The following is a 71,124-nucleotide window of genomic DNA, read 5'->3' on the forward strand; positions in this document are numbered from 1 at the left end:
AATATTTCCCAAAACATTGGGAAACTTTCCACAATGTAATTTTATTCCCGGTCGAGCCAGTCGCTTTCATGTATTTTGTGTATGTGGCTTGAAAACTTGGTTGAGTAGTGTGCCAAATGTTTTGGGGCTATAATAATAATAATAATAATAATAATAATAATAAAGAGAACCATAGGGTTTCTACGGAAGAGTTTTAGGGCCATGCAAAAGATGCACTCCTGTGTTTCAAGAAGTTTCCATTTAAAGTCAAAATTTTGAGAATAAAGTCGAAGGAACCTTCCAAGAATAAAGTCTGAATTCCGACTCTAAAGTTGAAATTAAGTTTTGACAATAAAGTCAGTCAGTCACACACGGGAATAACCTCTGGGTGGTGTGTGGCATGCAGGTCTGCCACAGTCTTCCATAGGTTTCAGCCATACTGAAGATATAAGCAATAATCACTTTATCATAAATATTCCATTTAATCCCACAGCACCAGTCAGCCTATCTAAAAGTATCATTCATCATTCGTGTTCCCATTTGAATAAAACAGAACAAACCATTTTCTAAATCAAGATATTTGCATTTCATTTACATTGTTCACATTCATATTTCAGCAAATGCAAATACGCATATCCTTTTAAAAGATTTGTTAAAAAGTGTTTGAGGAATCTAAGTTTACCTTGCAATGCAACAAATATTTATCTCCCACATGTTAAAAGTTGACATTTTCAAAAATCTCACTTTTAAATAAAACCCCTCAAAACATGAACTTTGCATGGTTTACATTTCTCAAAGTAAACCATGCTCCACAGCAGGTGCTCGTGTCAGAGTTGGCATGGATCGGTTCGGGGAGGATCCTCCGCGTGCGACAACCTGGCTTATCTCCTGCCGACATTTGGAAACATCCTATAAAGAAGCGTAAGAAACATTTGGGCTTTTAGCCAATTTAATTTGTTTTAACTAAACCTGTTAAATAGGCTTGTTGACATCTGCGACTGCGACTGCTGTTTAATGGCAGGACCATAACACCTTTGGTATGTCCACTTTTGTTTGATTCTCTTGAAATTATTTTATATCCTTAGCTTAAATCTTCTCTGCTTTGTTAACAAAATTTGACATGCATTGAATTTGTTTCTTTAATTGCTGATATCTTATAAGTTTTTAACTGTCCTACTTATAATTATAAAGCTTGTTATGATTTGTTTTTATTCAATTATCATTTTTTTCTATTGCAATCCTTTGTGTAAAAAAATACAAACTGCCTACCTTAGATTTATATATGAATACTAAAAATATATATTATTATAAATATATCACTTTTGCACAAGTTCCTATACCTTTACTATACTGCTTGATTTATGCGTGACTGTAGGAGCCTCATTTGAGTCAAAGTCTTTCTAATGAAATGAGAAAAAATTAGATGTACTGTAGTTACAGACTGGAAAAGAGACTCTTTCTCTGCCTCAATCATGTTGGACCACTTTATTTGCAAAACTGTCATCTCCTCTTTCTGAATGGTATTTGAGCATTTTAGTACTAGTATGTGGGTGTTTCCCACCTTTAAGGAGTAATATTTCAACCACATTCATTAAAAGACAAAGAAAGCAAGAAAACACCACAACATTCTCCCCATCTGACAACGAGGGCGTCGTGGCTGTATCTCCTCTTGGCCTTGGGCAATTTGGAAGGTTTTGATAAGACACTGGGTGTGGCCAGGATGGCGTCACCTTATCTGCAGACCCTTTCAAATTAAAAGGGCTATTCTGAATCACATTTAAACACTTGGAGTTTCCCTTTTCTGCTTAGTGGTATGCCCTAACATTTGCAACGCCTCAAAGTGCTGCAAAGGCCACTGAGAGAAAGAATTGTCCTTTAGAAAAGTGAATTTAGTGACGTCAGAAATAAGCCTGTTCAACCTTTTGTCATTATTTCCTGTTGGATAACTCACAGCTTGGTCAATCATCAAACTTTTATACACCCAATGTCTCATTAGGTGTGAATTTTATGCCTCATCGTCGGAAACATTCTAATACCTCTAAACATTCATTTCACTTAAAAGTTTACACTACAGCACTACATTGTTTTATCTTATCCACACATACGTATGGTATATGTTGTTACCTCAAGATAAGATAAGATAAGATAAGATAAAAAATACTTTATTTATACCCAAAGGAGAATTCCAGTGTTGCAGCAAGGACATACATAACAAAACACCCATCATTTACAAAAACACACAATGAGGTAGGTTGTTTTTTTAATGAATTACTTGTTACTTACTTACATACATACAACCATACATACATACATACTGTATAGACATATATACATACACACACATATATACAGATACACATATACATACACACATATATACATATATTCATGTACTGTGCATATACATATAAAAGAACAACTATACTATATAAAAATAAATAGAATAAAAAAAGAACTTAACTTAGTGCAAGGTACAGCTTAAAAGAGCAAATTAAATGTGAAGTAAATGTAAAATGTGCCTTGTGCATTGCCATTCAGAGGCAGAGTTTTCTCTCCTGGCACAGGATCCCTCCTGAGTCATTGTAGGTGACTACTGCGGTGGGCAGGAATGACCTCCTGTAACGGTCCTTATTGCTGAAGGAGCCTCTGGGTGAAGACACTCTGTTGTCTGACCAGTAGGTTGTGTAGGGGGTGAGCAGTGTTGTCCATTATGCTGAGCCGCTTGTGCAACACCCTTCTCTCCACAACCAACTCTAGGGGCTCCACAGCAGACCCCAGCACAGAGCCAGCCTTCCTTATCAGTTTGTTCAGTTTCTTGGAGTCGCTGGCTCTAATGCTGCTGCCCCAACAGATGACTGCAAAGAAAATTGAAAAGATATGTTGTACACATTGAGGGACCCGAGCTTCCTCAAGAAGTAGCTCTGTCCCTGGCTGTCGACAGCCTCAGTGTTGCATTTCCAGTCCAGTCTGTTGTCCAGGTGAACGCCCAGGTACCTGTAACCCTCCACCACCTCTACCTCTTCTCCCAGGATGGAAATAGTGTTCGGCTTAGTCCTGGTCCTCCTGAAATCCACAACCATCGCCTTCGTCTTAGTGGCATTTAAGAGGAGGTCGATGTTTCCACACCATGCCAAAAAGCAGTCCACCAGTTCCCTGTACTCAGTCTCTTGTCCACCAGTGATACAACCCACAACTGCAGAGTCATCCGAAAATTTCTGCAGATGACAGAACTCCGACTTGTAATGGAAGTTCTGAGGTATACAGGGTGAAGAGGAGAGGTGAGAGTACAGTACCCTGCGGTGCTCCTGTGTTGCTAACCACCCGCTCAGACAGGTATTCCCTCAGCCACACAATCTGTGGTCTGTCTGTCAGGTCAATAATCAATTATAGTCAATAATTTAGGAGGCTGTGGAGGTGCCACCTGCATCTCTTGGAGCTTTTCTCGCTGCAGTGCAGGCTGGATCGTGTTGAAAGCACTGGAGTAATCCAAAAACATGATCCTCACAGTGCTGCCTGCTTTGTTCAGGTGATAGTGGGCTCGCTGAAGCAGGTGGATGATGGCGTCTTCAACCCCAACCTTGGGGCGGTAGGCAAACAGCAGTGGGTCCAGAGAGGTGCTCACCTGAGGTGTGAGATGGGCCAATATCAGTCTCTCCGGGACTTTCATGATGTGTGATGTTAGGGCAACCGGTCTGTAGTCGTTGAGGGCGGAGAGGACTTCTTAGTCTTCTTAGGTACCGGAACAAGGCAGGATGTCTTCCACAGCACTGAAACCTTCTCTTGCCTCAGGCTGAGGTTAAAGAGGTGCTGTAGAATCCCACATAGCTGGTCCGCGCAGGCCTTCAGCAGCCTTCAGGCTGATACCATTTGGACCCGCAGCCTTGTTCTCGTACTGTCTCTCCAGCTGCCTCTTCACCTGACTACAGGAAACAGACAGGCGGGTGGGGGACGTAGAGGGGGGCATAAACTACGTGAATCCGATTTAACAATACAATCAGAGTATACAATGGTACCTTGACTTACGACTGTAATTCGTTCTATAAGAACGGTCGTGTGTTAAAACAGTCGTATGTGGAAGCAATTTTTCCCATATAAATTATGAAATCATGAAGGGTGAAAATAAACAAAATACACAGCACAAAGACAATAAATATGAAAAAAATATCGATAAGCCACGAACTACGTGCACACACGATGTAGGTCGCCCGCTGACTGACTGCTGACTGACTGCTGACTGGCAGCTGATGCGCCAACTGCAAATTTCCACAGTCGTATCTTGGAGCAGTTGGTCGCAAGTCGATACAGATTTTCGCGACTATTGCTACTCGTATCTTGGATTAATCGTAAGTAGATGCAGTCATAAGTCGAGGTACCACTGTACCACTGGTCATAAGCTGTTAAAGTGAATAACAAAATAATTCACTGTATAGCCACAAACGCCACCTTTCCTTTATGTTATTCAGCTACAGTTCATGCCTTTGAAAAGGCCTCCCTGCTCAGCGCATTTTTCATAGAAACACACAGGGCTATAGCCAAAATGATTCCTAAAAATGCATTTTTAAAATCTTTGTCGTCAGTCCTATTGGCTGTGACTCGACACCAGGAAGCCATAACCTCCCCGTTCCGTACAAAACAGTTCAATTAAAATCCTAAACTGGGAATGAAATGTTTTGAGGGCAGAATTATATTGTGAACCAGGGTATTTTTTTACCCTTTAGAATTGCAGGATTATATAACATCTGCAGCTCCTTCTGCAATCTATGAAGATTTTAAGACAGCGGTGACCAAAAAAGTTCCAAAAAAGGTCCCAGAACTGGATTGTAGATCAACTGCAGCTTCTTGAAAAAGCCATCTCTTAAACAGCCCGCTGCGAATGTAAACTTCACAACACATTTGATGGAAATCAAGAGGATCTAAGTTTCAAGGCTGCATCACACCGAAAGCATATCTGCGTTTGACAGTTGGATCATCCCCCTCGTGGCCGTCAGTTGAACAGCGTCTGAGTTTCACAAAATTAATGAGATTTATCTTTCCTTTATATAGTGTTTGCAAAGTGCAAAAATAAATACAGAACAGACACAGTTAAGTTCTATAAAACAGTTTCTTGATAGTGAATACAGTGACATCCAAGGTTAACGTGAGTAACGTCATTATTTTATATACATGAATTAGTTATTTAGTTAAGTAAGTAAGCCCACTTCCATTAAAAAAAAAAAAAAAAAACCTTGTCTGTCGTCACATAGTGCTGTCTGACTGAAACTTGTCCCATGATTTTATGTGCAGAATACGACTCAGATTCATAGAAATTAATGGGATTCTTGCGGTAAGATTTGTGCCTTCTTGTGCATGTGGGTGTCAAGGTCACCCACAGGTGAGATCAGGAAGCCGGAGTTAATCTCGGACTCAGTCTCTGACAGCAAACGAAAGTGAATCAGTGCAAATGAGGGGGAGAGGGGGAGGGGAGGCACATGGCCGATAATCTCATGTCCTGCCTGCCGCTCAAACACAACCACACGGCCAAAGGTATGGATGTTGGTCTGGCGTCGCATCAGACAGCGCCTCTAAATGGATTACGGGAAAGCACGTTGCTTCATCGGCATAGAGACGCGCACACACACACGCACACACACACGCACACACACACAGGTATACACGCACACAGACACCCTCACACACCGTATACTCTCCAAGCCGTGCCCAAGCAGATGAGATTAGCCAGAAGGGCACTTTTACAGTCAGCTTACAGTCTTTCCAGTTTGCCAGAGAGGGAACAGTTTAGTTGTGTCTCCATATCTCTGTCCTTATCTCCATCTCTGCCCCTTTTAAGACCCTTTTAATTTACCGTCTGACCTTCGGTCTAACCCCTGTACGAGTCTGACAGTTATTGGCGGTCGGCTAAACTCTCTGATTTCCTTCCAGATATCTATCTCACAGAGGTCTAGTAGCAGCTAGCGGCTTCAGGAGGAAATGGAATCTGACCGAGAGGTTCCGGGTTCAGAGCCGGACAACTCTCAGCAAGACTCAGGCGCGCCGGCGGAGGGTGCGGAGGCTGGGAAATCCGGGTTTGAGGTGACTGCCGGCCGCCTGGAGCAGCTGATAAAGAGCATGGAGGTGCTGCTGTCGGACGTGGAGCAGCTGCGCAGCGTTTGCAGCCACCAGGCGACGGAGCTGATGGCCACAGCCGAGGACCTGAGGCAGCAGCAGGAGCAGCTGAAGGGGAGCTACGCCGGGCTGGCCCAAGACATGCAGGAGGCCATGGACACCGTGGAGGACCTGCTCAGCACCAAGAGCGCCTTCGACGCCAAGGAGAAGCTAGCGCAGAAAGTCAACCGTCAGCTCTGAGGCACTTAAATCCACCGACGCCTCACTTTATCACTCCGTGATGGACGTTGTGGAGAGGACGACAAACAAACTGCGGGGCAGGGATTTGTGGATTGGATGGGGATGTGTGCGAATGCTGTCATTGCTTTTGCGACTATACTTAAGGGAGACTCATGCATAGTGTGATATCAAGTTCTCCCTCTGTGTACATGTTGGTTAGGGCTTTGTCAAACTGTCTATTTTTAGGATGTGTGAAGCTTTGTGATCCCACCCCCTCATCATTTGGTTGATCCACATCACCAAAATGAGGGGAAATCTATTTATACTGTCCTCACCACGGGGTTGGACGCCACCACGCAGACATCCAACTTAGCGCAGTGTGTCAACAAGTGACTGACAGCAAGATTGTTTTTTATATATTCATCTATTTAGTTATTTATTTATTTATTAGTGTACTTATTAACAAATTGATTTGTTCATTTAGAAACGTTGTTGATAGATAAACGTTGATACATAAGAAAGTCTCGCAGCCACTTTTTTTCTGGCAGGGGTTTCTCACTCTCCTCAGGAGGCCACATGCATCCTATTTTTTGACTCCCTGGGCAATACTCCACCATGGTTTCAAGCTAAAAAAAACACCTAAATAGACCCCTCGGGCGACACACATCCCATCAACCCCTCTGCTCTGACTTACCGCCGTGTGATTAGTGGTTGTGGGATGTGCAACAGGGACATTCTGTGGTGGCGATCTTTCAGCCTTGTCGACCCTCAGGAAAATGTATCATTTCTCCAATATACAGCATCCTCTCCTGTGTTTTATGGTGTTTGTCATGCTTTTAAGACTGTTTCTGTTGTTGCAATTGATGTATGACACTATTAAAGTATATCTGCTTGAATTGTTTTGTTGTTTTTATTTGTTATCCCACTGTTGTTCCTGCCCACTGAGGAAGTGCCAAAATACAACTGAATTGCCTTGGTACATTTTCCATTTTGAAAAACAAACAAACAAAAAAAAAATCTCATTAACAATGCGATTAAACAAAATCCAAATCTCCTCAAAAGACCCTCTGAGCAGAAAATAAGAATATATCTATATATAATATATAAGGGGGGGCTTGACATTTCAAACTGATCATTTCATAGTGATTCTGCCAGAATCTGGGCTATAAAAAAAAAAATATCCAGTGTGCTTGAAACCAGATCCGTGTGGGCTGTGGTGTCTGAGGAGGAGAAGGTGAGAAGGTAGAAAGCTGTCAGTCTCTGTCAGTGTCTGCCTGCTCTCCTGCAGAGCACTTCCCTCTGGACCGCTGCTGCTGCTGCTGGAGAAGGTCAGTATAGCTGCTTATATCACTACATATATATATATATATTAAACATATCACTGTATGTGTACATATTTTACGTATTATGCAAACTTGTACAATTTGCTGCTGTTATAGAATGTGAATTGTTCACATTGGGTACTGAGGCGTATTGTTTGGAAGAAATGTTTTTTTTTTTAAGGCATTTCAGGTTTACTGTATATTGACAATTTTTATGGAATTTCATTTTTATTGTTCAGTAATTTTTATTTTTGTCTGTCTATCTATCTATCTATCTATCTATCTATCTATCTATCTATCTATCTATCTATCTATCTATCTATCTATCTATCTATCTATCTATCTATCTATCTATCTATCTATCTATCTGTCTACCTATCTATCTATCTATCTATCTATCTATCTATCTATCTATCTATCTATCTATCTATCTATCTATCTATCTATCTATCTATCTATCTATCTATCTATCTATCTATCTGTCTATCTATCTATCTATCTATCCATCTATCTGTCTGTCTGTCTGTCTGTCCGTCTTTCCATCTATCGATCTGTCTATATAGGAAAATGCATATTTACTTTTTTCTTCTTCTTTTTCTTTCGGCTGTTCCCGTTAAGGGTCGCCACAGCGGATCATCTGCCTCCAATACCTTGTGTTCTGCGTATCTTCCTCCCTTACTTTTTTATTTATCTGAAATTATTAAAATAACTGAATAACTGATTGCATTACAGATTAGTTTAATTGATGAATACATTTGACTGAACAGAAATCCTGCCATCTAAATTCATTTAAAAATGCATTTCCATGTTTTTTTTTTCGTGTCTGTACTTCTGCAGAGTCTCCTGGTGAAAATGAACATCCTGCAACTCTTGGGTCTTCTTCAGCTGCTGGCTGTGCCGGCATTTACTGTAAGATGTAGCACTCTCTCTCTCTCTCTCTCTCTCTCTCTCTCTCTGTATGTATATATATATATATATACACACAGTACAAATATACAGTATTTGTATACAGTATATATATACACAGTACATATATACAGTATGTGTATATATACTGAATAAATGTACTGTATATATGTACTGTACTGTACTGTATATATAAATATATACAGTATATATATATATACACAGTATATATATATAGGCCATCGAGCTGTTTATGTAGATTATGTAATATTTGGGTAATATGTTTTGGGCTTTTTGGCAAGCTGTCCCAACTTCTAGTTTGCTTTGTCTGTACTGGTCTGTACAGGTGTGTGCAAACGGTTTGCAGTGAGCCAAGGCCTCACATGTTTACAGGTGTGTTATTTTGGTTTTCTGTGCTTTATTCAATATTTTTAGCTAACGCAGCCCAGCCATGACTACTGGGGGGAGTACGGAGCCTACGGGTCCTGCAGCCGCACCTGTGGAACGGGAATCGCCATGAGGACTCGCAAATGTATCACCTCGCGGTATGACAGGGAAAGGTTAAATGAGACGGAGAGAATCAGAGGGATTGTGTCACTTTGAGTGTGTGTATCAGGATTTGTCTCATATCCCTAATGTTTTCTTATTCTCCTCCTGCAGGACAGACGGAGGCCACAACTGCGTGGGATCCTCCAAGTCCTATCGTACCTGCAATACACAGGTACTCCTGACTTCCACCCTGTCACTCATCTCTCTCTCTCTCTCTCCCTCATGATTCCTGGATCTCTCTCTTTGACACACACAGCTCCACAGGGAAACTATCTAGCGTCTTCTGTCATGTCTGTAGGAGTGTCCAGCGGGATCCAGGGATTTCCGAGAGGGTCAGTGCGCCAAGTTTAACAGAGTGGATTTCCAGGCAAAACGCTACTCATGGGTGCCTTATTACGGAGGTAAAGGAAATACTCCAGATTTTCTAGACTTCCAGTCAAAGAAATGGTCCCACCCCAGGTTCTGTAGCCATCGGAGGTTTCACACAGACTATGAAGGGATTTTGGTTCATTCCACAGCCTCCAATCCATGCCAGCTGAACTGTGTCCCCAGAGGACAGAACTTCTTCTACCGACACCGGCCCTCGGTGGTGGATGGCACACCGTGCTATGTGGGCCGCACTGACATTTGTGTGGACGGTGTGTGCAGGGTAAGAGAAAGACCAGGAACTTAACCAGCAATTTAAACTATTACAGCTTTATGTGTGCAGCATGTGGTTTCTACGTTTCCTGTTGTTTTATTGCTGGTTTATCCAGGCGCAAAATAAACCCAAGATGCAGACTATGTCTGTAAACAAAACACTTTTCTTGTCTTTGTGACACAAGTATGCATATTTATACTTAGAAAGTGGTGAGCGCAGTACAAATTATGCTTGGTGTTATAAGTGCCTGCTTGTGGACACCTCAACACAAGTTGCTGAGGAGTTGGCGAGTGTCTTATTCAAACTGGGCACCTTCCATTGAAAAGGCCAAGTTGTTCATCTCTCAGCAAGCGAAAAAAACTTCACCTCAGGGAAACAAAAGGAAGAAACATTGAGAGAGAGAGCCGCATCTCCAGTTCATGTTGTTCCCTCCCTTGTCCCTTCCCAGCCACTGATCCATGGAGAGTTTCTGGGCTTGGACGAAGGCACGCACTCCGCGGGCTCCCCCGGCCCCGCCCCCGCCCCCGCTCCCGTGGCTCCACACCCGAGGGGGACGCAGACCTACGCCTACACCACCGGGGTCTATGGGGTGTGCTCGGCCCCTTGCAACGGAGGCATGCAGTACCGCAGCGTTGACTGCATGGTTCAGGATCCGGTGAACCCCCATGTGGTGGACATATCTTACTGCATCGGCCAGCGGCTGCAAAGGCCGGCAAGCCAGCAGGCCTGCAACATGCAACCCTGCAATGCAGAGTACAGTGTTTCGAGCTTCAGCGTGGTTGGTGCCATTCATCTCAAACCTCAAATCTTGGTTGTCTGTCCTACTTTCTGTCTGTCTGCCACTGATCAACATGGGGCACTTGTCCTTTCTCTTTGGGGTCAGTGTTCGGTCACTTGCGGGGAGGGCCAGCAGACAAGGGAGGTGTTTTGCGTGGGACCAGCTGGGGAGCGTCTGGCCAACGCCGCCTGTAGCAGCCTCACTCGACCAGAATCCCTCCAGGCCTGCCGCAGGCCCGCTTGCCACGCGCACATCACTTGGCACGTCGGCGACTATGGACTGGTACTGTGGTTGAAAGGAAAAAAAAGCGATGGCTGAGCTTATTCACACCCCTGTTTTCATCGCACAGTGACTCATCGTTCTATGCCTTCGCACCCTGTAGTGCACCAGGAGCTGTGGTGGAGGGGTGAGAGAGAGGACAGTGGGGTGCTATGATACTGACCTGAGCCCCTATTCTGAGGACCGCTGCGGATTCTCCAGCAGACCCACCACGGTCGAAGCTTGTAACTCGCAGCCTTGCCCCGGAGAACAGAGTGAGCCAATTATGTGTGTGTGCGTGTGTGTGTGCGTGCGTGTGCGCGTGCGTGTGCGTGCGTGTGTGTGCGTGCGTGTTATCATGCGTGTGTGCATGTTTTCGTGTGTGTAAGAGCATCTACTGACTCGACTGTGTCACTTTCCAGTAGTCCCAAGTGTCCAGGATCCAAGAGGCCATGAAAGCACCATGAGGGGATTCGTGCCATATGTTCCAAGAGAGCACTCAGGTATTCTGGATCACGTGAAGGGGCGTGTCCTTTATACAACGTTGATCTCACAGCATGTGCAAGCGTGAACATTTTATATTTCTAAGCATGTTTTTCCTCAATAGGCAGAGTGTTTGTTTTTTCAAATGGCATGGAATTTGAAATGAACATACGTCTCATTGCGATTGAATATATATCCTCAGGAGATAGATAACACTAGACTCTGAGTTATAATTTTCTCTGTCTAGACTATAATTACCCCTGCTTTCACAATGCTGTCATCACTCCTTCACAAGCACTAGACCCAAACCATTTCATTAGCTTGGTTTACTACTTTGTTACTAGAGGCCATTCGATTGTAAAATAAATGTAACAGTGGCCTTAAATCATACGAAATACCAACGAGAAGGTGAAGATGCTGGGAAGATGCTGTGTATGCAGAGAAGTGGAACACCAGTTTATTTGCCTGTATATGTGTCTCTTCTTACTCACATTAGCTCCAAGGTCACGTCCAAGTGTCCCTTACGAGCCCTACCCCTCTGTGATCGGCCCACACTGTGAACAGACATTTTATGGCTGCTGCCCTGATGGACACACCCCTGCCACTGGGCCCCGGAATGAGGGCTGTCACCAAGTCGACTGTATTCGTGCCAGGTATGAATGCTTCCTCTCCCGGCAACAGTCAGAATAGTGGTAAAGCTAGTTTTAAAAAGCCTCAAGGGGCCAACATTCTACTCATTTTGAGGACCCTCTCTTCGTCAGGTATGGCTGTTGTTTGGACGGTGTCACCCCTGCTCAAGGTTTCGGAGGGGCAGGATGTGCGGCTCACCAGGCAGCTGTGGTGCGAATTGCCTTTTTTCCACACTCCCTTCCTGTGTTATTTAATACATTTTCTTGTTAAATTCCCACAAGACCCTCTATAATGAAATAATTACCATACAAATCTTCATCCTTCGTTTCTCCCCCATCTCTTTTCATAGGAGCAGCCCACCCTCCCTGCCCATCCTTCCACCAGTAATGTCTGCTCCATGCCACGCGACGAGGGGTCCTGCGATACCTGGGTGGTCCGGTTCCATTATGATTCAGCCGCCAGAAAATGCACTGAGTTCTGGTACGGAAGTTGCCAGGGCAACGGCAATAACTTTGCCTCGCTGGAGGCGTGCCGGAGGAAGTGTGGGGCTGCGGTGAGGGAGGCCCCACCTGCAGCTCGCTCGGGGGGATCTCCGCGGAGAGCGACGACCAGAAGAGTTATGGGGGCCAGGGCCTCAGCGTGATAGCTGCTTCAAAACTACAGATGAGACATCATAGGACACCCCCCGAAACATCAGATGAACTACAAAACCCGAACCAACAATACCCTATATCATGGCAATAGTAGACGACCGAGGCGTACCCTATATTTAAACCTAAGACTCCACAATTAAACAGAATTGTTTAATTTTTTGAATTTTTTAGTCAGTTCAATGTTTACATTTCTACCCCACCCTCTATGTTGAGAATGACTTTTTGAATAAAATTGTCTTTACACGTTAATAAACAGATTGTGTGTGTGTTTTATGTGTGGGAATCCCGCGACTGCCTCTATTTTTTTCTTCCGTTTTTACAAATGAACTTTCGGACGTTTTTGAGAAAAGCACATGAGTGCAGTTTTACAAATTCTATATGTACAGTACAGTGTTATATTTACACGGAAGAAAAATACATTTCAAAATAAGAGGCATTACAGTCGCTTTCAATTACTCTTCTTTTGAAAGAGAGGTTTGACACATAAACCGGAAAAAAGAACACGTTATTTCCGGGGATTTTTTTTTTTTTTTTTGTATGTTTTCCTTGGATGCCGTGTTGCACGAGTACCGCTCAAACATTTCATCTATTTTATAAACGATTTTCGCGCTTGTACACGACAACTGAAAAACCACGTCCACCATAAAGATGGTAAGTGTGTGCACGCTGATCGGATGGAAAGCGTAAAGTTGACCAACTCGCGTTGCTGTTAAGCTAGCTCAGCTATGCTAACTTGGAGACCCAGCGTTCACTGCAGTGAATGAATGTTTTGAAGCATTTCTGTGGAAGCCAATGGGGTAAGACCAAGAAGACATGGACGGGTGTTTAGAAGTAATTGGTGTTATCGTGTGTTTTGATTCATACATCCCCACGTACAGTACATACATACGAAGCTTCACACTTTACAAACGGTAAATACGCACACGTTAAAATACACCTTTATTTTATTAGCTGTGTGTGTGTGTGTGTGTGTGTGTGTGTGTGTGTGTGTCTCTAAAAAAAAATACATTTTTGTTTTAGATTAAATAAATAATGAAGAAAGTGTCTTGAATCTCAAAGGAAGCAGCAGCACTCCGTGAAACCCCCAACGATGTTTGCAGTAAATACTCGGGAGTCTTAACCTCACTACATCATGTTCAGCGTGTATTAATATTGACCTTTACTGCTCAGACTATGCTCCAGTTTGAGATCTTTCGCTAAATTTTGCAAGTATTTCTTCACAGTCGCACACAATTCTACTGGTCCAGCCAACCAAGAGACCAGAGGGCCGCACATATGCTGACTACGAGTCAGTAAATGAATGCATGGAAGGTGAGTTTAAAATATTCTTTGCTTTAAAAAAACATTACACAACTTAAGTTATGTTGTCGATTATCCAAGTGATATGATCACTCCTTACTTATTAAAGTTGCAGAGCACTAATATCAAACACATCCAGGGCTCAACACTAACTTTGAAAAGTGGTTGCCAGGCCGGCAACCAGGCATCAGCTTTTGTTTGCTGAAACTCAAAATATGGTTTCCATTTTTACTCAACTTATTTTTGAGTTGTTAAGATACCATGCAGTTATACGTCACCTTAATAATGAAAATGTGACTTGATAATAACTTTAAAAGCTTTATTATAGTAAGCGAGCAAAATCTGTTGTAGTTTCTGTTTAATCTGACACTTTACAGAATTTGAATCTTCAGAGGGGAAGAACCAAGTCAAGACTTATAACAGCTGTGATAACATTAACTCCTCTGGTCACACTTGGCCTGATCACAATAAGCCACAATAATGTTTATATATATTCTTTTACACCTAGTTTTAGTTTACTTTTAAGTAACTGTACAGGGATGCAAACGTGTATGGTGGAAATATACTTATTGTGGTAGCCTACGGTTTTCCGGGTTCCCATGAACGCGATTCACTTCCGACACGCATTCCAGTTTTCCGAGCCTGTGGACGCAGCATCACTTTGGAGCACTTTCAAAGGAGGCTAGAGCTGTGTCCTCGTCTTAGGTCTAATGTAATTATCACTGCAAATAATAAAATATGTATTTTTTTTTGTATTTCATTCTTTTTTTATATATACACAATCATTGTTTAGTTATAATTGACTGTCCTCCATGCCATGTTCAAAGGGCTTCTGGAGAAGCTAAACTTTTCAATTGCTCCGCTAGTCACTGGGAGGGATTTATTTTGTGTGTCTGATTATTAATTATTTATAGGGCTGTACCCGACCCAGAATTTTGTCAGTCGGATCAGATTCGGCAGTTAAATATAAATATTCAACGGAGGAACGGGGCACAAGTTCCCCCATGTCCGTCCCTGTTCCTCCAAATAAAACAACTTGTGTTTTTAGTTGTTTATATAGTTTTTATTTGGAAGAACGGCTCCAAATACAGAAGAGCTCCGCGATCACAGGGAGAGCTGTGTTCGCGTATAAAATTATATTTATGATTCTCCTTATTTATAATTGGTGAAGTACAATAAAAAGATCAGTTTATTTTTTTTCTGGGGACAGTTCCCTAATATTTAAATTCATATATTCATCAGATCGCGGTTGATGATCAGTTAACGAGGGTCAGCTTTGGTCATAAAAAAAATTATAAATCAACATCCCTAGCCACAACATTAAAGCCACTGACAGGTGAAGTGAATAACATTGCTCATCTTGTTTCAATGGCACCTGTCAAGGGGTGGGATATATTAGGCAGCAAGTGAACAGTCAGTTCTTGAAGTTGATGTGTTGGAAGCAAAAAAAAAAAATAGGCAAATGTAAGGATCTGAGCGACTTTGACAAGGGCCAAATTGTGATGGCTAGACGACTGGGTCAGAGCATCTCCAAAATGGCAGGTCTTGTGGGGTGTTCCTGATATGCAGTGGTTACCAAGGACAACCGGCGACAGGGTCATGGACGCCTGAAGTTCATTGATGCACGTGCAGAGCGAAGTCTAGCCCGTTCGGTCCAATCCCACAGAAGAGCTACTGTAGCACAAATTGCTGAAAAGGTGAATGCTGCTATGATAGAAAGTTGTCAACGCACAGTGCGTCGCAGTTTGCTGTGTATGGGGCTGCGTAGCCGCAGACAGGGTCAGAGTGCTCATGCTGACCCTTGTCCGCTGCTGAAAACGCCTACAATGGACACGTTAGCGTCGGAACTTGACCATGGAACGATGGAAGAAGGTTGGCCTGGTCTGAATCATGTTTTCTTCTAAATCATGTGGATGGCCGGGTGCGTTTTTTTTCCTAACCGGGGAAGAGATGGAACAAGGATGCACTATAGGAAGAAGGCAAGCCAGTGGAGACAGTGTGATGCTCTGGGCAATGTTCTGCTGGGAAACCATGGGTCCTGGCATTCATGTGGATGTTACTTTGACATGTACCACCTACCTAAACATTGTTGCAGACAAGTACACCCCTTAATGGCAACGGTATTCCCTGATGGCAGTGGTCTCTTCCAGTAGGATAATGCACCCTGCCTTCACATAGGCGTTAACTAGCTTGTGTTTTCGGTGATGTGATGAGACTACAATTTTCCACTGACTGAAGTAAAAGTAACAAGCAAACGTGCTATAACAGAGCAGCCAATCCACCAGCCTCTTCATGAGTAGTCCTCTTTAACCTCTTCATTTGAATGACCCATTCAAATCACTTAACTCACAAGCTTTAGATATGGTGGAAAATATGGTTCTGTTATCATTACAGCATTGTCTCAATGGATCTCTAGTACTGTGCAAACATGGGGAAACAGGAGGTATTTTTTTTACACTTTCAAAATAAAGTCACTGGCCAACTGCCCTATCGAGTGTTAATCGTAGACCCTGTATTCTTAGCTACTGTGGTTTTGCGTGTTTGAAACCTTTTTTTTTTATTTGCCTCATACCGTGCCCTTCTCTTCTCTCCCAGGTGTGTGCAAGATGTATGAGGAGCATTTAAAAAGGATGAATCCAAACAGTCCTTCCATCACCTACGACATCAGCCAGCTGTTTGACTTTATCGACGACCTGGCAGACCTGAGCTGTCTGGTGTAAGTCTGATTTGCTGCAAAGGGTTGCTCCCTCAAAACGACACCCTGGAGTCTCTTTGATGGCTGATTCTTGATACGCCTGTGTTGTTTCCCCTCAGGTACAGGGCTGACACTCAGACGTATCAGCCATACAACAAAGACTGGATCAAGGAGAAGATCTACGTCTTGTTGCGGCGTCAGGCACAGCAAGCTGGAAAGTGAAAGACGAGAGGAAGCGAGGCGTCGCCGCCTATCCAGACCTGGGAGCAATTTTCTGTGCACTGATAGAAACGTGAAAAAACTTTGATACATTTCTTAAACTCCTTTTATATCCGTGCACAGAAACAATGTTGTTTGAGCCGGGAATGGGGTTCAAACAAGTTCCTTAGAGAAGTGAATAAGGTGTTTTTCTATGCTTGTCGGTGGATTCATGCGTTACTCATTGGTAAAGTTGAATCTGAGGGAGGGCAGGGGCTCCATAGGTCACATTTCAAAACAGATATTTTTGTTAGTCAAATCCGGGGGGGTGGGGGGGTGGGTGTGTATGTGTGTATTTTTTTAATATATATATACCTGTTTGAGAAGGACTGGATTTGAATTTACTGTTGTCGATGGATACGGCCGTTTATTATCATGGTGAAGGTCTGAATCCATGTGTTTTTTATTATTTTTTTGTCTTTGAACCAAGGGAAATTATTTTCCGTATTGTGTGTTACTATACCACCATTGAAATTTGTGAATTGCAGTGAATTTAAATTTTTTTTTTTTTTCTCATACGCTCGACATTTAGAATCTTTCTCTGCTCCTTTTATTTGAACGAAAATAAACAGTTGTTTTCAGACTACTTTGTGATTGATTGACGTTGTTCAGAGTCGTTTATTACTTGAATACCAATTAATGAATATTGCAAAAATAAATGATGAAAGATTTCACTTTGAGCACTGAATTACTTTGCATCTAAACATAACATTTACTTTTTAATCTTTTATGTATTTATATTTTACTACATCTACAGTAAAACACTTTATTTTTATTATGTTGTTTTTTCACCAAGCTGATCAACGCTCCCAAACGCGCGTCGACGTGCTGTTGACTGCGCCGGAAGACGACCTGAAGGTGCGTTTGTGACGCGTCGCTGACCGGCCGCAGTTCGGATTACCGAGCCTCGCTTTACCCGCAGCGCCATCGCGCACTGTCTCTTTAAGCGTGGAGCGGCTGCCCCGTTGTTGCCGTGCGGGAAACCCCGTACCGCCTCTGGAGGGACCCAAGATGGCGGAATACTCACGGGGGGCAGCTAGCAATTACCTCTGCGAGACGTCCGGAATGAATGACAAATAGCGGCGCGGCTCAAATCCTAACCTCGAAGCAACCACACAACTGCGGATTACGCGCATATATTTTTTTTTTTAGGGGGGATGCGCGGAACCCAGTAAAGGGGAGACCGGTCTCTCCGCGGCCCCCGAGCCAGAACATGGCGGAACAGTCGGGGAAGGAGTAGCAGCTAATTCCCAGCAGCTAGCGTGTTATTGGGACGTAACGGCTCCAGCCTTCGTTTCGGCGGCAAACAGGGGTGGATCGCGATCCGTACGCGCCAAACGATGCTGCCGGTCTATGCTTTTGTATCTGTCTTTGATATCAAAGATATCGTTGCTACATGTTGCGTGTAGCGCAGTTGGCGTGCTAGCTTAGCTTGTCACCTTGCTAACTGGCTAACGGTGCTAACTGGCGTACAGACCCGTAACCAGAGAACTTCTGCCGCGACCCGGAGCCGGTGGTCACGAAGCGGGTCGTCTGAGTCTTAAACGCTGGACGTTACACATATTTGTATTGAGGGCTGCGTCAAAGAGGGCACTGGTCCTTGCCGCGGACAGGTGTCTGGGTAGACATCGAAGGCTGAGGTTGGGACTGCTTAGATCCACCTTGCCAGGATGACGGACACCCGGCGCCGGGTAAAAGTCTACACCCTCAACGAGGACCGGCAGTGGGATGACCGTGGCACCGGCCACGTCTCCTCGGGCTACGTAGAGAGGTTGAAGGGCACCTCTCTGCTGGTGCGAGCAGAGAGTGATGGTAAGTAGGAAAAAAAAAAAAAAGTTTCCTCCATTAGCTTCACGCCATCACATTTGACTCATAATGACATATAATGAAGGTGATTACAATAACATTTAAATACACACAATGATAACTTTACAATAATTTGGACTGTCATTGTCGACATCTTAATAATTTTGTAATAACCTCGTAATAATTACCTCCTATGCAATCCATCGTTATCCATTCCCGTATTATGTATACATATTTATTCATCCTGTAGAGCATATCTATATTCATGTACCCGCAGCCAATACTAGCAACTACACTGTCACTTCTTTTGATTTATTCTGTGCATAGAACACATTGTGTACATACAGTATATTCTTGCATAATTACCTTTTACTTTTTTGACACTCTTAAGCTGTCTAAATGCTAATTGACTGCACAGCAATGCACCAAGTCAAATTCCTTGTATATGAAAATGTACTCGGCCAAAACAGATTTTATGTTCAAGTGCCTCTAGAGCTCCCTCCATGACGTGTCAGTGTGAGGTTCAATATGTTTTGTTTGTTGCAGGTTCCCTACTGCTGGAGTCCAAAATCAACCCAAACACAGCATATCAGAAGCAACAGGTCAGTCCTAGTCAAGGCCCGACATCTCCATGGCTTGAAAGAGGGGCCTTGTATTTAATATATATTTAATTATTTTTTGGGTTGGTTTGTGAAACAGGACACGTTAATAGTGTGGTCGGAGGCTGAGAACTATGATCTGGCACTCAGCTTCCAGGAGAAAGCAGGCTGCGATGAAATTTGGGAGAAAATATGCCAGGTAGGTGTATCTCTGTGCTGTGAATGTGTCCCCCTGTGCCCGTGCTCTGTCAAAACGTTGGTTATTTGCTGCATCACCCTGACCTCGTCCTCCCTGTGCAGGTGCAGGGGAAGGACCCCTCGGTGGACATCACCCAGGATGTGGTGGACGAATCTGAGGAGGAGCGCTTTGACGACATGTCGTCGCCGGGTCTGGAACTGCCGCCCTGCGAGCTGAATCGCCTGGAGGACCTGGCGGAGCTGGTGGCCTCCTCGCTCCCGTCGCCGCTGCGCCGAGAAAAACTGGCGCTGGCTGTGGAGAACGAGGGCTACATTCGCAAGCTCCTGGAGCTCTTCCGCGTGTGCGAGGACCTTGAGAACCGTGAGGGGCTGCACCACCTCTACGAAATAATCAAGGGCATCTTCCTGCTCAACCGCACCGCCCTGTTCGAGGTCATGTTCTCTGAGGAATGCATCATGGACGTGATTGGTTGCCTGGAGTTTGACCCCTCGCTGCCACAACCGCGGTGCCACCGTGAGTTCCTCATGAAAACAGCCCGTTTCAAGGAAGTCATCCCCATCTCGGACCCTGAGCTGCGTCAGAAGATCCACCAGACGTACCGGGTGCAGTACATCCAGGACATGGTGCTGCCCACCCCCTCTGTGTTTGAAGAGAACATGCTGTCCACCCTGCACTCCTTCATCTTCTTCAACAAGGTGGAGATTGTTGGCATGCTTCAGGTGAGATGTAGAATTTATATGCACAGTTGCTCACTTTATACAATATTAAGGAATTAGACTTCTCAACAAAATGTATTTACTTCACAACTGCACACTAATCATAGCCAAAGTAGAACTGCCTGTCTGGAACATGACCTTGAGAATTTTGGTTCATAACTGTCGACTTGGAACTGGATTCACTGTAGAATTGTGAAATGGTTTCAATATTTTTTTGGCAGAATGTGCTTGACTCAGTCTTTGCGCTTGTCCGCTTTAATGGTCATGTGACCTCTGTTTTTATTCTGTGTCAACTCAGCAGTGTTTATGTACTTGCCGTCTCCATAGGGACGGAAGAGTGTTGTGTAAATCGGTTGTGCCGCAGGAAAACTGAAGCTGGCATGCTGTTGACTCATGTGCAACGGGAGATTCTGAAGTCAAACACAGCTGATATGGGCCGCTCTGTTTCCTCACTCACCGCAAGCCGGGACGTTGCATGTGATGATCCAAAATCGAACAATCACAGCTGCACGGTGTTTATTTCAGCAAGGGCCCAGTATACTGGTGTTGTTATTGACAGACATTCTATGTCTGTAAACATACCACATGTGGGGTGTTTTTTTTATTTTATTTTAATTTTGGAAATATTCCCCTCAATGAAAGTATCTCAGACCTTAAATAAATATAACTGATAGACCGTCTGTGTTTAGACAATTCCGATAGTCCCCTGTTCACTTACACGTCAAGTTTGGATGTCATCAGTCTGCCAAGTTACTGAAGTTAATATCCCCAGCATCGTAGATCAAGATGGTTCACTTGAATGTTAAATTAACAGAATTCTGTGGCGGGTTGTCTGCGGCCTGTGTGAGACAAGCTTTTAGAGGTTGTCATAATTCCAGTATATTAGCTTTAAATATCAATTTATTTTTAGTTTGGCAGGGTGTTCAGATTATGCATTTATTTAAAATCTGATGTTGGAGAACAGGAGCAGGTTAGCATTAATGGTGTCATAGAAATAAGGTTCCTATCAACAGTTATTCTAAATATCTAATAAATTACAACTCCAGTGATGCAGTGGTGTACAAGCCCACGCCCCACCTCTCACTGCAGATAAGTAGGACGCTCTAGGATCAATTCCTCATCCTGTGCATTTGACTCTTTGCCCCCCATCTCAGGATGATGAGAAGTTTCTGACGGACCTCTTTGCACAGCTTACAGACGAGGCCACAGAGGACGACAAAAGACATGAGTTGGTATGGCAAAATATTTATCAGAAGTATATAATTATTGATTTGATGTTTATTTTTCCATAGTGCTTATAGTCTGTTTTGCCTTGTAGGTGAACTTTCTAAAGGAATTCTGCGCTTTCTCACAAACATTACAACCTCAAAACAGAGACGCCTTCTTTAAGACGTTGTCAAACATGGGCATTCTGCCTGCACTGGAGGTCATTTTGGTGAGTAAAGTGCCTTTGTCGAAAGACTGTCTTGCTTGTTACTTGGGATGAATCCACACTTTCGGAAGTTCTTTTATTTTCTTTGTTTACACCAATTTTTCCCCCAGACGACAAATACATTCTTATGACCAAAATTGGTCATATTTCTCCCATTCTATGTTACATTCAGTAACACACAAGTGTATGTCGTTTACAACAACAGGGAATGGATGACGTGCAGGTGCGCGTTGCAGCCACAGATATCTTCTCCTATCTGGTGGAGTACAACCCTTCCATGGTACGAGAGTTCGTCATGCAGGAGTCGCAGCAGAATGACGATGTGAGTAAAAACATCCAATCAGGTGGCCTTGGGACATGAGGAAGGGTCCCCGATACTCCATGACTGGAGCTGGGTCGTCTGAACACACATACTAATTTATTCCAAACAATTAGTTTAGTTTTTGCCTGGCAGACACTAAACAGATTAAGTACTTGGTTATCAGGCCGGACAATATTACAATTTATTTCATTGAAAATAGTCATCAGAGACATCAAGCTCTGCTCTGGGACCTCGCATTCACCTGCACTGGGGTACGGTAAGAATACAAGCCAACTCATTGTTACTTCTTCGTTATCAGCCGCAACAAAATATTCAAGGACATATTCTTGGTCTGAGTACTCTTTCACAATGAAGCTGGTGAGTCATTCCATCCCAGGACTCCAGCCTCTGCACTCGCCGCTTGTAATGTGCTGCATTTGTGCCGCTAAAAGTTGCCTAGTAAACTTAAGTTTAGCAGCTGATTCACAAACGATTTTAACTTAACTTCAGCTGGGCTACTTAATGTCATTTATCTCCTAATCAAGATTTTAGTCCAGTGTTATTAATCAATAAAAACCCCATCTATATGGATCAAATGCCTTTGTCGAGCACTGAATTCCTACTTCCTTGTCTTGCTCATTTAATCTGCAGCCCAGCAGCCAACAGCAGGTTTTCATATGAAACAAGCTCATCTGAGCAACGTGTACAATATGGGAATCCGTTATCCACAAAGCTGTGATGGACAACTTGGTTACCTCTATAATCTGTTGCTCTGCTGCGCACTACAACCTGTTTACTTGTGTGAATTTCTGTACATTTATTCAACTGGTCTTCCCTACATCCTAGTTGGTTATTGCTTGTTAAGGGTGGAGATGCACCGATCCACTGTTTTTCAGTTCCGAGCCGATTCAGATACACTACTCACAAAAAGTTAGGGATATTTGGCTTTCGGGTGAAATTTATGGAAAATGTAAAAGGTTTACGCTACAGTGATGTTATATCATGAAAGTAGGGCATTTAAGTCGAAGCATGCAATGGTGATTTCCTCATCTTAAACAATTTATTGAAACAAAAGCCAAAAACTGTGGTGGGTTTACCACAACAAAAAATGTCAATGTCTCAATAACTTGTCATGTGCCCTTGAGCATCAATTACAGCTTGACAACGACATCTCATGCTGTTCACAAGTCGACTTATTGTCTGCTGAGGCATGGACCCCACTCTTCTTGAAGGGCGGCCCTCAGGTCATTGAAGTTCTGGGGCACAGAGTGACGAGCCTCTACACGGCGACTCAGCTGATCCCATAGATTTTCTATGGGATTCAGGTCTGGAGAAAGTGCAGGCCACTCCATTTGAGGTACCCCAGTCTCCAGCAGCCGTTCCCTAATGATGCCCCCTCGATGAGCTGGAGCATTGTCGTCCATGAAGATGAAATGAGGCCTGTGTTGTTCATGCAGGGGCACAATGACTGGATTAATGATGTTATTCAGGTAGTATGGGCTTGTCACTGTACCATTCACGAAGTGTATGGTACATTGGCAGTTCTGTATTGACTTGACACACCTGCCCACACTGTAACACCACCACCACCAAAGGCTCGTCTGGTGACAACAGTGGCTGATGCATAGCACTCTCCTTGACATCTCCAACATTGTTGGCGGCCATAATTTCTGCTCAATGTGAATCAACTTTCATCAGAGAACAGCACTGAGGCCACTGGTCCCTCGTCCAGCGTCAATGCTCCCTGGCCCGTGCAAGACGATGATGCCTGTGCCTGGTGGTGTGGTCAGGTACCCTTGCAGGTGGTCTAGCACGCAGACCACACAGTTGATGTAAATGGTTTCGAATGGTCTGACGTGACACTTGGGTGCCTCTCACCTCCCTTAAATGTGCCCAAAGTTGATTGGCATTCATCATCCGGTTCCACAGGGCACTGTTCACAATGAAGCGCTCATCAGTGCGGGATGTGGCCAAAGGGCGTTCACTTCTATGCCTTTCTGTGACTCTTCCAGTCTCTCTGTATCTCTGTTGCAACCTGCTGATGACACTCTGTGACACTCTAAGCTCAGTGGCCACTTCCTCTGAGAACATCCTCTTTGAAGCCTCACAATGGTGAGGTACTGTTGATCAATTTTTAGGTGTCGTCTTGGTCTCATTATGTCAAAATGTGAACAGCATGATGAAGAGAACTGTTTAAATACCAATTCTAATTGAACCAGGAAATGTATTGGTCGATTCATGGATCAAACACTTGTTGTGAATTTTGCCGTTCAGCTCCTTCTTAGAGAGCAGCAAGTTGTGCAAAAAGTACTGAAACATTGAACAGTTGGACATTTGCGTTCAAAAGTTTAGAGAAGGTCAAATTAAGTTCACCTGGAAAAAGGTTATAGTGCATTTTAGGTTCATCCTGAAATTTCACCAGAAAGCCGAATATCCCGAACTTTTTGTGAGTAACGTATGTACCGATACTGATTCCGAGGTTACATGTGACTAGTTAACCACACAGCACCTCTTATTAAAAGAGCAGAACTTAGACACAATGCATTAAATGTAAATGCATTCAAGCAATTCATTTAAACTATGTTAAGAAGGCTTCACATACTTCACATTTTACCTTCACATACAAATTGGTAGTGAATATTTGGGGGGGCGGGGAATCAAGTCAAGACCTCAACCTTTGGATCGTTCGTCAACATCGCTGCCGTATTGGAACGGTCATGGGGTAGGGGAAAAAAATAAACTTTTTTCTACTCCATGTAAATCATAAACCCTTCAATATAAAACGACTGATTGAAATCTGTTTAGAAATGTGGTTGCCAGGCTGGCAACCAGGATTGCTGAAAATATGGCTGCCTTTTTTACTCACATTACACCGCGTTCCAAATTATTATGCAAATTATATTTTTCTCTGATTTTCCTAAATAGTCGATGCAAATGACAGTATAATTTTCAGGTCATCAACCGTTAGGGTATAATTCGAATGTTATTGAACAAACATCCCAGTGATAACAGTATTTTTTCAAAAATAAAAAACTCAAAATGCACTGTTCCAAATTATTATGCACAACAGAGTTTCAAAACATTTTATAGGTTATAAAGAACTGAAAATGGCCATTTGTTGAATTTGCAGCATGAGGAGGTCATATTTACTGAAATCAAAAGCTATTTTAATCAAAAACATCTTAACAGGCCAAGTTACATGTTAACATAGGACCCTTCTTTGATATCACCTTCACAATTCTTGCATCCATTGAACTTGTGAGTTTTTGGAGAGTTTCTCCTTGAATTTCTTTGCAGGATGTCAGAATAGCCTCCCAGAGCTGCTGTTTTGATGTGAACTGCCTCCCACCCTCATAGATCTTTTGCTTCAGGATGCTCCGCAGGTTCTCAATAGGGTTGAGGTCAGGGGGGGATGGGGGCCACACCATGAGTTTCTCTCCTTTCATGCACAGTAGCCAATGACACAGAGGTATTCTTTGCAGCATGAGATGGTGCATTGTCATGCACGAAGATGATTTTGCTACGGAAGGCACAGTTCTTCTTTTTGCACCATGGAAGAAAGTGGTCAGTCAGAAACTCTATATACTTTGCCAAGGTCATTTTCACACCTCCAGGGACCCTACAGGGGCCTGTCAGCTCTCTTCCCATGATTCCGGCCCAAAACATGACTCTGCCACCTCCTGCTGACGTCACAGCCTTGTTGGGACATGGTGGCCATCCACCAACCATCCACTACTCCATCCATCTGGACCATCCATGGTTGCACGGCACTCATCAGTAAACAAGACTGTTTGAAAATTTGTCTCTATGTATTCCTGGGCCCACTGCAACCGTTTCTGCTTGTGAGCATTGGTTAGGGGTGGCCCAATAGTAGGTTTATGCACAACTGCAAGCCTCTGGAGGATCCTACACATTGAGGTTCGCGGGACTCCAGAGGCACCAGCAGCTTGAAATACCTGTTTGCTGCTTTGTAATGGCATTTTAGCAGCTGCTCTCTTAATCCAATGAATTCATCTGGCAGAAACCTTCCTCATTATGCTTTTATCTGCACAAACCTGTCTGTGCTCTGAATCAGCCACAAATCTCTTCACAGTACGATGATCACGCTTACGTTTTCGTGAAATATCTAATGTTTTCATACCTTGTCCAAGGCATTGCACTATTGGAGGCTTTTCAGCAGCAGAGAGATCCTTTTTCTTTCCCATATTGCTTGAGACTTGTGGCCTGCTTAATAATGTGGAACGTCCTTCTTAAGTAGTTTTCCTTTCATTGGGCTCACCTGGCAAACAAATTATCACAGGTGTCTGAGATTGATTTCAGTGATCCAAAGAGCCCTGAGACACAAACCATCAATGAGTTTAATTGAAAAACAAAAATTAAATGTTCATGACACTTAAATCCAATTTGCATAATAATTTGGAACGCGGTGTATATTTTGAGTAACTTAGATACTGCATCTGCATTTGCATTTTTTGCATTTAAAAGTAGTGCTTTATCAGATGAGGTCTGAGCCCCAGACAGAGGAATGGGGCATGAGTTTCTCCATGCCCCGTCCCCGTTCCTCCACATAAAAAAAACGAAAAACTGTCAAAACACCCTGTTTTAGTTTTTATTTGGAGGAACTGCTCCAAATGGAACAGCTCCACGACTCTTCGGTTGGGCAATTGGATGATATTGGATCGTGGTGCACAGAGAGCTGTTTGTGTATTAAAACATATTTATGATTCCCCTTATTTATAATTGTAATTTGTAAATCCAATTAGAAAACACAAATTCTTTTTAATTTATTTATTTTTCTCGGGGGACAATGCCCAAATATGAGCAAGGGTCAGAATTTTTTTTCCCCCCTAAATTAACGTCCCTATCTTGCATCATTCGTTTTCCGAGCCCATGAGCACAGCATTGCTTTGGAGCACTTTCAACTGGAGTGGACCCAAACAGTGTCCGCGTCTAACATAATATCAGAAAACGAGTCCACTAGTTAATCGATGGCGGATGGTGTCGTTCTCTCGGACGAAAAAAAAAAATGCTAAAATGGGTCGCCAAACCAAACTCTTCAGATTGGTTTGGAAGATTCATACAAAACACTCAAATCGACGTGGGAAAAAAAGCAACATTTGCCAAAAAATGAGTTCTTTGCATTCCTGACTATTAACCTTGCTCTACTCACTTCAACTGGTGCCTGTGCGTACTTGAAAAAACTCATTTTGTGGTGTGGGTTTTGCGGTTTTCTGTCCCTATTTTTTATGTTCAGAAGTGGTTGCCAAAGGGGGAAACCACCAAGCCCTGCATTATAGTGCTTTTTATCCAGAAAAAATGCAGCTCTCCCATTTACTTGGATTTGTTTACAAGCCTTATGTCTGAATCATGACGTCGTATTTTGAGAACCAACACAGCTGAATGGCTGCTTCAATCAGTGATGGTTTGCCAAACTCCAACTGCCTTTTCCTATTCACACATTGCGCTTAACAGGTTAATTATTTGTCGGGTTGAATTCTCAAGGTGGCAGACCATTAAATTTGTAACATAAAATTGTGGGTTCATGGTCGGCTTGGGCCGATATTAGATAATGTTGAATATTGTAATATTTGCCACCATATGCAATATTTTCACAAAATTGAAATATCGCCCCTCTCGTCCATCCTTCCGTGGGACCACAGGGAGCAACAGACAGAAATATATTTATGATTCCCCTAATTTATAATTCCCCATTGAAATATTATCCCTGTGCATTTTGTAAGCTTCTATCTGTTTTATCCTCTTATTGTAATGCACACTGACTGAGTGGTGAATGGGAGATCCTTTCCGCACACACGTTATGTGAACGCCCACGTACAACTTGTGATCCTACTCCGTGATCCGGCATTGAAGGGTCAGTCTCTCCAAAGAAAACAAATACAGAGTGCTTTTATTGTAGATGTATTTATTGTAATGGAATGAAACCAAAATAACAATGTGCGTAATGGGAACATTTTCTGTCACTGCCCCCCAAATCAACAACGACAATATTGTTTATCGCGATATTTGGGTCGGATTGCATCACAATATAAAATTTGGGATATCGCCCAAGCCTTGTTCATGGACCAGCACAAGCTATGGAATTTGGATCGCTGACGTCAGTCCGATATCCCATGAGTGCATGATGTTAGTAGGCATTTTCGCACCGCAGGAACTTTTTCATAGTTCTAAGAACTTTTGGAGGAACCTCCCTTCCTTGTGTCCTCGCTGCAGGAACCAGGAACAACTATAGTTCTTAGAACACCGTTTTTTGTGGCTTTTTTCTTTAGCTCCCACTTCAGTGCAGGGACTTTGCAGCGCAAGAGGAACCTTCGGTGACGTCAGTGCACAGTGATTGGTCGAACGCATGAGCCAATACAGCACCGGCGACTGGCATATTTAAAAACCTGTATAAAGTTATCTTTATTTCCACACAATTTATTGCCAAAACATTTTAACACTTTAAATAACAAAATGAATAAAATAAAAATGCTCCGCTCCAACCTCTCCACTTCGCCTGTCCACCTCCCTGCCAGCAACACACTGAGGACAATCTGCCCCGGTCGAGTCGCATCGCTCTGGGCGGGGACCATCCATGTACACTCAACGACACAAAAACTATTAAAAAAAAATTAAAAAGAGGAAAAGAAGATTCAGCGACTGGATTGCTTGTTTCTCGCCTCACATTTGTTCTGAAACAGATTTTGGTGGACGGATAAGGTGAAATCGGTGAAAGTTTATGGGTTAAATACAAAACGGAACACGGACCCCGTGCGGAAACCCCATTGGCTTACGGCACTTCAGCGTCCCTACTGGCAGTGCAAATGCAAACAGAAAAAAGCCCTTTAAGGTATTCTGTTCTCGGCGGACCTCCCCAGTTCTTGTTACCCTAAGGGAGTACCCAAAACTGTTTGGTCCAAAAACGCACCCGATATGATATTGGAAAGGATCGGTCCCATCTTTAGTTAAGGGTCCAGGTCGCAATGTATGTCAGTCAATGTTTGATTGCATTGCTTAGGTCTAGTGAATGCCTTTGATACTTGATCGTCTTGATGCAGTTTGGTCATTACATCAGATTATAGTACTGGGCCCTAATCAGATCCAAATCCTGTCGTCCATTATTTGTGATTTTTAAATATTGGCAGGTATAATGTAAAGCATAAGTGGCTGCGATAGTGTTGCTAAGTTTTTATTTTTTATATCTTTTAATGCCACCTTCCAGGACATCCTGTTGATCAACCTGATCATAGAACACATGATCTGCGACACCGACCCGGAGCTGGGTGGAGCGGTGCAGCTGATGGGGCTGCTGCGGACCTTGGTGGACCCAGAGAACATGCTGGCTACGGCTAATGTAAGCTGGCTGCTGGCCTGAATATAGCTTTGGATAGAGCAATATCCAGTGCAGAAACATTTTGGAAACTATATACATGTTATTATTTTAACATTATTACCCCCTACTTTAAAAACTGTTTTTCGATCACTACTAAATTGTTGCTCTGTTTCTCAACAGAAAACGGAGAAGACAGAGTTCTTGAGCTTTTTCTACAAGCACTGTATGCACGTCCTCTCAGCTCCGTTGTTGGCCAACACCACCGAAGAAAAGCCCAGCAAAGGTATGTAAAATCATATGCAATAAACATGACTTGAACACAGACGATGATAATAATAATACATGTTTATATATCACCCTTCATACAAGAAATGCAGCTTGAAGTTTCCTATAAAAAAGGGATGATAAAACAAACAAATTGGAATAATTACAGACCTGCCTACCTGCATGCATTTTGTGTACCAACCACAGAGTTTTTGGTCAAAATACGCTGGTAAGAAATGCCAGCGGAAACATTGCAAAGAATTTTAATTAACGTGAGGTGCATCGGCTAGTTTTCAGCTTAATCGGCCATGACTGATGATCAGACAATCATTGTCAGATATATTTTCAGATTCTGTGCCTGTCAAATTAACACACAAGATACTGCGCTTATGTACTATACTGGTAAAAATGTCCGGTACTCAAACCCAATACCAACGTAATGTAACACAGTTGCATAGTTGATGCTCAAAAAAGAGCGAAAGAAAGAAAATGTCGGCTGTTTGGAGGTACTTCAAGGTAAACAAAGAAGATGAGAAATTATTTATCGCCTGACAATATTCCAACATTGTACAGACTGCGTTTCAACCGCTGTCACAGCTGTCCACTCATGATGAAAAGTTTGATTCTTTTTCGAGACTCTGTTCTTGACGAGTCACTTTGTAAAACACGTCATTCGAATTTATGTAGTTGGTTTAATGCGCGGTGAGGGAAGGAAGACTTCCAGTGAAAGAAAGTGAGAAGAGTCGACCATTTATTAAAATTTTTTGTAATGATTGCAATTTATTTTGGAATGGCAAGTACCATATAAACATAATAGAAAGGTATATACAATTAAGACACGTTCATTTGAAGTTTAAACTGGACATTTCCATGTTAGTTATACGTTGTGTCCAGTTACAGGTTGAATTATACTGAAATTTGGTGACAGTCCAATATTATATTTTATTGGAACTCAGTGACCGTTCATGTTGTATTTTGTTTTATTGGAACTCAGGGACAGTTGTGTTCTATAATTGTTCCATAGTGAATAATGCACAATAATAAACACAATGTCAAATCAGAAATCTCACTATTGTAGTGTAGTCCGTATGCAGCTGTCCTATCACGTGAGCGTGATCAGATCACGCAATGTATTTGTCATTGACATAGAGCAGATTGGAAATTGGAATCGACAGGTCAGACTTCAAAAAGAGAGGCAAAAGAAAACTGGCATCGGTGCATCTCTAGTTGACATGGTGTGTGTGGGTGGGTGGGTGGGTGGGTGGGTGGGTGTGTGTGTGTGTGTGTGTGTGTGTGTGTGTGTGTGTGTGTGTGTGTGTGTGTGTGTGTGTGTGTGTGTGTGTGTGTGTGTGTGTGTGTGTGTGTGTGTGTGTGTGTGTGTGTGTGTAAATTGTGTTTTTTGTCATGTATGTCATTGCTGCTGCAACACTGGAATTTCCCTTTGAGAACTTATAAAGTATTTTTATCTTTATCTCCAATCTTATTTAAAGGGGTATACCCTAATGAGATTAATTTGTATACTGTATATAGTTAGCCGTAGTAGCTGGCATATGAGTGGAGTAATTTAGCTGCAGTACTGTAACTCAAATGCTGCTAAGATTCCCTGTTAAACTATTGTGGTACTGAAAATATTTTCCCAGGGTTGGCAGCTTAAATATTCCTCAAATTCAATAGACAGTGCAAGGGTACACTAAATTTAAAATGCTTAAATTCATGAAAGAGTAAAAATACAATTCTTACCATGTCCTCCTTGCCGCCAGATGACTTCCAAACGTCGCAGTTGCTGGCACTGATCTTGGAGCTGCTGACGTTCTGCGTGGAGCACCACACCTACCACATCAAGAACTACATCATAAACAAGGACATCCTCAGGAGAGTGCTGGTGCTCACCGCCTCCCAGCATGCCTTCCTGGCACTATGTAATTCACTGAACCTTTCGATTTGGAGACCTGCAACATGCTTTTTTTTTTAAGGGGTCCTCAGGCGGGTCTAACTTCCTCTCCCTCCATGGTCCCAGGCGCCCTGCGTTTCATGCGAAGGATCATTGGTCTGAAAGACGAGTTCTACAACCGCTACATCATGAGGAACTTCTTGTTTGAACCGGTGGTCAAGGCGTTCCTCAACAATGGCTCGCGCTACAACCTCATGAACTCAGCCATCATCGAGATGTTCGAGTATGTCCGTGTGGTGAGTGTCGCCTGTGAAGAAATTCACTTTATCAACAAACCACCGCAATTTCCAACATGCAGTGGTTTTATTTACTGTTGATTTCATTGTTTAACGGACTTTGAACTTATCGGTTCAGAGATTCATGCTTAACAAGTTTGGTGTGATCTCTCCTCTCTTCCATTTCTTTGCCTGCTATTTGTGGGTGTTTCTTTTCTGTGCTTCCACCTCCCCCCTTTGTTCTTTCTCCTCTTCTGTCTCGAACCTGGTCTTGTATCCATTTCCGCCTCTTCTAAATTCAACCTCCTCACCCACGACGGGTTCCTCTGGCTTTCTGGCCTCTCTTGTCTTTCTATCTCTCTCCCTCCCCCCTCCCATTGCTCCCAGGAGGATGTGAAGTCTCTCACAGCTCACATAGTAGAGAATTATTGGAAAGCTCTGGAAGACGTGGATTACGTCCAGACGTTCAAGGGCCTGAAGCTGCGGTATGAGCAGCAGCGAGAACGGCAGGACAATCCCAAACTGGACAGGTGAGGAAAGCGCCTGATGGCACTAACAGCGTTTGTGGTGCAATGAGATGATTGTAGCTGCTGCAGCTCGGGGCAGTCGCACCCTGCAGCTTATGGGGGCTGAGGCCAGATCTAGGCAGCGGTTTTTTTTGTGTGAAGATGAAGTAGTATACATTCACTTTGTGGGATTGTTGCTTTATAGTAGATAGTAAAGACCATCGGCCTGTTGGTGCAGTTGATGGGATAACTTGGACCATTGCACAAATTTGTTAATTGCCAACATAATACAGTGACATAGTAATGCAGGATCCTGTATCAGAAGTGATGTCTAGTTCTTGTTGTCAGAGCAGCTGGGTCCCGCAGTTTTTTAGAGAAAGCTTTGTTAGATATTTTGAAAGTGCTTGATTTAAATGTTGAACAATTTTTATTTCTGGTAGCTGAAATTGATACTTGCTGTATTTTCTATAGTGATCCGTTGGTTCAAGATCCTATTTTGCCTCTACTATATCCAAAATCCTGATATGGTTTCCAATAAAAGTACATAAAATTGATAGCTGGCACTTACAGCCAAGCTCATTTCCTCTGGCATTCTGTTCCAGTGCAAGTGCCAGTGGTTCATAGTATTAATGGGTTAATGATGTAGCTTTAGACTGGGTATGGAAATCTGATATTTTATGGTGTTTGTTTTATGGTGATTGTATTGCGGTGATGCTGTTGACGATCAAATTATTATTTGGCATAGATGCCAAATTTTGATTGCAAAACTGTTTTCCACACACGTCTGAAATATACTTGTGGTGGTAGCCGAGGGGGTTACTGACACCAATTACAACAGCATCACTTCCGACACGTATTACAGTTTTCAGAGTTCCTGTGGAACACAGCATCACTTCCTGCTGTCTCTCGACACGATACAAACCTGGAGCACTTTTTAATCCACCTGAACCAGAGAGTGTGGGGCAGCAGCCTTTACCAATGATGGCCTGTAAAATATCCACTGTGTCTGTGTCTTCTACCTCAGCTTGGGCTGATATTCGATAATATCTAACATCACAATATTTGCCATATTTGTATGGGAGTACAAATGTACAGAGCCCCTTAGGGGCATGGGTGAGGGAAAATTGATGGGAGATTCATGCAATTTACTTTCTTCCCCTCATAGTAACTTAGTAAAGGATTTATTGCGTTATCCCCCATTGTTTTGTTGGTGGTGTGAGATTTCTCTTTTTTTTCTGCTCAGTTACTGTTAGAGAAAAAAATAAATGGCATGAATCTTTTGTCATTTTTTTACCTTACATATGTCCCATAAGGGGTTCCGTACAAATGAATAATACACGTATGGGGGGGATAAAAGAAAACTTATGTTCAGCCCAAAAGTCAGTCTCACTGACTTGTATGATCGCTCGGCTTGTCAGCCATCTCTTTGTGTGTTCTTCTCCAGCTCTGAAGGGTAGTGCTCCGTCTTCTTTGTCTTCAACAGTTATTGCGTATACACCGATAAGCCACAACATTAAAACCACTGACAGGTGAAGTGAATAACATTGATCTTCTTGTTCCAATGGCACCTGTCAAGGTGTGGGAAATATTAGGCAGCAAGTAAACAGTCAGTTCTTGAAGATGATGTGCTGAAAGCAGGAACAATGGGCAAGCGTAAGGATCTGAGGGACTTTGAAAAGGGCCAAATTGTGATGGCTAGATGACTGGGTCAGAGCATCTCCAAAACGGCAGGTCTTGTCCGGTGTTTCTGGTATGCAGTGGTTAGTATCTAATACGGAGGCCACGGTAAGGAATATTTCCCACCGGTTAATAAACTTGTGACAACACAGGTGTTACATTTTACAACGGGGGGGGGGTGTACGGGATGGCCGGAGTGTCCCTGTTATGCACAGGCGCAAATTACGAATGAAGGGAGAGAGGTCCCGATCTATACCTGATCTAAGGTCTCTATAACCTTCTCTCTTCTCCTCCTGTGATAAGCAGACTGTGTTGTTTGGCGAGTCCAACTAAGTATTGATAACACGCTTAGTATTTTACTAACTAATAATTACATTTATTTGATGAACGTTGGCGCTTATACGCAAAAATGAACTAAATGGGTTTTATTTCTATTAAAAAACAAAAACGACAGTGGGAGCGGTGGGCAAGTAATGTAATCGGTGTATGCCTGAACACCGTGTAATACCGATGACAAAGTTAAAAGAAAGTTAATGTTGGCTGTATAGAAAGGTTTCAGAACACACAGAGCATCGCAGCTTGCTGCATATGGGGCTGTGTAGAGTGTCCATGCTGAATCAAGTCCACCTTCAAAAGCACCTACAATGAGCATGTGAGCGTCAGAACTGGACCATGGAGCAATGGAAGAAGGTGGCCTGGTGTGATCAATCACATCTTTTACATCAAGTGAATGGTCAGGTGCGTGTGTGGTGTTTATCTGGGGAAGAGATGGAACCAGGATGCACTATGGGAAGAACGCAAGCTGGCGGAGGCAGTGTGATGCTCTGGGCAATGTTCTCCTGGGAAACCTTGGGTCTTTGCATTTATATAGTTACTTTGACACTTACCACCTACCTAAACATTGTTGCAGACCAATTACCTCCCTTCATGGCAATGGTATTCCCAGATGGCAGTGGCCTATTTCAACAGGATAATGCACGCTGCCACACTGCAAAAATTGTTCAGGTTTGGGTTGAGGAACATGACAAAAGAGTTCAAGGTGTTGACTTGGTCTCCAAATTCCCCAGATCTCAATCTAACCGAGCATCTGTGGGATGTGCTGGAACAACAAGCCCGATCCATGGAGGCCCCACCTTGGAATTTACAGGACTGAAAGGATCTGCTGCTAACATCTTGGTGCCAGATACCACAGGACACCTTCAGAGGTCTTGTGGAGTCCATGCCTCGACGGGTCAGAGCTGTTTTGGCTGCACAGGGGGGGACCTACGCAATATGAGGCAGGTGGTTTGTGTTGTGGCTGGTCAGGGTATAATGTAACGATAGTATAGCGGCATATGAGCACCTAAGTGTAGGAAAAACCCTGCCCTGCTTTGACCGCGATACTCACGCATATCAACCAGTTCACGCGCCGTACCTCATATTGCTCATGCTGTTTTATTGTAATCGAATGAAACCAAAAACAAAGCGTTGTGTGTAAGACAACAGCCGTGATATTTGGGCGAGATTGCGTTGCAATATGAAATTTTGACTATCGCCCAAGCCTACTTCCAACCTAGTACCAGAAAAGGTCTCTCTCTGTTTCTCTGCAGAGCATGTGCGATTGTCAGTAGACTTTTCTCACGAAGGAACCAGTATGGGAGGGGTAGATAGAGCAAGGGGAGATGGCGGATGGTGTCGTTCTCTTGGACGTATTAAAAAAAAATGCCAAAATGTGTCGCAAAATATACTTTTGCGGCCATTAATATACATGCCGGTCCACCCAAGTAAAGTCTATATGTAGGTAACCCTGTACTAGACAAGTTTTGTACAGAGGAGTAATTGTCTTTTCAAATTATTTTGTCAAAGGGGATTTTTCTATTCTATTTTTAATTTTAGCCAGCCACTTTTGACCCGGTTACCTACTTCCATTATAAAAATAAAAGGTTGGTATTAAAAAAAAGGAATGTTTTTATCCAGTATCAAACTCAAAGTAAAATTTTGAAATGACAAACCTAATTCTAATATACATACATTACTTTGTTGATTGTAAAGGCCTTTGAACTAACCTTGACTGGTCGTCCTCTAGCATGCGCTCCATCTTGAGGAACCACCGCTTTCGACGGGACGCACGGACACTGGAGGACGAGGAGGAGATGTGGTTCAACACGGATGAAGACGACCTGGAGGACGGTGAGGCGGTGGTCCCACCCTCTGACAAGATGAAGAGCGAGGAAGACCTCATGGACCCTATCAGCAAGTTCATGGAGAGAAAGAAATGTACGTACAAGGGCAGCAAGCTGCTCAAACTAATTTGTAATATATTCAAAGGACTAATGGTGTGGTGGGCTAGTTTTTCTTCCCGTTGAATATAGTATGGGCCAAAGACAGTTAGGCTGGTGCGGTGGTGTCCAGTCCAATTTACGATGAACTTTCTGAAGACCTAATAATGTTAAATGCCAAATAATGTCCTTCTTTTTGGAAAATGAGTAATTTCCAATACTCTCAGGCTGTAGTGAACAGCGAGCGGTCAAACCTGTTTTGTCCAGACAGAAACTGTTTGACGGAAGTGCATCAGTGTCCTTCCGGCCAAATGCTCTCACAGCAACTTGTTGGATCATCCAGATCAGAGCAGCAGCGTGGAACCCGCAGACCTCTTTGACCTTTGCTAAGGCGAGTTGGCCATCATAGACACTTGAGAAAAACAAACAAATAGGGATGCACCGATTTATTGGCTGTACCTCGGTATCAGCTGATATTAGCCTTGACTGACATCGGCCTATCGGCAAATAAGATGTCATTCACTTATGGCACTGGCCGATGTTTATCCAGTGTTTCCCACACATAGACTTTACTTGGGCGGGCCCGTCCAGATATATTAACTAAAAAAGTAAAGTATGAATATTTATTTATTTATTTATTTATTTATTTATTTATTGCTCTAAAGTATATTTGGCGACCCATTTTAGAAGTGTGTGTGTGTGTGTGTGTGTGTGTGTGTGTGTGTGTGTGTGTGTGTGTGTGTGTGTGTGTGTGTGTGTGTGTGTGTGTGTGTGTGTGTGTGTGTGTGTGTGTGTGTGTGTGTGTGTGTATATATATATACTTTTTTTTTTTTTTTTTTTTTTTTTTTATCCGTCCGAGAGAACGATGCCACCCGCGATCAATTTAAGAAGACGCCAACACAGCTCTCTGCGGCACTCGGAAAACTAAGTGATGCTACATTTTGGGTAACTCGGAAAACATCGGTTTTCAGCCAAATTGTTATTTTAAACGTTGTATCTGTACCAGAATTTGCATCCCTCCAAATAAGCAGAGAAAAGCAATGCCGTTAATGATCTTCATGATCACCTCATGAACTTTACTTATATAACATATACTATAATGTAGGTTTTACAGGAAGTTGTCAGGTTTTCTGCCTGCAAATTGGAAGCTGGAGCTAAACCATCCCTAGCAGAGAGACAGACACAGAAAGGTTGAGAAGTTAAACACAGTTTAATAATGTTTTTAAGTGATGTGTTCCATTTGTGCTTTAATGTGATGAGTTAAAATGAAGGCCATATTATGCCTTAAGTTTTTTTGCGGAAAATACCACTCAGATTATGCGTTCTATGCCTCTAAAACCCTCCTTTTCCTGATGCTTCGTTTCAGTGTGTGTTGATTTAAATGAAAATGAGCTGCTGCTCCCAATGGACCACTCCAGAACTGTTTGTGGCTTACTCTCAGGGCGTTTTTTGTTTCATTCTCTTAGGAAGCAAAATAAAATATATAAAATAAATACATCTATAATAAAAACACACTTTTTTCAAATAGTTTTTGTCAGTCCAGACCGCCATCACCGCTACCGCCTAGGCTAGGATGATTGTGCAAAATTCCAATTGGAGATCGTTGGGATCTCCAGTTGACGATTTTATTGGGACGGGGATGCGCGCACATAGAACGTAATGTAATGTGCCAAATGCGGTCTCCCCATTACAGAAGTGCAGGATTTGCTTTTAGAAAAGAAAAGAAAAGAAATAGATCTGAAATAAAAACACTGGCATGGGAGTCCTGAAATGGAGCACGTGCACCACTGTCTGGAGAGATTTGCATTGAGAGCAGGGAAGTGAGATCTGATCACAAGTGGTTACTGGACAGCTCAGAGCGGCAAGGGCGAGAGCCTCCACCCCCTCCCTCCCTCTCTGCGCTGGTTTCAGAATACGGTATTCTGCATTTAGACCATTTCAATGCTTGGATTTTTCCTGCGGGTAAACATTTTTCTTTTTTAATTGTCTGAGTTCTGGCCAAGCCTATTACCGCCAAACCTTTTTTTTATTTTTATTTTTTAATTTTTTATTTAATTTTTTATTTTTTTAGAAAGGTAAGTACGGGAGATTTACGGGTAAATAATTAAATGGGAGGACAGCAGGAGAGAAGGGTAAAATACGGGAAAATCCCGTAAAAACCGGGAGGGTTGACTGGTATGCCTCAAACACCAAAAGAAACGCACAGCACAATTATTTTTTGAAAAGCTTACATTTCCCTCGTCTGCAGTTTTTTCACACAGTTGATATTAATTCCTCATACTTTTAAAAGATTTGTGCTGGTCTATGCGGCCAAAAACAGAGCAGTTCCTATGCTTAGCTCTTAGCTTAGCGTCGACATAATGCTAAGGGGTCTGGTGGCGCTTGGTGGTTCTCAAGACGTGGGTGGAATCACTCAGATGGGGGGGTGGTTCTAATTTTAATGAAGCCCCAAGTGACGTAGGAAGGAGACACATCTGAACGGCTTGTTAAGTCACAACAGCGGACAACAGCTGCTCACAAAAAACTGACTGGGTTGTCTCATTTCACAGTTTGTGTCAGTAGGCCCATCGGAGACCGAAATGTATGTGCACAAGCACTGAAAAAGTGATGTTTTCATAATAGGTCCTCTTTAGAGACGTGTTTAGCTTCAGTTAGTTCTACTAAGCATGCTGTAGAGAGTTATTTGAGTGCAAGGGGATGTGTTTTTATTGGTTTGGTTCATTAAACAGCTAGTTTTCCCTATATAAGAGTCAATCCTAAATGGCAATCTAATTTCTCAAGTGTCCAGAAGTGAAGTTGGATGAAGTGTAAAATTGTTTGGCTTGAAATGTATTATGACCTCAGCAGTCACGTGTCCCTTTCTGCTCCCAGTGAAGGACTCGGAGGACAAAGAAGTTCTGGGAAAGTCCAGCTTGTCGGGAAGACAGAGTCCCAGCTTCAAGCTCTCCTTTTCCGGCTCCACCAAGAGCTCCCTGTCCAGCCCGCCTTCCTCCGCCTCGTTGAACCCCGGCTCTCCAGGGTCCCCAGGTTCACCGGGCTCAGGGGCACGGAGTTCGCCCCCCACCACAGCCGTCACCACAAAAGTAGGTACCTGTTTTCTGAAAGGGTGACTTGTGACTTATTGGCTTCATTGTGGGGATGGTAGCTCAGGCGGTAGAGCTGGTGGTCTAGTAATCTAAAGGTTGCTGGTTCGATCCCAGGCTCCTCCTGCTAGCATGCTGTAGTGTCCTTGAGAAAGACACTTAACCCCTAAGTCGTAAGTCGCTTTGGATAAAAGCGTCTGCTAAATGACTAAATGTAATTTCAAAATCTTTGCGTAGTGATTAATCTAAGGTATATATTAAAACCCAAACCTTTTTTATTTATTGTTATTTAGTCATAGTTATGTTCAATGTTATTTATTGCTCCTTAAGTCAGTTTCCCTTAATGATAGCCCTAATAAGCTTATGTTGCTTTTTGACCTCTTGTTCATAACCTCTTGTTATGATTATGCCAAGCATTTTACCTTTTTATGTAATGCTTTATAAACAATAGTCTTGCATCCAATAAGTTTTTTATTTTTTATTTTAATTTTTTTAACCGTGGCCCTATTAAAATGTCTCCATTAACTAAAGTCGCTGAAATATTTAAATTTACATTGGAGCTCCACAACTAGCGTTGTGCAATCTGTCTGTCTGTCTGTATCAATCTGTCTCCATGTTGAATGTACTGCACTCAGGTAAACAGTTCTGTAAGCAATTCATAAAGCAATGCTTTTTCAAGTAATGGTTATGAGACGACAGGTTAAGATTTGTCTAATTTATTCGCTCTACTAACAAAGACAGTTCATTAAGGATTCCATAGGCCATTCCATAAGTATTGCCTCGGAAAATATGAACAATGAACTGAATGCAGTCTTGCTAGTTACTTCAATTTCTTGTAAAGTGGATTGATAGCTGCTTTATACATTCAACCAAAGATGCTCAGAATGTATGAGGTTGTTATTCAAACAATCTGGTGCTCAGAGATGTAAAATCATTTCTTAAGATAGGTAGATGGATGGATCCTTTTATTCATCCCAGAGGTAAACTGTGGTTTCCCTGAGGAAATGATGATCATGAAGAAAATAAAAAAAAATGGCAATATGCGATAAACTTGAAAATAACTGAAAACACAAAATATATGACCAAAGTAGAATTAATATTATGATGGAGGTGTTTTCACAACATTTAAATTAGGGGTGCGAATTACCTAAGACCTCACAATACAATTTTATAACGATACTTGGGCCATGATACAATGGTATCATGATAATAGGGAGTTTTGCGATACATAAGTACTGCGATTAAATTTGTTGCGATATATCATTTTTTTTCAATAAAAAATCGAATCTAACAGGACAATTACAATTGAAGTCATACCTCTAAGTGCCAAAATGACACCTGGAAATGAACTGAAAACCTTTTTTTTTTTTTTTTTTAATTTGATCCGGTTGTACTGAATTTAGATTGTGGCAATTTGTCAAGCTTTTAAGAGTAGGAGTGCTGCTCTAATATCAGGTTGACTCACTCTGTCACATCCTCCGTGTGACGAGGAAACACTTCTCCTAACATACCAGGCTTTCAGCACAGACTGAACAGTATTAACCTCACACATAGATTGTGTGACATAAAATCCAACAGAGAAGTATTTTCATAAATAAATGTTAAATAATAAAAATTAAAAAAAGTAACTGTTTTCAAAGATTCCTCGACTTTCTCTCTCACGTCTTCATCCAGGTTTGCTATAGCAGTGTCTGTGAAGAAGCCACATGAAGAAATGGAATACGGCGGTTCCATAGTTTTAATCATGTTACCGAATCCTTGGTTCTCAACAAGGTGATGTGGACGTAGGTCCTTGCAGATGAAGCTGGCGGTCGATGTCGTAATCGTTTTGGCTTTACGAGTTGCTTGAAGTTTTGTCTGATAAAGACTCTCCAACTTAGGGGATTTGATGCCGCGTGAGACGCAAATGAAGATTGGTATTATTGCCAGAGTATTTTCGTTTTATGCTACAATCTTTGCAATCAGCGTAGTCCATGTTGAGCTAATTTTCCCATGAACGCTGCGAAATCCAAAGTGGGCCCACGCTTTCAAGTTGAAAGACCACGGAGTGTCTCTTATTTTAATTTTATTTTAATTTTTTTAATGAATTCTCTCCGTCAGCCAACTTCCATTCTGTCAGGGCGCAGTTTTAACACTCGCCCCCTACAGGATTTTGGCAGCAATGCACTTTTGCGTAACTATAAATTCACTCCAACTCCTACCAATACTTGAGACCCCGTATTGTGATACATTTTAGGATCATACTGTCATTCATTTTGACCTCCAAATTTGTAGCAAGTTAATGTGATGCAACTGAAAGGGCATTAAGAGATAAGTGACCTAGCGGAATGCCTGGGCAGCTTGTCAGTGGCTACAACTGAACTCATTGTGTTTGTCTGCTCCAGGGGGGCCTGGTGGGACTAGTGGACTATCCCGACGATGACGAGGAGGACGAAGAGGACACAGAGAGTAAAGAGGATCCGCTTCCCCCTTCCAAGAAGTCCAAACTCAGCTCCTAAAGGAGCGCCGGTGTCCCAGCTCTCGCACTGCTCACTGGACTTTTAAAGCCAATTGACTTGGAACAGGAATGATCAAACTTGTAAAACAAAGTGAAGGGGGGCGGGGGGCCCTCGACGAGGAGTGGACTTCTAATGGACCGGAAGCATCCTCAAACCAATCCAATGTAAACAAGTGCCAACCAGTAGAGCAAGCGAGGGGCCGAGCCAGAAGTGAAAAGGACGAGAGGAAGCGAGGGGAAACAAACCGATTGGGGGAAAAAGACGATTTAGCGATCGCAGTCCAACAATACTAGACACAATAATTCAGTAAACTGGAGGAAAAGACCACACAGACACACACACACACACACACACACACACACACACACACACACACACACACACACACACACACACACAGACTGAAAGCAGATAGAGCTTGGTGGCTCGGACCATGACCCCCTGCCCCCACTGCACCCCCCCCCCCCACCCCCCAACCCCACTCAGGGAAGGATCACAACGACCCCACCGGTCGCCCATTCAGACCCAGAACCGCCACTCGAAGCCCCCCGCCCTCAAGAATCCAACCTTGTCTCTATTCCTTTCTCTCCTTCTTTCTCCTCTGCTGGGTATTCTGACTCCCTTCTTCTCTCCCTCACCGCCCTCCCTCTCTTTCTCCATATTACGTTGTTGTTGTTTTTTTTTTTTTTTTTGTTTTTTTGTTTTTTTTAAGTTTATAGGACCAGACAGGAGACGGCACAGGGCGAAAGAGCCGTCGTCGTTTGATGTCATCTGTGTCGTTATCGTCGTCGCTCAGCGGACGTTCTCTCTAAAGAGAAAAAAAGCCAGCAGTTTCGTTTTTCTCTCTTTCGTTCTGTTTGACACTCTCCTGTTTTTTGTAAACGACAACAAAAAAAAAGACCTGCCTTTAAATGTTCAGGACATTTTCTGTCGCACTTGAACAGGTTTTTAAAGACCTCAGTAGGTGAGCTAGTTTTACCCTTTTTTGCCCTTTGAAACTGCAGATTTTTTGGAGAATTTGTAATCCCGTCTTGATTAAAGATTGAGTGGAATCATGGATGTGATCAATTTTGTCATATCTTCTCATTTTTCTTTTCTTTTACATGAGTGTACACTTAGTTGTTAAGAATATTTGGGACCATTAAAAATGATCTTTGCTGTAAGATGTCCTGCTACACTTTGTTCTGGTAACTGAAGTGATTATTTTCTTATGTGCTGCCAAACAAGCTCATTTTCTAATGTACTGGAATACAATTTGAACATTTGTAGTGATCCCAAAAGGCTGGTTTCTGCATGGTTCTGCACGCATAGTGATCCAGAATGTATTTTGTTTGTGAAAACACAACCTTAGAGCGCTCTCATTGTCTGCTTAACACCGTGTGGAAACAAGTCTTTAGTGCAACTCTGTGGCCTACAAATGAAGCAAATATTCTTTTTTTTTTTTTCCTTGAAGTTCAGAATCAATGTCTTTTAAATTTGCAGGGTTTGAATCCACAGAAATAGGCCGCTTAATTGTGGAATTCTTTATCACATAAGTGTGTCCTTTTTAGATTTTTTTTTTTGTTTGTTTTTTTTAACTGAAGTTCACAAATTTCCCAAGAAAACGATCAGTTGTTCCTGTTTTACTCCACATGGTGGCACCCTTGTTTTGTACACAGTGGGACCCAAGTTTGGAGCTTTTATTGCCTAAATTGGCCACTTGGGAACATTTGTGCCCGAATGTACACAGTCTGAGACCTTTTATTATAAATGTTGTTTTTTTCATGTTACTAGTTTTCACAATTTGTCATCAGACATTTGTTTAAGCTGCCTCTTCAGAGGAGGGATTGTAGATTATTTCAATTACTGGGGTAGTTTTGGAGGCAAATTCAAGATTTCTGCCTCATACCTTTGAGTGTCATCACCAATGTCACACTTTTATTTTCTTTGTGTGTAGTTCAGATTCCCAGAAAAGTTTGTCAAGGAAAGGTAAAACGGTCTGTTATAATTTTTTGAATAATTTGAGATGTTTATATTCTACATGCCAATGTTTAATCTCATACCTTGAAATGAGTTGGGTTGTAGTAACAATTTTACACTTTTATAATGAACCGAGAAATTACACGTTGCTGCTTATCTGTACTAAGTCTCTCAACTGCTTATCCATTTTTTTGTGTACTCGAGTAGGCCTACACAACTTTTGACTTAAGATGGGTTGTGAATAACACCTCCCACCCTGGGTGGTCAACCCCGCTGGTGTTTGAATGCGACCGACAAACAAAACCAGCGCCGGGTGCCTCCGAGAAGTGGCCGCCTTGTCCCTTTGGATTGCATCGCAGCCATCAAACCTTGCTTATTAATTAAAACCCAACAGAAGAGGATCACTCAGAGCTCAGCGTGCGCCGAGAGCCGTCGCACAACGCCTATTAAAGCTCATTCACATGAAAGCGATCCGCAGACAACAGCAGCCTTTCAAGAGCGGCCTTCCCTGCCAGCCTCCGTTTGCTCCCCAGCAGGAGTGTGCCAGTGTGTGTGATCCCTCTCGACGTGCCACTGGAGAGGCCAACCTGCTCCTGGTGCCAACCACTACTTTACCGCTAGGCCAGTGCCAAGGCACTCGCCTCTTGCTCTGCCCGCCGCTCTGTCTGCCAGTCTGAAGATTCCCCATCGGGGGCACTGCTGTCCAGCGCCCTACAGGGCCGCTGAAAAGGCCCTTTGACAGCTCTCTTGAGTGGCACGACTCCCTGCTCTGCAAAGGCTACGGCGGTTTGACACGGTTCTGCAACCAGCCGGGAGAGGGCAACGGTTATCAAGTTGGGCCATCCCATCATTCAATCAGACAAGCCAATTCCGGCGGGAGAGCATGAAGACCATTCGTTTGGGAGCAGCTTCGGTTGAAGACAGGTAGGCCTAATAGAGTTGGACAAGCGTATTACTTCCTGTCTATGTGATCATGGGAATTACAGGTTATAAACTATCTGGAAGGGTTTAAAATGATACCCATTGCGTTCTGTGATTGAAACATAGAGCCAATGAACAAATGTTCACCCCATTGGTACAGCCAAATTCCTAAACTTTGTGAGTTATCACTCACCGTCTAAATTCCTAAGCTATTTAGAATATAATCACATTAAGATAAAGGAAAAGTTACACATGTTCTCAATAAGTGGACAGTAAATGATATGTAATCAACCTTAACCATCAGTTACATTAAGCCAACTAAATCAAATATAGATGGGGTCATTGATCAAGTTGAACAGAGCAATAAAATCTTAGACAACCGCATCCCTGTTTAAGATTTGGCGTGTATGGTAGGCCTATAGAGAATATTGAAAGAAATCCTATATCCTATGTGCTTTTGTTTGGTCCTTGCTGTTCCGACTACCCGCATCGGTTGTAATGATAGGAATCCTTTGGCTATACTTCAGTGACACGACATGAACCAGTTTCTTCCCAGGACACCACATATTGGAAAATAGCACATGCGGTTTAGGAAATTCAGCCTTGTGGGCTCTGAGGTTGTCAAAACACCCACACAATGTCCACTTTCATGTCTTCCAACAGGTCCAGGCATCGCCTGTGACCTGTGTTTCCCCACACAAAGTGCCCTCTGTGTGAGCATCGGCTCCTGGCCTGCGGAGGAGGTGATGTGGCCCTGTTTGGCACAGCATGGCCGCTGGTGTGTGATTAATCACCGCGTTAAACGCTGAAGCCGTGCGTCCCCAAGGTAGAAGGAGCGGCAGGCGGGCCCAACAAGGACCCGGAGCAGCGGGGCCGCCCTGGGTCAGCATCGTCAGTAGCTAATGAAAGACTGGAGAAAAGTCATGTCACATGTGGTTCTGATTAGCACTGAGCTGAGAAAAAGGCCAGGCATACATGGCTACTTGTGATAAGCTTCATATTTAACTTCCAAGACCCAATTTTTTAAATTGCAAGGCGGTAGATCAATTAACATTGGCGCTTTATTCGTGCGCTCTGGGGAATTTGAGCTGTTGCAGCAACAAGGATGAAAGGTTAGTGCAGATTGTAAAATCCAAGCATTGCAGTGACATGACTGTACAATAACATCGGCCATGCTTTCCCTGGACGCAGCCTCCGATGCCAAAACTAAGGTCGGTCATGGTTTGAAAGTCAACCATGTTAGGGGTCTGAGCCCAAATAGAGCGGTTATTTAATTCATCCAGAATGCTTCTGCAGCGGCGAAAGTAGGTAAATCCGACATGGCATGGTCCCACTGCCAACCACGTGCACCCTGCGCCATCCGATAACATAAAAACATGGCTTTGTGTCTGGAAAAGGAATAAGCCCATCGTTTAGATGCCTTTCAAGGTCTGCTCATAACTTTCATTCCTCACAGCTCAGCAGTCACTTAAGTTTAGATCAGATACACATGTTCCTCAATGTGCTGTAGAGATGGAGATAAGCTTCTATAGTGCCTTCTTCTGTTTGCCTTCTATTTTAAAAATTTTTTTTCACCGTTTGGTGTTGGTGGGTGGTGGAGGGAGAGGGGGTGTTGGCAGTGGCCCCCTCCGTCATTCCTACATCACTCAGAATTCACTCTGACGATTGAAGAGCTTTTCATACGAAATCTCCGGGGAAGTGGCAGACTTTGGAGCCGATCTCACTGCCGCCGCCGCTGAATGTGTCAAAAGTTGTCGGTGTTGTGCCTCAGCGCGTGAGCGAGCTCGCCCCGCGTGTGAAATGGAAGTCTCACAGTGATAAAGAATGCACCCTGAGTGTGTGTTCGAGCCAGTGCGTGTGGAGGAAGTGCACTCCAGAGGTGACATGAAATCCTTCGGGACATCAAGAGCTGCAGACAGCTAGCGAGGGAGGTTAAAAAAAACAAAACATGGCCGTCTGCTTTCCGTTCACACACTCGTAGGCCTAGTTTTCGCAGTTTTCCGGCCGTCCGGGCTCAACGCTCCTTCATTAATGGAAAGTCACACATCGCAATCCAACAGATACAGATCTATGCAAATTCCTGCCCCTGTTGAAGTGCGTGCTTAACTCACGTTGTAAGGGGGAGGAGAAAAAACGCGCGCAGCAGGCCTGGTCCGTAGGCGCTGCCGAGTCCCGGGGAATAAGGAACGTGAAACCCCGCTCTAACGTCCAACAAGTTAAGAGAAATCACGCGGTGCCAGGCGGGGGAGCGGCCAGCTACTGGACTCGCCTCACGTAATGTGGCATGAATGAAGCCTTGAAGGTATCGGCTTCCAGTCAATAAACAGGAGAATCAGACGCACGGTTCAGCCGGAGTTCAGACAGACAGACACACACACACACACACACACACACACACACACACACACACACACACACACACACACACACACACACACACACACACACAAACACAAACGGGCGCACGCACATGGTGTACGTTGAATTCACCGTTGGAAGGTAAAAGCAAATCAAACCTATCGCTGGATGTTAATGCACTGGCAGGTCTCAGCTTATTCAGCCGGTAACACAAAACTAACCAAACACAACCCCCCCCCCCCCCCCCAAAATACAGTAGGAGCGAAAATGGTGTTTGACACCCTTGTTTTACATCCAAATTTCTCTCTCTCTCTCTCTCACTCGAGACAGTGAACGTCTGTACCAGTCTTCCAGTCGGGGGGCCATCAGGGGTCTTGGCCGACGCTTCGACTCTCGCCCCGAAGGTTTTGTTTTTTTTCTTGGACGGCGGCAAGGCGGCTCGCACGGCGCTGGCGTCTCCGCTCCGCCAGTTTCATTAAAGAACCCGCGGGGTCGAGGGAGGTCTGCGTGTGTGGTCAGTGGCAAGGGGAGAGCACACACACGCACACACACACACACACACACACACACACACACACACACTGGTTCCAATCAACTCTTATCATCTGCTTAATCCACTTCCCGCACTTTTATTGCCTTTCACCCGCAGCCCTCCCTCCACGCCCCCGTTTATATTTCTGACACACTCTCTTCTGTTGACCTGGAATAACTCGGACCTGTGTCTGTGTGGCACATGCCCTCCCTCTGAATCCCACTAACCCACAACACACACTCACCCTCTCACACACACATGCACTGACACACTCATACGCACGCCCACACACCTCATTTCTCTCAACTCTTGGTCTCGCTCTCTCTCTCTCTCTCCCCCTCTCGCTCTCGCTCTGTGGCCTGGGGGCATATGGTTTTCTTGGGCAAGAGATAAGAGAGATGTGTCAGCCCGTGGTACTGAACAAACACATCTTTCATTTCTTTCCTTTCTTCTCTCCTCCTTTGACTCCCCCCACCCCCCCCCCCCTGTCCAGCTCGCTCCTTCCGTCCTTCCTCGCATCTCCCTCTCCTCAGTTTTCTTCTCCCTTCGCCTCCTCTCCTTCTGTCTCCTCTCCCTCTTCCTCTTCTCCTCTCCTCTTCTGTCTTTTCTGACGGCTGGGTGTAATTAGAAGAGGGAAGAGAGAAAGAAAAGCACTTTGTCTTGTCGCTGAGAATGAGCCACGGTTTAGTTTGCGGATGATGGAGAGGGGGACGAGAATGGACTTCAGATGGTCTCCAGGAGCGAGGAAGAGGGGCGGGCGGGGGGGGGGTCAGGGAAAAAGAGATAGACCCCCCCCCCTTTCCTCACTAAATGAAAAGACCCCTCTCCCTTCGGTTCGCCCGGTAGGGTACATCAGAGGCGCACGCACCCCTTTCCGATGGAGGGGTGGGGGTGGAGGGAGAGGAGGAAAGCGCTTTTCTACCAAAACCTCTGCTTCCATTTATCCCTCAGCTCCCTTACTGTAACCGCTAAACTCACACACACACACACACACACACACACACGCACACACAGACTCACATACAATACGCACGCTGGATTTGCTTTGATTCCTGATTGCCTTGGGTTCTGCGGTGGCTCGATCAGGTTACTGTTCAAACCATTTAAACCAAAGCGAAAAGATGTCTGTGTGTGTGTGTGTGTGTGTGTGTGTGTGTGTGTGTGTGTGTGTGTGTGTGTGTGTGCGCGCGCGCGCGCACGCGCACTCATTTTTATTCATGTAAATACGTGCCTGTGTGTCTACCTGAACTGGTTTGTTTGTCTGTGTCTGTGTGGGTGTGGGTGTGGGTGTGCGTGCTGGTGTCTCACTCAGTGCGCTGGCGTTTCCCGTGCCAGTGGTGGGAATAGCACACTTTCAGCTGCTATTATTAGCTCCCTGGTTCCATACAGGCCTCGATTCTTTCCCCCTGTCTCCTGTTTGACAGCGGCTTTTCATTATTATCTGGCTCGGTCGCTGGAAGGCTATTCACTATCACAGCTAGCGACACAGGCAGGACAGCCCCGCTCTCGTTCCACAGAGGGCTTTTTATAGACTCTGCGGCTGATAGATACATTGTGCGAGTTAGTCGGTGTGTCAAGGACCAGGGTGTAATGCTTCCCAGAGCCTTGTGGCACACTTAGCTTTTCATTGTCTGCCTCAACGCACACTCACACACACTCAGACGCCCGGTTGCGGCAAGCCCTTGACGGGCAAGTATTCCAAGGGTGCAATTCTGCTTATGATGCTCTCGCGTGGTAGTTAGATCATTGGGGAAAGGAAAAAAAAAAAAAAAAAGACTGCACACACATAACACTAACACACAGATAAACTCATACCACCCATCTCATGATGCCCCCCCACCTGACCATCGGCATCATGGAGTGTCTTCCATTACAGATAAGTGCAGCAGCGATATTGACAGGGTCATGATGGACCAGCGCACCCTTGACCTTTAGCGGCCGCGAGCCGTTTGACCAGCCAGATGGTGAGAGAGAGAGAGAGAGAGAGAGAGAGAGAGAGAGAGAGAGAGAGAGAGAGAGAGAGAGAGAGAGAGAGAGAGAGAGAGAGAGAGAGAGAGAGAGAGAGAGAGAGAGAGAGAGAGAGAGAGCAGGGGGTGGATCTCAGTTCACACGTATGACTTATGATATGTTTCCATTTGAAAACATATCATGTTGCAGGCTTGCATAAAGCTATGCTGAACTGAAGACAACGGTGAGATGAAAGCGGAAAGGAAAGACGTGGAAGCCGAAGGGTGGAAATGGTAGGCAAACCTAGAACCAACCCCCTGGTTTTTACAGTCGAGGCCTGTCAAGACTTCCACCTCAAAATGCTGTTATACATTTTTTTTATTACTATTATTATCCATTTCTTTAGATTGTTTTAGTTTTAGAGATTTTCAGGACCACAAAAACGCTCTTGTCCAGGGCCCCCCTGAAAAGGCCCAGAGCCTAATTTGAAGGCAGGAAAAGGTTGACACAGATCGTCATTGTGAGGAGGCTGTTCTCTGTTACCGAGGGAAAAGTCAAAATAAACAGTGTTTTGGAAAATGGTCGGAGAACCCGGCGCAACGCTGTGAATAAGTGCCACTCAAGGCTCCGTCTGCAGCCGCTGGTGTCAATCTGTCTGCAGTTACCGGTGGTCTGCATGTGTCTCAGTGTATCGATGTGTGTGTGTGTGTGTGTGTGTGTGTGTGTGTGTGTGTGTGTGTGTGTGTTTGCTGCCACTACACACACTGTTTTGATTGCATGGGAGCTCTTTGGCTCAGAGCAAAAATAAACGTTGGACGGGAAAGCCCTCCACTGGCCCGAATCACAACACGCGGGAAGGCACTCGTCCTCCCCGCTCCCTTGTGTTCAATATCTGACCCGAGACCAGCCCACTGTTGGCTTAGGAATGTTGTAGGTCCGTCCCCCGAGCTCTAACACTGACCTGGGACAAGCGCCTTGCAAGTTCCCCGCGGTTCGAGACCCGACCCCAGATCGGTGGGAGTTCAGCGGTTCAGATGTGCGGCTTATCGAGAGCGTAATATTCTGTGAAGCCGTCGAGAACGCCGTCCCAAAACTCCCAAAATAAGATGGGGCTTTTTGTAGTCCACTCGAGCCTCCTTTAGAAACATTTGGCTTTGATTTACTCCTCAAAGTTGTTTTTTTATCCGCCCTCATTGTGATTCTTGTCAAGGATTGGGATCTAAATATAGGCAGCGTATCCATATTCAACATCTTTTTAAAGACTATTCCTTTCCTGCTCAGACACCTGGGTTTCTCTCTCTATCGCCCTGTTATTCCCTCTCGCACTCTCTCCAACTCTCTCTCTCTCTATCTCTATCTCATCCCACACACAGTCAGCTGAAGAGGATGTGACCTATTAGCCACGGTTTCCCTCTGAGTCTTTTTTTCCCCTGGCCTTGATTTTTTTCAAATGTTAAGTTTTTGTGGGAAGGTAGCCGGAATAAAGCCGAGGAGTACTGTCATTTCCCCTTCCTGTTAACCCAACCGCCTTTGTTGTTCCAAGGTTTTGGGGTAGCTGTTCCAGCCGGGCCTGCTGGTCAAGTCCCCCGCCCCCAACCACATACACACACGCACACACACGCAAGCTGCTTTAGGGGCTGATACGAGCTTTAGACGGCTTGCTGTAAATGTCCCTGCAACCCCCCCGCCCCCCTTCCTCTGGGTGGTCGTATTTGTCAGGTGGTCGATAAAAAACCCCAACAGCGTTTGGACTCGGTCCAGAAACAAAACTGTAACCCCCTCCTGGAAGGATACAACATGATTGGCCACCGGGGACCGCAGGCTTCCCCTTTTTGCCTTATCATAAGCTGAGAAACGGAGAATTAACTGCCTTGCCTTGAACGCTCCGTGTTATTCCTGAGCGTCCGGGAGACGGGGTCCAGGGAGGGCTGCAGCGGAGGTGGCTGGCCTGTGGCGCTTCAGGTTCCACTGTGAAACAGAAAGCCACCGGGCTGCCTCCCTGATATGCTTCGCTGTGGTCAGAAAAATGTTGGCACCTTGTCATCAATGGACAAAGAAGAACATTTGTCTCCTTGTCTTGGCATTGTTTTTGTTTCCTATCTGTGTCTCTGTGTCTTTTATCAGACTGGTCACAGAGCTACATGGAACTGCTGCCTTCAATGGACAAAGGAGAGTTTTCTTCTGCGTGGACGGTGTGGTCTCGCTTAGTTGTGCTTGTCCACTTGGCTTCTCAATGCAAACCCGTGTACGTCTCTTATCTGTCATCTGTAAATGACTCCAGAGCTCATCAGTTCTCCTTTGACCCCCTTAGCCAAATACTGCAGCTCTGTAGCACCGCCGTGGAGGGGGTCGAAGTTCACCTGTCTTCTGATCTGGCAAATGGCCTGACCTTTTCAAATCTGATTGACCGCTCGCACAAAGGAGCTCCAGTGGCCACTGGCCAGTGCCTGTCACATTGTGGTCCCAACTCTGTCCATAAGGCAGCATGCTTTGGTCATATAGGGGAATGGTTTTCCGGGGTCAAGGGTCATGGAGATGCCACATGCTCGATCGTCTGTCACATGCCCCCCATCCCCAGTCCCTTACGGCGGACGGGCTGCTTTGGGAGTCCTGCTACGACACATCACTATCGGACCTGGCTGCAGTTCATTCAGGGTATCAGTTCCACTTAATGGGGACGGCATGTGTTCCTAGAACGGTCCAAGTTGGACAGAGAGCGCAGATGCCGCTGAGTGGTAATGCCATTGGCGGGAGATTCACATGAACACACACATGCCGTTTGCCGAGACTTTCTGCATTGTTAACAAACTGCAGTCAGCTTAATGTGAGCAAAGCTGGCCGATGGGATGAAATGAAAACTCTTTTGTTCAATGCCGTCATCGCCTTTTTTGGGAATTCTCCCGGGATTAAAATCATGTCTTTATACTCCTATCACAACATCCCCTAAAGGAGGGGAAAGTGCAACATTTGATGTTTTTAGCTCTGACAGATTCAGTTACTCCATTACATTATAATTTCCCCAATGTGATATTTTGACTAGATTGCAAATTTTATGCAGCGTGTTTTATTGTCTCTCTCCCTCTACACCCCCCCCTCTCTCACACACACACACACACACACACACACGTACAGTGGATTTGACCCCGTCCAGACGGATATAGGGCTCAGTTCCACGGCCAAGCGCCTGTGTTAGTGCTGAGGAGGGGAAATGTGAGACCACTCTCCTTCCCGGATCGATGGGCTTGCCTCTGTGCCATCCCAGGGGTCTGCCCACCACCTCTACCACCGTCCCCTGCTCTGCCGTCCCTTCTCTCCGCCTCCTCTCTTCCCCACGTCCCAACTGGCTCTCTGTCTGTCTTTCTCTATCCCTGTGTCCATTTCCACCTCTGTTTCTGCTTCTGCCACTTTTCTTTGTTTCTTTGTTTGTATTTTTTCTTTCTTTGCGCCCAGACTCTCTTTGTACGTTCGTTCACTCGTTCGTCACGCTCACCCATCTCTTCCTGTATCCCCATCCTCGCATGTTCTCTTTCCTCTCTCCCTTTTTATCTCTCGTTCTTCCTTTCTGTCTCCATCTCAGTGGTCCGTCTACCCCCCCCCCCACTCACACACACACATCCCTCCATCCACCTCTGTGCTGCTTTCATCTCTGTGTCTATATTTCACTATACAGTATCCTACCCCCCCACCCCCCCCCATTTATTGATCGGCTCCGGAAGCTTCCAGGTCCGTTATGCCGACGCAACAACAACCAGAGGGATGAGAGAGAGACGGATGGAGGGAGGGGGGGGCAGACCCAGACGGGCTATAGTACACAAAGCAGCTCCCTCATCGGCACTATTGCTCATATGGATTCAACTAGCGTGTGTGTGTGTGGTGTGTGTGTGTGTGTGTGTGTGTGTGTGTGTGTGTGTGTGTGTGTGCGTGTGTGTGTGTGTGCGTGTGCGCGCGCGCGTGCATGTTCATATATTTGGTATATTTGTCTTTGTCAAGGGGGAGCGTGCTTTGTACAAACAGAGTGCACACTGCAGCGCACACTGTAAATCCTGTGTGTGTGTGTATTTGGGAATTCCTGTGTCCAAGTAGACATAAGCGTGTTAATAGATCCGTGCGTGCGTCGCTGGTGTGTAGATGTTTTTGTGTGTGTGTGTGTGTGCGTGTGCGTCAAGAGTGTAGGACCAGTTTCATTTCCACTCTGGGACCTCTCGTTTGACCTCACATGGCCGTGACTGTGACCCCCTTGATGTAAAAAAAAAATAAAAAGAAAGAAGAAGAAGAGGAGAATTCTAGTCGCGGAAGGCTTTTCCTGTAAAAACTTCTTCCTTTGGGTGAGAGCCATCGGTCTGCCTCTGGCAGCACTCCGCCCGGAAGCATGGATCACGTCCAGTCAAAATAGGCCAGTGTTTGGTTTCCACCGCAGAACACGGTTGGACGCCGGTGGCAAAGGCCCCTCGCTGTGAGTGTGTGTTCGGGAGAGAGGGGGGAGGGCCACACGTGAATCGCGAGCCCCCTTTGTATCCACTGTTAATTTGCGCAGAAGCTAAGAAAATAGACAGACACCCAGGCCTTGCAAATGGAGCGTGGCTTTCATCTCGCAAAGCGCCTCCCGAAAACGCCACAGCACATTTGTCCGTACGGTCGCGGGGAAAAAAAAAAGGAACAACATGTGTTAACTGTACGTTGTAATGAGTTGAAAACTCCCATCTGTAGCTCTCCTCCTCCTCGCTGCCTGGCCGGGGTCAGGCAATGCCAGCCATTAATCATCACCTCGCCGTGTGACAGCCGGCGTTTGATTGGAGGTTTGATCCTGTTTTTGTTTTTTTGACAGCTCTCTCTCTCTCTCCCTCTCTTTCTCTGATTCTCTCTCTCTCTCTCTCCGTCTGGCTTCGCCCAGAGGGGTGAAGTGGGGGGTGAGGGGGGGTCGGAGGGAACATCACAGGAGGGCATAATTGGCCGTGAGCGAACACTTACTGGATCAGGAGCAGATCGCCGGCTGAGCCCAGTATGTGTGTGTGTGTGTGTGTGTGTGTGTGTGTATGTGTGCACGTGCGTGCGTCAGCCACCTCAGACCCCCTCCAAGCGAGCCACGGATATTTTTAATTTCCCACCGACATCAGGCCTCAGGAATGCCCGCCCCGTCACCCCTTACCCACCTACGGATACCGAACACTCCCGTTCTTCTCTTTCATTCTTTCTTTCACTCTATCGCTCTGCTTCCCATTATCTTTATTTTCAAATGCAGATCTATATTGACTCATCTGAAACACATGTTAGAGCACTGCGTACCCGTGGACAGTGGCCACACACACACACACACACACACACACACACACACAGACTTTTAACGCAAATTCACTTATTCGGAGTCTGAAAACCGATCTGCGGGTTCAGTTTAAAATAGGCCCAAGTTGCACTCCGGAAATACCTGGGAGTTGGGGGGGGGGGGGGGGGGGGGGGGGGGGGAGAAAGGGAGAGAGGGGGAGAGAGCTGCGGCGCATGTTGTTTTAATCCGCTCTCCCAGGGGGGTCGCCAGAGTTCAGGCTTTCTTCACAGGCGAACCCCCTTCCGACTGATCTGGATCGGAACCCAAGAGCGGTGCTGCTGCCCTCAGGTAGCTCCAGTTAACCCAAACACACACACACACACACACACACACACACACACACACACACACACAGTTTCAGCCCGGTATTTCCCTATATCCACTGGACTCGGGGGCTGGGGCCCTCAACTGATCAAGCCCAGGCCTTTCCTCGGCGACCGGAGCTGCCCGGGTCTAATTGGAAGCTGGGACATGGACTGCTCCATTCAGCACCACGTGAGGACGGATCACGCGTGGACTCAAAATTCCTCCGAGCCGTGATGTAAAAAGGCATCTGTCTCCGTCCCAGTCCAGACCGAGGGCCCTGCATCGCCGATCCAGGGTCCTGCTTGTTCATGTAGGGCAGAGGAAGTGTTTAGTCCCGCCTCCTCCACTAATTACGTCCCTGGGAAACTGGAATTCTAGGAGCCGAGTCTCCGCTCGATCATACATAAACATTCGAGCTCGACACTGAAAAGCATCTTGTTTGGAAGGTTTGCCAGACTCCCCAGCCTTGATACTTTCCACATGAAGGTTTTTTCGCTCTTGGGGAAATATGATAACAGGAGTGTTAATCTGACACAGTGTTGACAGATTTTCAACCCCCCCTCCCCCCCGTGTTGTGAGAACATTTGGAGGATCAAAAGGTGAGAGTGGAGTGAGGAAGGGCTTTACACTTTCCTAGAATCCCCACCGCCAAGGTTACCGGGAGGGTAGGCAGGGTTCACTGCCAAATCTGTGTGTGTGTGTGTGTGTGTGTGTATGTGTGTGTGTGTGTGTGTGTGTGTGTGTGTGTGTGTGTGTGTGTGTGTGTGTGTGTGTGGTCTTTGAGCGCAGGCAGGGTTCACTGCCAAGTCTGCACGTGTGTGTGCATTCACCCTAGTGTCTACGTGTGTTTTATTTGGTGTGTTTAGTGTGGGAAGACCTCACTGCCAAGTCTGCACTAGTGTCTCCATAAGTGTGTGTGTGTGTGTGTGTGTGTGTGTGTGTGTGTGTGTGTGTGTGTGTGTGTGTGTGTGTGTGCACGTGCCCTCTCTCTCCGTCTTTATAAAAGTCCACCTGAAGAGAGGCTGTTTCCTCTGTCACGGTAGATTCCTCTGCGGCTCTTGGAGTGTCGGAGCCAGCAGCGAGCTGTCTTTGGGGGTGGTCCCTCCCGCCGCCCCTCATCCCCTCCGCCCCCCCCACCCCCAGGTTTCGCGTCCCTGGGCCCTGCCTCCCATCATGCACCCTCCAAAAATGAAAGAAGCCTCTATGTCTTCACTTCCCTGGAATGATCAGTGAGATTCTTCACAGTAAAAGTAGCCCCCGCCGCCGACACGAGCATCAATCATGACTTTTAAGCCCTGCATGCTCCCGTTCCGGAGTGCATGGAGATGTTGCCGTCTGTTCAGGTGTTTTATAGTTTTTCGGCAGGAGGTCAATAATGCCGGCGGCCCGTCATTATTACTTTTTCGTTCACGTTTTATGTCACATTCTTTGGCAAACTTTACAATGCTCTTAAAGCATAATGGGAAGTTTTAGAACATTCGACCGCGTTTCACATGTTCCTCACATCTGTACGAGTCCGTTTATAGCCACTCACTTTGACCAGCAGCTCCTGTGGCCGCTGTGTGGAGAACAACCATTTTCTTCCTTTCTTTCTTCTATTAAGTTCCATTGCTTTCGCAAAACCGGGTCTCCGAAAACTATCTAAAGTGTGAAGCGGACCTGACCTGACCTGGAACTTCGGAACCGAAGAGCGGTGCTGCTGCCCTCAGGTAGCTCCAGTTAACCCAAACACACACACACACGCACACACACACACACACACACACACACACACAGTGTGGCCAGGACCTGATGGAACATGTCATGACCGGGCTCCTCTCTAGCGCATGTGTGGACAGGGTTTTTAAAACTGCCGCTCGCTAGCCCAACCAACGAGCGCCGGGCGTGGCTGCTCAAACCATCCCATCCACACACCACAGGAGTGTTTTTAGGGTGTGTTGTAAGCTGCTAAATAAGTAAATAAGGTGGCCAGAGATGAGCTACTTTGTTATTAAAGGGAAGTGAATTGTATCTTCGTTCATGGCCTCAGCTTCTGTATCTCTTCAACAAGCAGAATACCCGCTGGCTGCGCTCCGTTCCATCTCTGCACACTCCATTATTCCCCGTTTTTTTTACATTTTAAAATGTTTTCGTCAGACAAAGAACATTTTCAATGTTTCTCCTGACCCCCAGTCATGTCGGAGAGATCAGCGCCTCGACAGCGATCACAAGTCAAACGGGAGCGGAGCGCTCGGTAATTGGTGGCTTCCTTTTGTCATTGTTCATCTGCGTCGAACGGGGGAAGATAGCATAGAAATGCGCACGTGCATAATGTGCAGTGTTTTTTATTGTTTCTGGGAATGGGATTTGGAGGGTGGGGGGAGGAGGTAGGACTGTGTGTGTGTGTGTGTGTGTGTGTGTGTGTGTGTGTGTGTGTGTGTGTGTGTGTGTGTGTGTGTGTGTGTGTGTGTGTGTGTGTGTGTGTGTGCGTGTGTATGTTTGTGTGTGCGCGTGCGTGCGTGTGTGTGTGTGTGTGTGTGCGTGCGAGGAGAGCCTGGACGACTTCATCTGTTATCTAATATGAGCTGCTTCTTTTTCCACCCACAGATGCAAAAAAACCTGGAACAGTGACATGCATTGCAAATACATTCATTTATTATCATCATCATTATTATTATTGTTATTATTACATACTGAAAAAATAATCATTGACTCATTTAAAAAATGTGTAAAAATTATATATATATATTTTTTTCAACTTAACATTGACAAAACAGGTGTACATCTAAAATCGATTAAATAAAAATGTAAATAACAGTTGAAGAAACTGAAGCATTTTCTTTCAGCTTCTCCAATGACTCAATCTATACTTATTTTTCTGTGTATTTCATCTATTTCTTCCCTCATCCCATATTCTTAGTCCTCCTGTGTCTGATGCCATTTCATTTTTTTCCCCACATTCACCTCCCCCCCATACCTCAAATTTTTTCTCCTCCTTCCATTTATTTTAAAATCGGTCTTCTTTCTTTCTACCTCAGGCTAGTATTTCATTCTGGCACCCCCACTCCATCTCCTTCACTACCAGAATCTCTCTCTCTCTCTCTCTCTCTCTCTCTCTCTCTGCCTTTCTCTCTCCTCCTCTCCATCTGCCCCCTCCCTTCCTATTTCTTTGTCCTATACCTCTCCGGAGCACTAATGCTATAGATGGGTGACGTCAGCCTGGCTGTTGCACTCATTACCGTAATAGCCCGGCTCAGCAGCGCTGGGGGAGTGGGGTCGGGCGAGGGAGGGGGAGAGCTGGTCGTAGTTTACTGGTCCAGCGTGGGTTAGGTGTAGCGGATCATCTCCCTTTGTCTGTCTCGCCACTGGGCTGCCTCTCCTCCGCCTTTGTCTGCGGCCGTACCTTGCCTCTGTTGCCTTCCCGCACCTTTTGTCTTTGTTCCCTTTGTTACGCCGCAACTTCTCGGCCACTTTCTCTTTTTGTATCTTTCTCCGTCTTTTGACTCGCCGCTCTATGTCTTTCTCTCCCTGACATCCCCCTGTCCGCACAGAGCACTAATGATGATGAGGACCCCACCCACCCCACCCCCACGCTGATGTGTAGGATCCCTTTCCGCTGGCAGGACCCCTCTGGGAGGTGTCAGTACCACTCTGACAGAGTGTGTGTGTGTGTGTGTGTGTGTGTGTGTGTGTGTGTGTGTGTGTGTGTGTGTGTGTGTGTGTGTGTGTGTGTGTGTGTGTGTGTGTGTGTGTGTGTGTGTGTGTGTGTGAGTGAGCATTCATTCCTCTTGGACATATACACCGTATGTGTATGTGTGTCCCCCCCGTTAATGTGCAGTAAATATCAATCACGCCGCAAAGGAGAAGACGATGGAAGATCAAAGCGGGCGGGGCGGGACGGGCCGTCGTACAAATGCGTCCGCTCTAATCTACCGAGGACTGAAGCGCTGGAGTGTTTAGAGGAAGGATTACGTCCTAATGGCCGCCGATTCCCCCGGTTATGGAGGTAGTTTATAATAGATAGCGGTCGGTGAGAGGAGTTGCCGGTGCACCGCACAACCTTATCGCCGTGATGTATGGCCGGTGTTTCCCCTCACGCTGCTTGCCGTCCATTTGCTTCCCCCTTCTTGTCAATTAGAAGCTTTACGAAGACATTCTGGTGTTTCTATGGAGGCTGCCTCTGATGTGGGAAATGGTCGGGAAGCAATAAAGAGGGTTCATGGGGGGTCCCTTCTCTAGTGGTCCTCTCATCCCGGGGCCCCCGTCACGGGCCCCCGTCCCAACACACATGCCCAAACTGCCTCTCACGCACACCTGGTCCCTGGCCTCCCCAAGTTAGGGAGCTGTCACCGTGGGACGCCTACATCGTTGGGGCCTCACCGCAAGGCCTCTGACCAGGGAGCCACAGGGAAGCAAAAAGGGAAACCGTAGAAGACTTTCTCTTCCCCCCTTAATGCGTTGCGGCCGGCAGAAGGGGGCTTGAGATGAAGCAAAGCTGACAACGGCAAATTACCTCCAACGAAGGACACGGCGGCCGGAGGGAAGCTGTTCTTCACTGGACGGCACAATGACTAGCACAAAGCTACTGTCCTCCTGCATTAGCTGTGTCTAATTTTCTCCAGTTTCCCTTGCTCTTTTTTTCCCTCGATGTCTCTTTTTCCCCCTCTCCACTGTCATTAGGCCTGTCATGTTGAATGAAGCTGGAGAACGTCCGTTGGGGCTCAACTGCTCACATGTGGCACGAGATCAAACCGTTTGCACTTATTATTGATCTTGCGTGCCCGTCGAAAAGCTAATTTTCTGTTACTTCACGTGAGCTCCTTCAAGCCAAACATCACATTAATTTTCTTCTTGCTCACACCACGCCGACAGTTGTTTGTCTGCTATTAATCCCAGACTGCCATAATCAATCCCAGAATTCTGGAGGCTGCCGTGAGAACTAATAGGTCTTTGTGCATTGGCTGGGAACTAGCCAGAAATGAAGTCAGACGGCTGTCTGCTCCTCCACAACATATTGATCCTGTCTACTGATTATCGATACGCAGGACAAGCATTCACGTTGCTAGAACTGGCGGACCGCTACCTGGACATTAATGGGGTGAACAGCTGCAGATGGCGGCGGTTGGGACATAAGCTCAACGCCGCTGACCTACTTGGCCGTGGTGAAAGCCGGTCAGCGGTTTATGTAAACCCCTCCGTCGACGGTGGCCGACCAGGGCATGTGATCCTCACAGAGGAATTAGCGCATGCCTCGCCGACCCTTCCTCGCCGATCCCTTCCGCTTACCGTAAAGAAAATTACCGCTAACAATCTGCATCGGGCCGCGGTAGCAGATCCGGGGCTCTGGTACAGTGGGGACAATGCCATTGTTCTCCAACTCCCCTCCCTCACTCCCACAACAAATTATAGATACCCCACTGGGCTCCAAAGAGCCTGTCGGCTTCAATTCCTACTAAACTAGAGACATCCAAACTGCTTTCAAAGATCACCGTGGAAAGATTTGTTTTCCTTTTTTTCCTCTTTTTTTTTGTCGTCCCCCCATTTCTTTTGTCCTCCCCAGTCCTTGAAGACATTGTCTTCTAATTGATGGTGCTCCGAGGTTCACATCCGTCACTGGTTTTCCCATAGCGCTGATGGGCCTTGCGCTGATTGGACAGACAGGGCTTTTGGAAAGTGCCGGAGAAAACAAACGCTGGGGCTGCCCTGACACCTGTGTGAGAGGTAACAAGACGTGAAAGACGTAAACACCCTCCCCCCCCCCATGGATCAGCTGGTTGTTGGTTGGTTGTTTACTAGAACCCGTTACTCAATAGGTGTAGGTACATGGGTTTAACGTGTTTACTTCTACTATGGTCCGCTACTCTTTCATCATATCCACCTATAGATGGAGAGATAAAATGGAAAAAAGGACTGAGACAGCAAGCGAGCGAGAGAGAGAGAGAGAGAGAGAGAGAGAGAGAGAGAGAGAGAGAGAGAGCGAGCGAGCGAGAGAGACTGCATGTGGCTGGGTCTGAATCCTGAAGGTGACCTCAGCACCGTATGTAGTACGATAGCAGCTGTGCACGAGGAGGGGGGAGGCGGGGAGACGGACAGCTAGACGGATAGGAGGAAGGGAGGTGAAGGAAAAACAACCAAGGATCATCCGACATGCGTCCAAATGAGCAGCTCGTTATCGCCTACGGAAAAAAAACAACCTGTCACAATTCCATTTATATCCTCTCGCTTTAGTATAAATATTTGATGTCTTGTTTCTAATGGACACGCCTCTGACTGCGTATCACAGGCGTGGAGCGGAGAAAACAAGGGAGGAGAGGAGAGGGAAGAGAGATGAGAGAAGAGGAGCGGGGGCTGTGCTGCCGACTCCCCGTGGTGGGGTACAGCGCTCTCCATCGTCGCCCCCTCGTCTCCTCCGTCTTCCCACCTTAAACATGGATGGAGATGGGGGGGGGGGGGGGGGTCACCTTGTACTCTCTCTCCGCACGTGGTGGTAAAGAAATGAAAAATGTCCCCTTTTGAACTCATGGGAGAATGTGGCGGGAACAATGAAGATTTGAATGAATTTGCCTCGCAGTTGACGATTTGCATATCCATTTGGCTGGAGGACGCTCTCCTCTCATATTTCACCCATTACACATCTCCGGACGAGCCGTTTGTTTCGGGGAGGGAGATTAATTAAAGCCATTTATCTGCTCAAAAGTTCCCACTGTGCCTGCAGGACGCCGCCGCTTGTCTTTGGGATGATCACAGCTCAAGGCAGAGAAGGAGAAACGCGTCGCTTTTGGCCCGCGATGGAATGCGGGCAAAATGAAATCATCACATCACGGAAGACAAAGGACCTTGTGAGAAAAACATGTGTGTGTGTGTGTGTGTGTGTGGGGGGGGTTTAAGGCAGTGGAGAGCATCACCTATCCTCGTTGAACCCACAGATGCACGCATTGCTCTCTCTCCTCTCCTCCGCCCTCCCTCCTGTACTCTCCATCTCTTTCTCTTGCATAATAGCTGAGCTCTGAGCAGACCGCCCCTCCCACCCCAGCCAGACTGGCTGCACCGTTACTGAAAAGCTGCCAGTATTTCATCATCTTCCTCCCTTCCCTCAGTGACCTCGCCGCGGCCATACCGCCAGCCGCCTCAGGGTGGCACCGGAGCTCTGCGTTTTCTTCTTCTTCTTTTTCTTTTTTTGTTGTTGTGCTGCATGAACCCAGACACATTGTCCTCTCTGACACAGTGTGTGTCTAACGGCTGGCTGGAACGCCGGTGTTGCAGCGTTATTGTGCCCCCTCTTCTCATCTCTACACACGCGTTAATATGGAAAATTGTTTTTACAGACAAAGGCAGACAATGAAGACCTAAATTGGTCTTCATTGTCAGTAAATCTTGCTGAAATTCCTACTTTAATTACTATAAGTAAAATTACTATACTATAATGTCTACTATAATGCTAATAATACCCACCAAATGTGGGTGAGCTGCCATCTTCTGACCTTCATGTGCACAAAAGCAATCAGGTGCGATACACAGAGGGGCGCAGAAATGGCGAGGCCACACATTCCGGCATAACATCAGGCAGGCATGCATGCAGTCTGCAACACTTTCTCCCGCCACGGCGAGCTGGCACGACGTGATAACACCACAGAAGAAAGAGAGAGAGAAAGGGAAGGAGAGGCAGGCAGGCAAGGAGGGAGGGAGGGAGGGAGGGAGGGAGGGGGGATAGACTGCGGAAAAAAAAAGGACAAAGAGGAAGAGGGAGGTAGAATTTAATGCAGCGAGGAGCAGGAGCTTATGCATCTCAACACACATCTATGAATGTATGAAACAGCTGCCCAGGGATGGACTGCTTGCAGCGGTGGAAGTGTGAGCTTGTGTGTGCACGTGTGTGTGCACGTGTGCGTGCGTATGCTATGAATTTGTATATTTTTACATACACACGGCCCGGCCCTGGTAGGATGTCGGCGGTGTGTTCCTGTGAGGTGGGGTGGGAGGAGAGTGGTGGGGGTGGGAGTTCTGCCAGTGGGAACGTTCCAGGAGGAAAGAGAGGCTAAGTTAGCACCTGTCGCGTGCTGGCCAGGGGTGGGGTGGGGGGTGGGGGGGGGGGGGGGGTGGGGGTGGGCGTGTGGCGGCTGTTCCACGGGGATGCCAGGAGTAGGGGAGGGAGTGCTGGGGCGGGGGGAACAGAAAAGCACTGGAATGCATCCCGGTCCCCAAGGGGCACACCACCCCACCGACTCCCAGCTCCAAGATGATCCATCCCAATTATATAACATCACGATTGCCACACACAGACACAACGTGTGTAGAACAGGGACTACAAACACACACACACACACACACACACACACACACACACACACACACACACACACGTAAAAGGACCCACACACGTGCACAACGCAGTGACGGAGATTCACGGGATGGCAGAATCTGGACGGTGTCCAGCAGAGGATTATATCACTTCCCTGTTGAGCTGTACTTCAATACGGGGAAATCTAGGACCGACCTCCCCCCTTCACCCGGCTCCCCCGTCTCCCCCGGAGGGGCAAATCTGTACACCCCTTCTTCCTCTCTGTAACACCGCTGTTGCAACGCCAACAGCTGCACATCCACCGAGGTGGGTGAGGGTGACTGGGGGCTTCGGGCTGCTCCATCATTCACACAGACATTCACTTCACAGCAGCAACAATAGAACACCTCCTTCCTCTGCTCTCCATCCTTTATTTATCCAGTTTATTTTTTTTTGCTGAGTATGCATTACTCTTTTTTTTTTTCTCAGGGCCACCTCCCTCGCTTCACGCTCGTGCAGTTTGCACACTGACAACTGGGAGCTGTTCACACTGCCGCAGCGCCGGCGCACGATGGGATTTGAGCGCTTCGCTAAATTTAGGGTTTGAGTTTTGTATGTTTTGTTTTTGTTTCCTTGGTTTATATATTTCGGCCGCATAGATATTTCCTTTTTATTGGCTGTAATGATAATCGCCTTGTCATGGTAATGGCGTTAAAATCTATTCAATTTGATTACGATTGGTTTCTCATTTAGACATCAGCCCCATAAAGACTCGAGGGGTCCCCAATAAAAGCACCCCCGCCACACCCTTGCCCCCCCCCACGTGAGCTGTCTGGGTGCCTCGGTTGAAGTGTGACCCCCACGCTGTGACCTTTGGCCTCTGAGTGTACACACAATGGGAGCCAATGAAACACCGGGGATATGGTTAAAGCAAAGGAACTCCCCAAGGTCAATGACTTTATGGGCCAGAGAAAGAGAGAGGGCAGGGAAGAGGAAATGGAGGAGAGGTGAAGAGAGAGAGAGAGAGACGGGGGGGAATTGATAGAGTAGGTTGTATAAAATGATAGAGTAGGATGTATAACCCTGGGGAATTGCTGCTATTTTCGCTGAAATTGACAATTGATATACACAGATTTACACACACACACACACACACACACACACACACACACACACACACACACACACACACACACACACACACACTCAAACAGACCCGCCGTAGCCTACTTTCCCATTGTTTTCGGCCTGAGCGGCAGGGTTGGGATCCCCATAGTAATTATGAAATTTAATTACAATTCCCAAGGGACTCGTATGGAAATTAGCTCCCATGCTTCTTCTGCGCTGCCGGTCGGAAAGAGCGATACGGTACAACAGGAAAAAAAGGAAAAAAGAGTATCCGCCGTGACGGATAGGGTCCACCACGTCACCTGCGATGGTGGTGAAATGGTCCCTCGGCCTGTTTGTTTTTTGTTTTTTTTTAGTCTGCCCCCGAAATAGACAAGGTGTAAATTTTCCCTCACAAAACATTTCCTCCAATAAGATCGTTGTTTGTTTGTGCGTCCCAAACAGTCCAATCCTTTGTATTTTTTACTTAAAGTGCTGAACACAGCTGAGCCAAAAAACCCTGCCGGTCCGTCTGAACGACAGCGGATCCTTGTCAGAACAGACAAACACCGATCAAACCACAGTCGACAAGCCATTAATCCTGCCCGGCAAACACACAGATGTGCGGCGAGTGGCGGATCTAATCATGCCAACGGGAAATGCGGTTAGACAATGCCATCGCAGGCCACAACAATATATGACATCAAAGCTCGTACGGTCGTAAGCCCCCCCCCCCGAAAGGATTAGTGTTGTAAGTCCTGTCGGCCAGCACTGCCCCAGGATCCAGACGCCATAAACCTCCCCCAGACACAGAGAGAGAGAAGGACGGTCTTGGGCTTGGCCTTGCTGACCCCCTTGGATGGTCATCTGTGTGGGACGATTGGCGGCGTGTTTTAAGTTAGTTATTGCTGGGTCCACCGGGGTCAGTGGCTGCTTAAAGGGCACCAGGGCTTTTGTTTTAGTGGCTTGATTGTCAACTCCAAGGTGGACTGGTGTGAACGGGTGCAGCTGTTGGAGGTGGATATGAGTTGAGGTTGCAGGTTTGGTGGTTGTGCGTTTGGGTTGTAGTTGCGGTTGGGCGTTGGAAAGTCAAGGCCTTGAACTCGATCACCATGACCTACCCAATTGAGTATACAATACAATGACTTCCATGTTATTTTTTCCCAATATTCCCGATAAAGTTTTCGGCACTAGTCCCCCCCCCCACCGCTCCCCTCCAGTCATTGTGGCAGCTGTTGCCTCTAAATCCAGTTTGCCTGGTGGAGACAGGGTGCCGGTGCCCTTTCCAACAGGTGTCTGTCTGACGGAGGACCACCCTACACAAAAAACACCCACACAGTCTCTCTCTCTCTCTCTCTCTCTCTCTCTCTCTCTCTCGCTCTCTCTCTCTCTCTCTCTCTCTCTCTCTCTCTCTCTCTCTCTCGCTCCCGCTCTCTTTCAGATGCTGCTGCTGAAAGAAGCAGGTTGGGATGAAAGTGTTTGGCCATGACATCAGCCGGCTTCCGAGGAGCCTCTGGCTGGCTGCTACGGACGGGACGGGTGCCAACTAGGCAGATGCAGAGCTCCAGCCACCTGATACGGAAGAAAGGCATGAAAGGGGAGAGCGCGGCTGAAAGAGGTAGAGAAAGACCAAAAAGTGCAAGAAAGGAGCTGAGAAGACAATGGGAGAGAGAGAGGGGGCAGAAAAGGGATGTTGATAAAAAAAAAAAAAAAGCTGAATGTCTTCGCCTGTGTCTGTGTTTGTTGTGTTCTTGTATATAGTACCTGTTTTTACACCCGTACTAGAACCCCTCACTGTTTTCCCTCTCTGTCTGTGGTTCTGTCCATCTCTTCCTCTTGACACACACTGCTTGACATTACCATAATCCCCGCCCATAATCATCGGAGTCATGGTTACGCTCCCAGGCAGGCAGTTACTTATGTTGTGTGCTTCTAATCATATTACTGTCAGCCGTAAGCTGATGTTCTTGGCATGGTCCCTGGTGATATGCGTGTTAGACACAGCCCCCACTGTTGCACTGCCAGCAGTCTGCGCTGGAATGATGCTGAGGAGCTATTTTTTTTGGTTTGTTTTTTTGGTCATGGTGTACATATTTCTTTGTGTTGTTTTTTCAACATTTTTGAGATGTTCTTTATTGTTGTGAAATAACGTGAGATTTTTTTCTCTATTCCAACTTATACTTAACAGCATCAACAATAATAATAATAATCATAATAATAATCATAATCATAATCATAATAATAATAATAATAATAATAATAATAATAATAATAATAATAATAATAATAATAATAATAATAATAACAATAACAATAATAATAATTATTATTATTATTATTATTATAGTTGTTGCAATTATTATATATGATAATAATATTTATAAAATAATATATACTATATATAATAGATAATAATAATAATAATAATAATAATCATAATAATAATAATAATAATAATCATCATCATCATCATAATAATAAATAAAATGAAAAATATAAATTTTCTAAAAGTTATCTCAAAGTGATAATTGTAATGCTTTTCTTCACAAAACAACGTAGATAATCACACATTGGATGTGTGAGGTGCTTTAAACATAATGACATAATCGCCGGTGGGAAAAGCACCTTGGGTGGAATGTGACTGAGTACAGTAGAGTTTACTCTAATGGATAGCGTGGCTAACAGCGCTGTTAACTTTGACCAAGTGGAGAAGCCGGCAATTTCCGTTAGCCTGAACATATCGATGATGAACCCGTGGATCGGGTTCATCATCGGCAATTCAGCCGTTTATATGTAGAACAGCAGGAAAAAAGGACGCGAAACAAAAACCTTTGTCCTGCCTCGTCACAAAAAGAAAAGAAAGTCCCGTGCCTGAGGACCGCTGGGGTGGTGATGGGCTACAATTAGACCTGATGACAGAGGGATTACAGATTGACTCAAATCAAGACTGGACACATCGACAGACAGACCGAAGGTTTAATCACATTTTGAGGGGAAAACGGGCGAGGGCTGTGTTGACTTAGCGGCATATAGAGATCTCCTTGTTTGTCGCTGCCTAAGTGAAGTGGAACACGCCGGTTAAACTCTATCAGATGGCTTAAGTGTTTTCTAATGTTCAGCATAAGGCTGTCGTCTGCTCTCTATACCCCACACAGTTGCTTAGGGGATGCGCGTATGTGTGTGTGTGTGTGTGTGTGTGTCTGTGTGTGTGTGTGTGTGTGTGTGCGTGCGTGCGTTCGTGCGTGCGTGTACGTGCGCTGTTGATAACATTGTCTTATCCCACACACTTCTTTGATGGTCTAGCGGCGTCCTGTGCGTGATCCTCTGAAGGAGAGGGAGAATGCTGTGGGAGGGTCGAAGATGAGGATGTGGATGAGGATTTCAGCACCTCACAAAGGGGATTTTTGGAGTCGTTCAAAAACGCCAGCGTACCCCGGGTGTGGTGTGGGTTGGGGGATGATAGGGGGGAGCTGATTCACCCCGCCGCTGCTCCGCCCATCCATCATCTTTATCACCCGACAAACAGGGAGGGAGTCGTCTTAGCGGATGCGGCTTCACATCCAGCCGACATGTGCGCTCGAGCTGCGACGCCGCGATGACATCACGGAGCCATATGAGTTTGAGTGACAGAGTCTGTGTTTGTTTGGGGTGGGGGTCCGTTTCCTGCGCTCCCTTTGTTCCCCCCCACCACTCCAAAAAAAAAAAACACCGCCTTTTAAACGCTGTGTTTACGTTGTGTGAGCGCTTTGAGGGGAAAGCACAAAGCCGCCACACAGTGGGAGGATTATAAACTTGGAGCGAGTTTCAAACAGATTGGGTTTATAAACACAGAATTCCCCCCGCGCTCCCTCGCGGGTCCCGGCCTGCGAGCGCATTAGTGTGTTAGTGCTGCGGATCAAACGCAGACAGGGGCCCGTCCTCCTCCTCGCACTTTGATGGATTTGTATATGTGTGCTGCTCGCTGCTGCTAGTGCGTGTGCAGATGATGATGTGAGTCCCAGCAGTTCCATTATCAAGTGTGTGTGTGTGTGTGTGTGTGTGTGTGTGTGTGTGTGTGTGTGTGTGTGTGTGTGTGTGTGTGTGTGTGTGTGTGTGTGTGTGTGTGTGTGTGTGTGTGTGTGCGTGCGTGCGTGCGTGCGTGCGTGTGTGTGTCGATCCTGGGGTCCGGACGTGTTCCCTGTTTCATTCCATTTCCAAGCCCCAAAGTGTGTGTTTTGGTGTCGGAGTGGACACACACACACACACACACACACACACACACACACACACACAACAAAGGGGGGACATTCTCTTGATGGCTCGACTCTTGATGGTGCCCCCAGTGGGGGTACGGGAGTGGGGTGTGATCTCCCTCACGGGTTGCCATGCTGTCCGGAGGCACGCGAGGAAGGGAAGGGCTCCCGGGGGTCTCTGTGTCCCAAAAGTGGAATAGGAGTTCCTGAATACCCATTATGTGCCAGCTGTTCAGAATGAGGGCTAAATTGCAGAGCCTGGCGAGGCTCCACGTGCTGTGGCATCCACCCTGCAACCCCCCTGGGACGGCTGCCAAACCCTCCCTGAAACCCTTACAGCCCAGGCCTACCCCGCTATGTCACATCAGCCCCCCCCACCCCCTCACCTCCAAACTCCTGCATCCTCTTCCACCCTCAACCACCAGCCCTCTGTTCCACATTCCTCGGGTAGGGGGGTGGGCTCTGGTTAAATCTAATCCCATAATAAGACACTCAGCTGTCCGGGAAAAGAAAGAGAACTTTCCTCTGGTAAATTCTAGACTTCCTCCCCCACCACCACCACCACCCCCACCCCCCACTCCCCCTCTGTTCTTTTTTGCCCCTAACTGGAGGCAAGATGACACTCTGGGCCCCCTTGGCCAGTTGCCTTTGTCCTTCTTCAGGCTTGATTTATCTTCTTTCTTTCTTTTCTTTCTTTCTTTCTGTCTTCCTCCCCTATACCTCCTGCCATTTTTCTTTCCTTTTGTCTTAGTTTCTGTATTTTCCCTATGTTCCCTGTGCTTGTTTTCAGGGGTGTAAAAATGCTTCTATGTTGGGTCCCCGAAAACACACATGCGCTGGGCTGCACTGCGCTGAGGAGCCACATGGCCTACGCATACACCCACACACTGCCACACACACCCCGCAGACACGCACACTCCACACACCCACGCACACCCACGCACACACGCACATCCCCCCACACACACACACACACACACACATCCAACACATTTTTATCCTCCCAACATACAGATGCAAGCAATTCAAATTTTTTAACACTCTTGACTCAGCTGCATTCTCTCGGCAAATGAAACAATTGGGAAAACATCGACCTTCTTCATCCGCGGGGTGTCAGTTATGTTTTGGGGCAGGACATTTTACCTTTTATCCAAATTTAAACACTCGGGCGAATTCACAAAGAATGGATTGCGGCCGCTAATAGTACCTACAATTGCGCATCAATTGCGCCCGATATCTCTGCCGTCTCAGCGTCCCATTCACAAAAGAGGTGATCAATCAAAACCGTAAAAACATGAATATGCAATTTCCCATGTGCTCCCCATTTATTAATAATAATAATAATAATAATAATAATAATTTAATTATTATTTATTTAATTAATTAATTAATTAATTTTTCCTGTCATTAAAAGAGCACCCACCAACAGTGTTAAAATGTAAACTGTTGGTCAATTACTACAATGAGGGACAGACAAGGAGATTGAAGATAGATATATTTTTATTTAAATCACACCAGCAAAAAAAACCCAAAACAAACAAAATGAACCCCCACAGTCCTTGCGCCAGTGCTCGGCCATCTACATGTCCACTGACTTGGCCAAGTACAGAGCGCAGAAATGTTAGCCTTTGTACTGGCTGTTGCCGTAATCCTTCTGCATCGGCTGGCCACAGAGCTGGCATATCCACAGCTCATTGCACTTTCCTCCGCTTCCCTTCGCCAACGCCCACCGCCTCTGCCGCCGCCTCCGCCGCCTCCGCCGCCAGACACCGCCTCTTCGTGTTCCAGCCACAGACCAGTCACTACTACTACTTCACACACGCACGCACGCACGCACACACACACACACACACACACACACACACACACACACAAAAGCTCAAGCACTTTTTTGTAGAACTTTTCAGCACTTCACTTCAATGCTGACCGACTGCGGGAATGAGACCGAGAAAGAGTGATTCGCGATGAGATGCTACATTATTTTATACAGTGGAACCTCCCATCACGAATGTACCAGTTAACGAGTAATTTGTTCTAATCTAATCTAATCAGTAATTTGTGCGAATTTTTGTCTTGTTTTACGAGTGGAAATCCACATTACGAGCGAGGTTCATACAGCGACCGCTAGGCTCGCACACGCTCTCCCGACAAGAGTGGCCACCGCTCGCTCAGTTCAGGCGGGTATCTCGTTGTGGAAGCATCCCTATTGTGTTTTCCCACTGTTTTTCTTTTAGTTTTACGGGTTTTTTTGCTATTATTTTATAATAATTAGTTGTGTTACCCATGGCTCCTAGGGTTAGAGAAAAGAACAGTTCTGAGAGGAAGAAAAAGCTAATTACGATAGAATTGAAGAAGGAAATCATTGATAAACATGGGAAAGGAAAGCATGTACTGGACCTAGCACGTCAATACGACCGAAGCACGTCGACAATATGTATATTCTGTTTTAAAACCCCAAAAAATGATTTTTGGGTGATTTTTGGGTGGTTTTTGGACTTGGAAAATTTATTTGTAAAACAAGCATATCGTAAAACGAGCTCGGTCATGGAACAAATTAAATTTGTAATGCGAGGTTCCAC

At 45.4% G+C, this 71,124-nt stretch overlaps 4 protein-coding genes across 6 annotated transcripts; all 4 read left to right on the forward strand.

The window, feature by feature from the left end:
• Positions 1–909: 909 nt before the first annotated feature.
• On the forward strand, positions 910–7,186 carry LOC307227555 (uncharacterized protein). The gene is made up of 2 exons (XM_079996916.1): positions 910–1,016; positions 5,899–7,186. The coding sequence occupies exon 2, from the start codon at positions 5,947–5,949 to the stop codon at positions 6,319–6,321; it is 375 nt and encodes a 124-aa protein (XP_079853042.1). The 5' UTR covers positions 910–1,016; positions 5,899–5,946; the 3' UTR covers positions 6,322–7,186.
• Positions 7,187–7,504: 318 nt separating this feature from the next.
• On the forward strand, positions 7,505–12,772 carry paplnb (papilin b, proteoglycan-like sulfated glycoprotein). The gene is made up of 13 exons (XM_080021036.1): positions 7,505–7,628; positions 8,460–8,531; positions 8,964–9,073; positions 9,189–9,249; positions 9,376–9,478; positions 9,596–9,726; positions 10,166–10,495; positions 10,601–10,777; positions 10,878–11,028; positions 11,176–11,256; positions 11,733–11,889; positions 11,998–12,076; positions 12,216–12,772. The coding sequence occupies exons 2-13, from the start codon at positions 8,475–8,477 to the stop codon at positions 12,507–12,509; spliced, it is 1,731 nt and encodes a 576-aa protein (XP_079877162.1). The 5' UTR covers positions 7,505–7,628; positions 8,460–8,474; the 3' UTR covers positions 12,510–12,772.
• Positions 12,773–13,047: 275 nt separating this feature from the next.
• Positions 13,048–17,442, forward strand: erh (ERH mRNA splicing and mitosis factor). The gene is made up of 4 exons (XM_079996859.1): positions 13,048–13,170; positions 13,743–13,830; positions 16,414–16,534; positions 16,633–17,442. The coding sequence occupies exons 1-4, from the start codon at positions 13,168–13,170 to the stop codon at positions 16,733–16,735; spliced, it is 315 nt and encodes a 104-aa protein (XP_079852985.1). The 5' UTR covers positions 13,048–13,167; the 3' UTR covers positions 16,736–17,442.
• A 334-nt stretch (positions 17,443–17,776) lies between these two features.
• Positions 17,777–42,677, forward strand: smek1 (SMEK homolog 1, suppressor of mek1 (Dictyostelium)). 3 transcript variants are annotated; one of them, XM_080024644.1, is made up of 15 exons: positions 17,777–18,583; positions 19,124–19,179; positions 19,277–19,375; positions 19,477–20,094; positions 21,246–21,323; positions 21,410–21,526; positions 21,729–21,845; positions 29,044–29,175; positions 29,335–29,437; positions 31,179–31,337; positions 31,436–31,605; positions 31,972–32,114; positions 35,833–36,023; positions 38,897–39,108; positions 41,493–42,677. In XM_080024644.1, exons 1-15 carry the CDS (start codon positions 18,442–18,444, stop codon positions 41,604–41,606), a joined length of 2,451 nt encoding a protein of 816 aa, XP_079880770.1. In that variant the 5' UTR covers positions 17,777–18,441; the 3' UTR covers positions 41,607–42,677. The 3 variants fall into 3 exon arrangements, with proteins under 3 accessions (XP_079880770.1, XP_079880771.1, XP_079880772.1); XM_080024645.1 differs by having other exon boundaries at positions 31,975–32,114; XM_080024646.1 differs by lacking the exon at positions 41,493–42,677 and having other exon boundaries at positions 38,902–39,035.
• Positions 42,678–71,124: the final 28,447 nt, after the last annotated feature.

The sequence above is a fragment of the Zeus faber genome, assembly GCF_960531495.2.
Source record: "Zeus faber genome assembly, chromosome: 2".
In the NCBI taxonomy this organism is placed as follows: Eukaryota; Metazoa; Chordata; class Actinopteri; order Zeiformes; family Zeidae; genus Zeus; species Zeus faber.

Bases quoted from the DNA above. Each gene is read 5' to 3' on its own strand.
- LOC307227555 (XM_079996916.1), top strand. From the start codon at position 5,947: ATGGAATCTGACCGAGAGGTTCCGGGTTCAGAGCCGGACAACTCTCAG.
- paplnb (XM_080021036.1), top strand. From the start codon at position 8,475: ATGAACATCCTGCAACTCTTGGGTCTTCTTCAGCTGCTGGCTGTGCCG. The intron at 9,250-9,375 runs GTACTCCTGACT...TCATGTCTGTAG, and splicing joins ATCGTACCTGCAATACACAG to GAGTGTCCAGCGGGATCCAG. The intron at 11,257-11,732 runs GTATTCTGGATC...TACTCACATTAG, and splicing joins TGTTCCAAGAGAGCACTCAG to CTCCAAGGTCACGTCCAAGT.
- erh (XM_079996859.1), top strand. The intron at 13,831-16,413 runs GTGAGTTTAAAA...CTTCTCTCCCAG, and splicing joins AGTAAATGAATGCATGGAAG to GTGTGTGCAAGATGTATGAG. The intron at 16,535-16,632 runs GTAAGTCTGATT...GTTTCCCCTCAG, and splicing joins GCAGACCTGAGCTGTCTGGT to GTACAGGGCTGACACTCAGA.
- smek1 (XM_080024644.1), top strand. From the start codon at position 18,442: ATGACGGACACCCGGCGCCGGGTAAAAGTCTACACCCTCAACGAGGAC. The intron at 32,115-35,832 runs GTGAGGAAAGCG...GTCGTCCTCTAG, and splicing joins GACAATCCCAAACTGGACAG to CATGCGCTCCATCTTGAGGA. The intron at 39,109-41,492 runs GTAGGTACCTGT...TGTCTGCTCCAG, and splicing joins CCACAGCCGTCACCACAAAA to GGGGGCCTGGTGGGACTAGT.